Below are 67,401 nucleotides of genomic sequence, written 5' to 3'. Positions count from 1 at the left end.
AACTGAAATGCGTGCTGACGGTGCGCAGGCTCCCGAATTCGGCACGTGGCGTTACACGGCCACGAGGTCCCCGCGGTGGAATCGAGCTTAAGCCCGCCCGACTAGGGCTTTCGGAATTGGTCGCCACGTGGTCATCGAGACTTAAACATGGCTAAAGTTCGCATAATCTCGTTATGGAAAAAAAAATACAGAAAGGAAGCGAGAAAGAAGAGGCCTATATTTGTTAGAACTATCGCCCCACCTGCACTTACACAGCTGAACTGACCTCTATGTAGCACACGCGGGACCTATACGACCAACCTTTCCTGCGCGATCCTCAGCTCTGGCCGTTTGCTCTCCTTACAAGCAGATATGCGTCATGCCTATATAACTAAATAAGAATAATAAAAAATTCGGAGGGTGTGCAAAAGATTCATGTTAACTTAAGGTATTGGTTTGTGGATACGCTATCTACAGGTTCATGTTTGCAAGGCTGGCAGGTTACAAACTATTGTATTGCTAAAGGACACCTTAATCATCTGCACAGGTCACTTCGACAGTAATCCTTCTTATGCGAAAAAAATCCAGCCGAGGTCCGTTTCATAGTATCTGAACATCATTGCGTTTAATGGTCCTTGTCAAAAATAACCTTTATAAGAACGTTTATGAGAACTGCTTCGAGAGTCCACTTATTGTTCGCTCACCCTTCACTCGGAAGCACTCATTTCCCGTCGGTTCTTTCTCAAAGCGATCGGCTTTGGCACCTGTCTGAAGTGACTTATGTATATGTGTAACAGTTCATGAAATTCGAAAATCTGAAAAATTCAGTGGCAATTTAGTTGTAAACGCAAGAGACATGCGTTAGGATTACGTCGCATCTCTCTGATGTCCCGCATCCATGATTTAAATAACTATATATATTCTTCTAAGCTCTCCAATTCCCTCTCTCCCTCTACCACGTCACCAGCTTCCCACACTTCCCACACATACACTTTCTTCTCCTTTGACACCCCAAATACTAACGCATTTAAACAAAGAAAAACGTTTAAATTAAATGAAGTAATTGACGTCGAGTATAATGGTTAAAAGATGATCAAAAATAAGTTGCGCCATTGAGAAGCGCTACCTCTTACGTATTTCAAATGCGAAGCATTTATTTGCCTAGTCAGAGGCAAGGTCACAACTTACTTGAGACACGTCCTGGCTCTTCGAGTAGTGAAGTGCCAGTTATATTTAAATCGTCATCCTCAGCCTATATATATCCACTGCAGGACGAATGCTTCTCCCTGCGATCTCCAATTGTCTCTGTGCTGTGCCAACCGATTCCAACTTGCACGTGCAAACTTTCTCATTTCATCACCCCACCTAGTCTTCTGCCGTTCTCGACTGCGCTTCCCTTCTCTTGGCACCCATTCTGTAACTCTAATGGTCCACCGGTTATATATCTTACGCACTACATGGCCTCCCCAGCTCCATCTTTTTTCTCTTAATGTCGATTAGAATATCGGCTATCACCCGTTCGCTCTCTAATCCGCACCGCTCTCTTCCTGTCTCTTAACGTTACGCCTGACATTCTTCGTTCCATCGCTCTTTGCGCGGTCCTCAACTTGTTCTCGAACTTTTTTGTCAGTCTCCAAGTTTCTGCCCCTTATGTTAGCACCGATAGAATGCAGCGATTGTACACCTTTCTTTCAGTGATAGTCGTAAGCTCCAAGTCAGGATATGGCAATGTCTGCCGTATGCACTCTAACCCATTTTTATTTCTTCGGTAAATTTCCTTCTAGTGATCAGGGTCCCCTGTGAGTAATTGACCTAGATAAACGTACTCCTTCACCTGTATGTATATATATATATATATATATATACAGCCCGCGAATACAGGCAAAGTGCCTCGAGCGGCCTGTCGCGCGGCAATTTTGCGTCTATTCATGGGCTTCTTTCACGCTCGGAAAAATACGTTGATGTAGCACGTATTGAGAAACAGAAAGCTGCCGTTGAAGTTTTTTCATATTGCGCTACAATTTTCTCGTTGACACTACTATTTATTTATAATATTTTAGGTCATAATTTAGACTAGTTATGTAATTAGGCGGAATGCAAAAATTATTCTGAGTATCTCCAAGCAACGGCAAACAACGTTACTTTGGTTCTGTCTAAGCTACGTGGCATTTGCATATTTTTAAAACCTGGTAAATGATAGTTGGGACAGCCCGTATATATGGTGGTCCTGCCTACGTCAGAGTGATTACTCTGATGGAAGCAGGACCACCTACCGAAATATTGGTAAACTTATTTTTCGTACGCTTGTGTGTGTGTGTGCGTGTGCGCCCACGAGAAGGGAAACCGATGGGGGCTGGAACCTTGTCAATCACGAAAATAAACAGCCAACAGGCAAATTTATTTCATTTTCATTTATTTATTTTCTCCAGTGAGCAAGGGATTTAACGTGAAATGCAGTGGATCCCATCCCGCGTAGGAATTGAAGTAAATGGGAAAGCTGACGCCCTTGCACGCCTGGCGCTGACATGCGTCCCAAAAGTGAGAGCGCCAAATATCTTCTTATCTTTCTATTCTCTCTTTCCCATCCCCCAGAGTAGGGTAGCCAATCAGAAGCATTTCTGGTTAACATCCTGCCTTCTCTCTTTATTTACTCCTCCTAAGGATGCAATCCGCAATCAATTTAAGGCGATCGACAAGACTCCACACCAAGTCTACGTGACTTATGGACTTAGCAACGCTGTTGTACCGCATCAAAACTGACTCCGTGTACACCCCGGCTTCGTTATTCAAGACTCGACGACGCGCTTCCCCTCTCTGTGTCTTTTGATATCGGTGACATCTAGCATTTCCAAATAAAGGCGTCAGGCAGGGAGATACGATCTCTCCAATGCTATTCACAGCGTGTTTACAGGAGGTATTCAGAGAACTGGATTGGGAAGAATTGGGAATAAGAGTTAATGAAGAATACCTTAGTAACTTGCGATTCGCTGATGATATTGCCTTGCTTAGTAACTCAGGGAACCAACTGCAATGCATGCTCACTGACCTGGAGAGGCAAAGCCGAAGGGTGGGTATAAAAATTAATTTGCAGAAAACTAAAGTAATGTTTAACAGTCTCGGAAGAGAACAGCAGTTTAAGATAGGTAGTGAGGCACTGGAAGTGGTGGGGAATACATCTACTTAGGGCAGGTAGTGATTGCGGATCCGGATCATGAGACTGAAATAATCAGAAGAATAAGAATGGGCTGGGGTGCGTTTGGCAGGCATTCTCAGATCATGAACGGCAGGTTGCCATTATCCCTCAAGGGAAAAGTTTATAACAGCTGTGTCTTACCAGTACTCACGTACGGGGCAGAAACCTGTAGGCTTATGAAAAGGGTTCTACTTAAATTGAGGACGACGCAACGAGCTATGGAAAGAAGAATGATAGGTGCAACGTTAAGGGATAAGAAAAGAGCTGATTGGGTGAGGGAACAAACGCGAGTTACTGATATCTTAGTTGAAATCAAGAAAGAGAAATGGGGCATGGGCAGGACACGTAATGAGGAGGGAAGTTAACCGATGGTCAGTAAGAGTTACGGAATGGATTCCAAGGGAAGGGAAGCGTAGCAGAGGGCGGCAGAAAGTTAGGTGGGCGGATGAGATTAAGAAGTTTGCAGGGACAACATGGCCACAATTAGTACATGACCGGGGTAGTTGGAGAGGTATGGGAGAGGCCTTTGCCCTGCAGCGGGCGTAACCAGGCTGATGATGATGAGGATGACATCTAACATTTCATTTGGCTATGCCCATAGTTCTACACAAAGAAAACCGATGGTCGACACCCTGCAAACGAATGGTCTTTCGCACAGGACTGTGAAGACGTCATTTTCCACGGAGGGCCTACGGCAATCAGCAGGAGAGTGCAACGACTGCTGATTGCCTTCATGCGAGACACCGAGCTCTTCGACATCTAGTGACACGCCCCTGGTATCAACTCACAGGGGGCTCAGGTGGAACAATTGTCGGTTACGTATGCCAGGCGAGCCCGCCTGCTGCGACACCACTACCACCACCATCAGCATCACCACCACGCGGCCCGCTTCTCAGCAGTGATAGCAGAGTGGGCGATGGTCGGGAGCGCGCCACACGTCTGTCTTCTTCGGGGCGTTGTGCGGGCTGACCGGTGGACGGAGCGGCGGCAACAGTGGCTGACGACAGAACTGCGACGCCACGGTGCCCTGGCGCGGCCGCGGAGGAGGTACATGACGGCAGGCGACAGCAGCGTAGTTCTTTACCTCCGGCTGCAGCGGTACACGCTGTAGTTCTGGAATTCGTAGAGTGGGCTCGGCCTCTCGGCAGACGATGTCAGAAATTGAAGCAAGCTGGGGCTTCGACGCTGGGAACATTTTTCGGAGTTTTTCGGGCACAACGGCCTTGATTGTTTCTCACAACTCGTCGGAACCGTACCCTTGGACTTCCTACTTCGGCGCAAGCACTTGGCGGTTGCCGTGTGCATATTTCCAACATCTTCTCTCTGGCTATGGCTTCCGTTGAAAATTGCGAACTTTCTTAGGCGGGTTGCGAATTTATCCCGTGAAGAGTTCTTGCTTCACACGAGGAAACGCCACGAGGAAACGCACGTTCTACTCATCAGAAATATTCGAGTTGATGTGACGAAATAGACGGCAATGTTCTCAATCGGCAGCTGGACTCGGGCTTCTGGCAGAACCTCTGCCCTTCGCTTGAGCACGATGCTCGTAAAGGTTTGCAGGAAGCTGTGGCTAAACAGGCTCCATGTCGTTAGGGTCGACTCTCGATTCTCGAACCAGGTCCTCGCGGCGCCTTCCAAGGAGAAGCATGTATGTGAAAACTTGTCCTCGGATCTCCAGTTGCTGGACGTCGTGGCCCTCTCGTATGTCTCCAACGAACTTTCCGGCTGTTTGAACGAAGATCCGCGAATGTTCGGTGACTCCCTGGGTGGTTGCACCACGATCACTGCAGGGGACACCGAGGTTGTCATTGTGGCTGTAGTCCGGGTCATGATCTTCTTGGTCTTCTCCGGCAGAAGTCCGTACTCTGGCAGTAGTTGTTGCAGTCTGCGGTTATCTCGCTTGTCCGTGGCGACGTTGGAGTTGTCTTCGCGGCTTGGGCTTGCATAGCTTCATGGCTTGCAGGGGGCTTTCGGTAGACAGTTAAGCACCTCCGCCAGATGCAACGTTGTGGTGACAGTGAGGAACACAATAAAAAATAACTGTGAATCACGCAACTAATTCTTTATCTAGTGAACTTACGCACAGAAAAGCAATTAAGGGACACTCAAAATAGAACGATAGCGACTAGCATAATCGGTGTTTGTCTACAGCTGATCTGCGGGTCAGACGCATCGGCTATTTATAGTTTACACATAGAACATTCCAACATAATTGCTGGGGTCGCACAAGTTCTAAAGTGCACAATATTATTCGTGTCACGCATGTAATCTTACTACAAAAGGTTCGGTGACAACACAGGCAATTTACAGAATCGGCTACAAGAATCGGGAATGTCCTGGTACATGCAGGTGCGTCTTGCGCCGTGCGATAACGTTTAACATGTGTTCGCCGGTAAAAAGCGGTCGTCACCGAAAAAAGGCACACAACTGCACGCGCCATGATGCGCACTTCGCAAGACGCGTCGCTGTGCAGCACTTCTCGGTGGATGCCTCGCAACGACACGTAACCATACGGGAAGAAAAGAAAAACACATCTCGTTAAGAAAGACAGGTGTCAATACCTACTCACTATTTAATGCGTTAAGGGATTTTGGAAACATTCTGGTTAAATGTTAGTTTTCTCATCCTAAGTGCCCCCATCACTTTACTGTACCGAACCTATCTAATACTTTCAAATTGCATAATTCTATCACCCCATCACATCATTTGTTGCCTTTTACTGCGTTTCCTTGCCATCGTACTCCAACTTCAGTTTCGCTTAATCTCAACTGAAATAGCGTTTGCCTGCGTTCGTACTGTAGATCAATATTATTGTACTTCTATCTCATAACTTCGAGCCTTCAATTTCCTGTTCCATCGCTCGTTGCACGATCCGCACATTTCTTTGAAGTTCCCTTGCTTTTCTCTACCAAATTTCGATCCCATAGATAGCCTGTGCTTTAGAATATTGTGCAACGTGACATAAGAAATAAAAACTATCAGAATTGACCCTGCTATGTTCGTGTTTGATCCTCGATAGGGTCGTTCAAAAACCATTTATCAACATCTACTCCCGGTTTCATGATCATTAACTTATGGCGCTTCAGATGGCTTGCCACGCAGCAGCGTTGTTCAAGTAAAAAGCTTCTCTGGGCCATTTCTTCGCAAAAGTAGAGCCATTACCAGCTCGCCACTGTTGCCATAAGGCTGAATATTGCCTGCCTTCTTTGCTATTTGGGGAGAGGAAGCTGGCTCGAAAGCTGGCTCGAGAAGAGGCGGAATTCATATTGTCGTTCGAAAGCTGAAACTTTATTAATGCTTAAGTGGCTCGTTGCAATGGCTCATCCGCACCTAAGGCGGCTTCTAGTCGAGCGGTAGATAAATTATCATCATTAGCAATGGTTCATACCCCCGTAAGAAAGCAAAAATGCAATGGCCCATACATTCATTGAAATCACCCGTACAAACATCCAGAACAGCGTACGTTTCAATAAAGAACGTCGCTGGCGAAAGTCTGACTCCGCTATACGAGTGCGCGCAGCCGCAGCTAAGCGTCCAAAATAAGCCGAAGAAGCCGAAGCCGAAGAAGCCGATTATGCGGACATAATTACATTAACCGAAACATGGTTGACGAGTAAAGTAACAAACTCTGAGTTATTCTGCTGTAATAAAAAGTATAATGTTTGCCGTACCGATCGCACTAACACACTAGGCGGTGGTGTTTTAACAGCTGTTAATGAATGCTTCGACTGTTTCCCGGTAGCCATATCCTGTAACATTGAATGTGTATGAAGGTGCGTTTCTTCAAATTTTAAAAAGGTTCTGATGGGTGTATGTTACCGAGCACCATCATCAGACTCGACTTTTTGCGATAGCATGTACGATTGTTTATGCAAGATAAGTGTTCGTTTCCACGGAGCGCCAATTTTATGTATGGGCGATTTTCCCCAAGATTTCCTGGTCAGGTACGTGTCCTTTATTAAATACAACTTCCGCAGAATCGAAGCTTTTTTGTGGAGATATATGCTGATTTCAACTTGATTCAGGTTGTTAATTCCCCTACACGCGTAACGAACACCACATCATCTCTTTTAGATCTCGTTTTAACGTCATCAACAGATATCGTATCTGACGTTACACACTCATCCGGCTTGAGCGATCACGACGTCTTGCATTTTTCTATTACCCTGGAAACTCTACCATCTCAAAACAGTATTAAAACCATTCGTGATTATAAAAACGGCAACTTCCCCGCTATCGACTACGAACTTGCTCTTTTTCTTGATAATTTCCTGCCTAATGTTGCTGAGCGCTCACTGGATACTAGCTGGAATATATTCAAAGAAAAAATTCATCACCATCATCGTCATCAGCCTGGTTACGCCTTCTGCAGGGCAAAGGCCTCTCTCATACTTCTGCAACTACCCCGGTCATGTACTAATTGTGTGCATGTTGTCCCTGAAAACTTTTTAATCTCATCCGCCCACCTAACTTTCTGCTGCCCTCTGCTAAGTTTCCCTTCCCTTGGAATCCATTCCCTAACTCTTAATGACCGTCGGTTATCTTCCCTCCTCATTACGTGTCCTGCCCATGCCCCCCATTTCTTTTTCTTGATTTCAACTAAGATATCAGTAACTCGCGTTTGTTCCCTCACCCGATCAGCTCTTTTCTTATCCCTTAACGTTACACCTATCATTCTTCTTTCCATAGCTCGTTGCGTCGTCCTCAATTTAAGTAGAACCCTTTTCGTAAGCCTCCAGCTTTCTGCCCCGTACGTGAGTACTGGTAAGACACAGCTGTTATAAACTTTTCCCTTGAGGGATAATGGCAACCTGCCGTTCATGATCTGAGAATGCCTGCCAAACGCACCCCAGCCTATTCTTATTCTTCTGATTATTTCAGTCTCATGATCCGGATCCGCAATCACTACCTGCCCTAAGTAGATGTATTCCCTTACCACTTCCAGTGCCTCACTACCTATCGTAAACTGCTGTTCTCTTCCGAGACTGTTAAACATTACTTTGGTTTTCTGCAGATTAATTTTTAGACCCACCCTTCTGCTTTGCCTCTCCAGGTCAGTGAGCATGCATTGCAATTGGTACCCTGATTTACTAAGCAAGGCAATATCATCAGCCAATCGCAAGTTACTAAGGTATTCTCCATTAACTCTTATCCCAAATTCTTCCCAATCCAGGTCTCTGAATACCTCCTGTAAACACGCTGTGAATAGCATTGGAGAGATCACACCTCCCTGCCTAACGCCTTTCTTTGTTGGGATTGTGTCGCTTTCTTTATGGAGGACAATGGTGGCTGTGGAGCCCCTATAGATATCTTTCAGTATTTTTACATACGGCTCGTCTACACCCTGATTCCGTAATGCCTCCATGACTGCTGAGGTTTCGACTGAATCAAACGCTTTCTCGTAATCAATGAAAGCCATATATAAAGGTTGATTATATTCCGCACATTTCTCTATCACCTGATTGATAGTGTGAATATGGTCTATTGTTGAGTAGCCTTTACGGAATCCTGCCTGGCCCTTTGGTTGACAGAAGTCTAAGGTGTTCCTGATTCTATTTGCGATTACCTAAGTAAATACTTTGTAGGCAACGGACAGTAAGCTGATCGGTCTATAATTTTTCAAGTCTTTGGCGTCCCCTTTCTTATGGATTAGGATTGTTAGCGTTCTTCCATAATTTCGGTACTCTCGAGGTCATGAGGCATTGCGTATACAGGGAGGCCAGTTTTTCTAGAACAATCTGCTCACCATCCTTCAACAAATCTGCTGTTACCTGATCCTCCCCAGCTGCCTTCCCCCTTTGCATAGCTCCCAAGGCTTTCTTTACTTCCTTCTGGCGTTACTTCTGGGGATTTCACATTCCTCTAGACTATTCTCTCTTCCATTATCGTCGTGGGTGCCACTGGTACTGTATAAATCTCTATGTAACTCATCAGCCACTTGAACTATCTCATCCATATTAGTAATGATATTGCCAGCTTTGCCTCTTAACGCATACATCTGATTCTTGCCTATTCCTAGTTTCTTCTTCACTGCTTTTAGGCTTCCTCCGTTCCTGAGAGCATGTTCAATTCTATCCATATTACACTTTCTTATGTCAGCTGTCGTTGATTAACCTGGAAAGTTCTGCCAGTTCTATTCTAGCTGTAGAGTTAGAGGCTTTCATACATTGGCGTTTCTTGATCAGATCTTTCGTCTCCTGCGATAGCTTACTGCTCTCCTGTCTAATGGAGTTACCACCGACTTCTATTGCACACTCTTTAATGATGCCCATAATATTGTCGTTCATTGCTTCAACACTAAGGTCATCTTCCTGAGTTCAAGCCGAATACCTATTCTGTAGCTTGATCTGGAAATCCTCTATTTTCCCTCTTACCACTAACTCATTGATCGGCTTCTTATGTACCAGTTTCTTCCGTTCCCTCCCCAGGTCTAGGCTAATTCGAGTTCTTACCATCCTTTGGTCACTGCTGCGCACCTTGCCGAGCACGTCCACATCTTGTATGCTTCGTGCAACAATGCTTCGTGGTATATTAAATCTTTCAAACGGCTATCTAACAGAAAAAACGTCTTTTTCGCATTAATAAGAGGACGCAAAGCCCGGCTAAACGGTCTGCATAAGAAGGAGATGTCTCGGCCTACTTTGGCAGCAGCGGTAGCGACCCTGGCACATTGGCTTAAATTCCCCTGTTCTACGCAGATTCTTCGACGGGCCTTGTGTCTCCGGCGGTAGTCTTTGTGGCGCTACCTACCCTTTTCGTCTTTGGTGCTGCATCGTTCCCGTGTTACCTACACGTGCGGATTCCTCAGCCAGACTGCTATCTACAGCTGATAGCGTCGACGATTTCTGCCACCAGGTGCCACTGCCGTCCCGATTCCTCGCTATAGAAGCCGCCGACGTGGAAAACGACACTTTGGCAGCAGCGGTAGCGACCCTGGCACATTGGCTTACATTCCCCTGTTCTACGCAGGTTCGTCCACGCCTTGTAACATTGGCTCTTTAGTTCATTTCATGTTGTCTACTCTACCGCTGCTGCCACTCGAGTCTGCTTCCCTGTGTTTCCGTATCCTGTTCCCATGGCAACTGTAGGCACCTGTTGCTCATGCAATGAAGCTGTTAGCTCAGATGAAATGTCTGTGTCATGTGGCGAATGTAAGGGGCTCTTCCACATTGGGACATGTGCTGGCTTATCGGATAAACAATATAAGAAAAAAATCTGAATCGGCTAAACAAAAGTGGACTTGCTCTACGTGCAGAGTCGCAGGAAAGGATAGTGAAGGCTCAAGCGGGAAGTCGTCAGCTGATGAACTAACTGATATAAGGTCGCTTTTAGCGAACATAAGTCAAAAGTTGGAAGAGTTGTTGCCGCTCAAAGAGACTGTGCCAGGCATTGAGCGGTTGGTACAACTAATGTCTGATAAGTATGCCGAGATGTTGGCACGATTGGCCGCGCAAGAAAAGGGCACGAAAGAAATCCAGAAAAGGCTTGAACACCTTGAACAAAGCTCACACGCTAGTGGCGATGCGACAAAGAAGTTAGAGGCGGATCTTAATGAGCTGGAATGGAGAAACCGCAGGTTCAACCTAGAAATTCACGGTGTTAGTGCAGCTGACAATGAAAATTTGCTTGAGAAAGTGAATTCTCTTGCCACATTGATTGAGGTCCCTGTATTTAGTGAAACCGATGTCACTGCCATTCACCGCCTTCCATGCAAAGCCGGCCGCATTCCTGGTATAATTGTGAAGTATCTCAGGCAATCTGTTCGAGACCAGTGGCTGGACAGCCGCTCAAAGCTGAGGGAAAAGAAATCCAACGTGTTCTTTCAGGAAAACATGACCAGCTACAACCGGCAACTGCTTCGAGAGGCTAAAGATTGGGCGAAAGTGAATGGGTACAATTCGCGTGGCACAGGAATGGAAAGATCTTGCTGCGAAAGACCGAGGGCGACTCTGTGATCGTAGTGCGTCACAGATCAGCCTTTCCTTCCTGAGCCTGCTCTCTTGTGAGCATACTGAAGTTGATCATTCCCACTTAAAGATGGATACTGATAGTCCCTTCTTTCCGCGTGAGGTAGATAATCTTGTCTCAAATCAACATGCTGGTTCATTGAAGTGTCTTCACCTTAATGTTCGTTCGCTCTATAACAAAGAAACGGATATCGATGACTTTATGAATGGTTTTCATTTTTTGTTTGATGCTGTAATGCTCAGTGAAACTTTGTGCAGAGATGGTCGTGACGTGCCTAAGTTTAGACATTATCAATCGTTTTGTGTGAACCGAACAAACCGCCGTGGCGGCGGTGTTTTGCTGTTGTTGAAAGAACATGTAAGTTGTGAATTGCTTCCCGACTTTTGTGTTTGTTGCGAAGATTTTGAAATGGGGTAACAGTTCGTGCGAATGAGTACATATTTTCTGTTTGCTACAGGCCTCCAAATAGAAATCTTCTTCAGTTCCTTTCTTTTTATGAACAGCTGCTGTCTTTTACTGCAGAAAATGCAATTATTTGGTGTCCGCTGGTGATTTTAATATCCGCATGCTGACCCCTTCTGTACCACAAAAGGCTATGTTAAGTATTTTAGCTTCAAGTGGTTATGAAAATTTAATCCGTAGGCCAACAAGGATTACATCCGAAAGTTAAACATTGTTGGACTTGCTCATTACAAATGCTGACACTGAAAATGCTACTGCCGGGGTGATGTCACACGATCTTAGTGATCACCTTCCAGTATTTCTTTTTCTAAGAAAACACAACTTTAAAGAAAGAACAGGAAGCATGAGTATATCCTATCTCAAAGTATTACTCGACCACGTCTAGATAGCTTCAGAGACGAACTTCTACGGTGGGACCTTAAACAAATTTTAGAAATAGATAACGTTGAAATCGCGTATGGCAAGCTTATTGATGACGTCTCTCGAATATATAAGAACCATTTTCTAGAAAAAAGTTAAGGCTCGGTAAAAAATTACGGAAGCCGTGGATAACCCCCGAATTGGTAAAACGTATTAATTATAAAAACGCGCTCTATCACAAGTTCGTCAAGACTAACGATCCAAGTATATTAAAGGAATACAAGTCGTATAGAAACAAGCTAAATAAGGAACTAAAATCCCATAGGAAGTCCTCCTTTCATGCAGAATTCGAGGGTTGTTTTAACAAACCTGATACCTTATGGAAAAAGTTAAATGATGTCTTAAATCGTCGAAAATCAGCTCCGCGAATACAAACTCTAATACTTGGTGGAAACGAAGTATCGGGAAGTGCTCTTGCAAATGTTTTTAATGATTACTTTGTAAGCTTTTCTGGTGGTAGTGCGTCGTCTGATATTAATGAATTTATGCCAAACAGAAATTCATCTTCACTCTTTCTTCATCCCTTTACTGAGCACGAGGTGACATCAGTTTTCCTTTCACTAAAAAAATAGCTCAAGTTGCGATGCAGAAGGCATGCAGGTTCGCCCTATCAAGTATGTGCTTGATATCATTTCCCCGTACATTACCTATATTTTTAATTTGTCTTTGTCAAGCGCTATCTTTCCTAAACGGATGCAAATAGCCAGAGTGTCTGTATTGTTCAAGAAAGGTGACGTTAATGATACTAAAAATTATAGACTCATTTCTAGATTACCTGGTTTTTCGAAGGGTCTAGAAAAACTAATACTAATGCAGGTTTCGAAGTTTTTTTGACAAGCACAGCCTGATTTCTCCAGCCCAGTTTGGATTTAGAAAACGACGGTTTACAGAATTAGCACTACTCCATCAAAAATAATTTATTTTATCGCAATTTGAAATTAAAAACATTGTCCTTGGTATTTATATTGATTTTACTAAAGCATTTGATTGCATCCTTCACTCGGTTCTACTTGATAAGCTTGAAACCTACGGTAAAAAATTATGGCGTTTTACGTTCCAAAACCGCTTTCTGATTATTAGGCACGCCGTAGTGGAGGACTCCGGAAATTTTGACTACCTGGGCTTCTTTAACGTGCGCCTAAATCTAAGTACACGGGTGTTTTCGCATTTCGCCCCCATCGAAATGCGGCCGCCGTGGCCGGGAAAAAACCTACGGTATTCGAGGGCACTGTGGAAGCCTTATAAAATCTTATCTTGATGATCGCTATCAGTATGTTGAAATAAACAATAGCCGCTCAAATTTGAAGCATATCACCAGAGGCGTTCCTCAGGGTAGTATTCTTGCCCGTTCCTGTTTATCATATATATAAATGACTTAGTAAATATCTATATATAAGATGCGAAATACGTAATGTACGCAGACGACGCCAGTATATTTTTTTCGTCACCTGACTCTAGTAGCCTTGAGAATAAAGCTAACACTGCTCTGAAAATTCAGGTATGGTCAAAACAAAACTGTCTACAAATCAATATAAACAAAACAAAAGCAATAATCTTTAGGTCCAAACCTAAGCAAATAATCAGTTCCATCAAACTTGTTTATGACGATGTAAACCTAGAAATTGTAGAAAGATTTAAAATAATTGGCGTTATTTTCACACAAAATATGCTTTGGGACATGCACATAGAATCGGTATTGGGCAAATTATCTCGTGTAGTTGGCATGATGGTGCGGCTGAGACCTTATTTACCTTACAGAATCAAGGTTCTTATTTATAACACCCTATTTTTTCTACACTTTATTATTGTCTGCTCGCGTGGGGTACCACATCACATACGAATCTAGAAAAGATAGATATACTTCAGAAAAAATTTTTGCAAGTACTATTTAACCTGCCTTACAGTGCCCACACATCAGACTTATTTCCGATAGCAAATATAATACCCGTGTTTAACCTTTATAATTACAAGTTAAGTCAAGCTTTCAAACGGAAGGTAAAAGAGAACTTAATGTTTCTTCATGAGTTATCTAATCTCACCAGGAACACACATTCTTACATCACAAGGTGCACGGAACAGTGGAAGGTGGTCACTCCGCGTGCCAATTATTCTACACAAAAGATATCATACACACTACCAACACTTTTAAATTTGTTTCTGAAATCAGGTCTTGATATCTATATAACTGGTGTACGAGCTTTACGTGAACATTTTGTCACTCAATCTTTCTTAAATAATTGAAGAGCGTTTTTCAGGTAATTTGTGTTTTTGCGTTTATCTTTTGTGCATATTTCACATGTAGTCAATTGCTATGTGTATATATGTCTCCTGTTCAATCGCTGTTTGCCTTGTAAAGGAGGCTGCGGGCTCTAGTCAAGTCGCTTGCCTCTAAAGCGACTTTTACCCGCAGTCTCCTCCATCACTGATGGAAATAAAGAAGTTATTATTATTATTACTCATCTGTGATAAAGAATACTTTATTTTCTTTTTTCAGTAGTACCCTTCTCAACATGCTTATAAATAATCCAAAAAGCTTCTGGAATGTAGTAAGGCCTAGTGAACCGAAAATGATATCACTTAGCACGTCTTCCGGTGAACCTACACCTCGGCAGCACTGCGCTAGGATTCTAAATAATGTGTTTATAAAAGCTTTCACGCCTTCAGGACATGATACTGAACTTCCAAGGCACTCATGCTGCAATTTTTTATCTGTGGATCTCATAATTTTTAACGTTATGTGCATAAAAATAATAAGACATCTTCAAGCTTACGCCTTCTTGCGGAATAGATGACATCACGACGAAATTTATAAAAACATACTAGTGAGTATTCCTCTATCATCTTAGAGAGCATTTTTTCACAGTTTTACCTGTCTTCATCCTTGTCTCATGACTGGAAAACAGCATAGATTATTCCGATCCACAAATCTGGCGAAACTCGGGATCCTTTTAACTACAGGCCCATATCGATTACCTCCGTACCGTGCAAAATAATCGAGCACATTATATTTTCTAACCTTGTCGACTTTCTTGAAGAAAATACTTTTTTCCCTAACAGTCAACAAAGCTTTCGCAAATTCTTTTGTTGCTAGACTCAGCTGGTAATTTTTACTAATGATTTACACGTATATCTTGATAGCAGTGTTTTGACTGATTGCATATTATTTTTATTTTTCGAAAGCTTTTAACAAGGTTAAACATGTATTGCTACTACACAAACTAAGCGTACTAAACCTTGACGTGGGAGTACTTAGCTGGATCCAATCGTTCCTTTCGTCTCGTTCCCAATTTGTTGTAACTAATGGCTCCACATCAGCGCAGCTACAGTTGAATCCGGTGTTCCACGAGGGTCTGTCCTTGGTCCTCTTTTATTTTTAATATATATTAACGATTTACCTGATAACATTTCCTCACAAATTAGTTTATTCGCTGATGACTGTCTTATATATATAAAAATAACTAATGCTACTGGTATACATACCCTTCAATCTGATTTAAATAACATATCTAATTGTCGCTTCACTTGGTGCATAGAGCTTAACATTAATAAATGAAAATCTATGCGGATTTCTCGTTCTAACACAACTTGCCCACCTACGCCCTCAATTACTGCACCCTTCAATCCGTTACATGCTACCGTTATCTTGGCACTCATATAACTAGGATCTTTCTTGGAAGCAGCATGTACAGTATATAATATCTAAAGCTAACCGCTCCTTGGGGTACTTGAACATACATTTTTCGGAACCTGTTTCATTAAAACGGCTGTTGGACACAACTTACGTCCGTCCCCAATAAGAATATGCCTCATCCGTCTGGGATCCTCATCAGATCACATTAATTAACGAAGTCTAATCAGTACAAAATCGCTCTGTTCGTTTCATCCTAGCTAACTACCATCGCACTGCTCAAAGCACCCCTCAAATCTTATTATTATATCTTCGCAGAAAGAAATCACGCCATTTCCCTTTTTCATAAAATCTAGTACCACAACGCATCTCTTCGCCCCCTTTGGATCCTCCTTGCGCCTTATTAATCAGCTCGTCGTGATCACGTACATAAAATTAACGTACCCCGTCATAACACCATCACGTGCTCACAATCATTCCTTCCTAGGGCTTCAGTCGACTGGAATAATCTACCTACATCATTAGTAAGCATCAGTGATCCCACTCGTTTTAAGATTGCACTAATGAACATGAAATAATGTATGGTAGCAAATGGCATAATTACGTACTTATTCGTGGACATTGTATGTTAGGTAAAGAGTACTTTTTCTGTATCTTCATATTATGTAAGTGTCTTTTTTCGCTTGTTATGCATACATTACTAGTTTTTTCATATCTCTTTTGTTCCCTACACTGTGAATTCCTAGAACTAATCCTGTATTTTTGACTCTTGCAATGTATTCTCGCCCGTCCCCTCTGCAATGTACAAATATGTACCTTGAGGGCTTCACAAATAAATAAATAAACTGCGAGAGCACCAACGCGAAGATGCGATCGATACGGCAACGTAGAGAGGAGGCCGAAGCTCGCAGACAACGGCTTGCCACACTTGCACTTCACACTACGACTCGTTATATGTTGCAAGAGATTCGACCCCTCCGATCGTATAACTTAATGCCCTAACAATGTGCAACAAGGTGAACAAGGTGTAACAGGTAACAAGGTAACAAGGTGAAAGCCTGCTAAGGCTTTCACCTTCACGTGTTACAAGAGCGTAACATGCTGCCGAACTTTTGAATAAAGTGGCTGGAATAACAACGCATGAGTACAGAAGTTCCGTGAATCTGAAAGCAATTAAAGTCAATATTTCGTAAAGTATTTTCTATGCAGAAATAAATGACTTATTATATTACTGCCAGTACACGTCCCTCATGTGCCGCGCTGCCAGCTCAACGTTATTCTGCGTCTGTTTACAAGGCGATGTCTGCATTGAAGCGAGTCCTTTAAATTTGCAGTGAACACTGGAAGCTGTAGGGTGTCCCAGCTAACGTTAGTCGAGCTTTTGAAATATAAAAACAATGATTTATAAAAAAACATGGTTGAAGATACACTTTTAACACCTACGGTGTTCGATCGTCAGACCTCTGCTAAGTTAATATCACGAATCTTAGTATCGCATTTTGCACCTTGACTTTTTAACATTTTTTTTTCTTTAAACAGCTTGTCTAGTGTTAGGTGGCACACACGGTTTGAACCAAACTTTTGAAGCTGAATGTAGAGGACATGGAGCGCTGCGATTACCACATTAGCATGGCCTCAGAGATGGCGCGCCCTCGCAGCATTTGCTCCGACCGTCCCATTCGGCAAGCTCCCCAGCAAAAAATTGCAATCAGGTGCGCGCACCCTGCGGCCCCCAAGGCGGCACTGCTAGCTGAGTGCTCTGACGTGAAATACCTCGCGTGAAAGAATATAGACACCTTGGTATATGGATAAACGAAAACGATAGGCATCTGGAGACACAGGAAAAAATAATAGCAAAAAGGAAGAGAAATGGGCGGCCATAATTAAAGACAGAGCGCTATGGGGATACAATAGGTGCGAGATGCTCCGGAGTATGTGGAAAGGTGTAATGGTTTCAGGACTTGGAAATGCGGCAGTTTGCCTGCAATCAGAGGTACAATCAGGACTCGATGGTAACCAAAGGTCCGTGGGACGCCTCGCACTGGGCGCTCACGGGAAGACTACAAATGAAGCTTTGCAGGGTGATATGGGCTGGACTAGTTTTGAAGCGAGGGAAGCTCGCAGTAAAATTGAGTATGAAGAACAACTGAGGGTATATGGAAGAAAGCAAATGGGCTGGGAGAGTGTTCAGGTATTTGTACGGGTAAAACATTGATTCACAGTGGAGGAAAAGTACTAGGAAGCTTACCAGCAAGTATGTGAACTGTATGATGAGCAATATGGCAACAGAGAACGTCAAGCGAAAAATCACAGAGGCTGACATAATCTAATGGGTGGCGACAACAGAAAAGAAACCTGCCATGAGTAACTGCTTAAGATAAAAAAAAACTAAATCAGGAAAGAAACAATTTATTATAACTCAAAGCGGAGCTCTTTACTTTTCGAAGCGAGATCAGGATGCCTTAGAACACGCATTTATAAAGCGAGGTATAAGAAGGAAGAAGCATGTGCTTGCTGCGGTAAAGCTAGGAAAACGATGGAGCATGTTTTATTAGAATATGAAGACATCTGCTCAGCGGTCAATTTAGGCACCTCTGGCCTCCTTGAAGCCCTTGGGATCAGCGAGAGCAAGGGGAAAGTAAACATGTTCACAATAGAGATTGGTAAGATGCGATTGGAAGATTGGTGGAAGAAAAGTAGGCATGCAACAAACAACGGAGGCGTACAGAAAGAGAGAGAGAGCAATATAGGAAGGCAGGAATGTTCACCAGTCAAGGGTCTGGTTGGCTACCCTACGCTGGGGGAAGGCGTACAAAAACAAAGTTCACAATAGGGGTTCAGAAAGTTTGGTTATGGGAATTCATCGTGGGTTTTTTTTTCCTTTTTTTTTCTTCTTTAGCATAGGCAGCACATTAGGCAATACAATAACAAAAGCTTGGTGACGCAACCCACCACCCCGTTCCAAAGGAGACACTCATAGCATCCATCCAACCATTCATCTGGCGGGTGTGAAGGCGGCCGTATAAGGGGCACCGCGCAAGGTCTCAATGTGCGCATTGCCTGTCTTTTCACGCATCGCATAAGGTTTTCGCAGGATATGTCCCAAACAATTTTTCAGTTCAACTTCTTGATCTGCCTATAAAATTTTACCTTCTCAAGACTTTAGTCCTATTGTGCCTTTTTTTTCTGTACCTTTTATATTCTTATTCGTTGATTTGGTAGTATCTATACAGTGTATTCGCGTTTATTAGTTCATTTTTCTAAGCAAATCACGTGCTGGTTCACCCACCATCCATTGTTGGTGAACTGGTAGTTTATGATGGATGGCAGAGTTCGAACTCTGTTTTTTCTTTCTTTCTTTCTTTTGCATTTTGTATTGCGGTGATTCAGCAATTAATATGGGAATATTCGTGCTTGTAATACAATGTAATACAATGTAATACTACTCTGTAATACCATGATATTCGTGTAGTAATTGTTGGTATCTTGCCGTGCGTACATTTTCCTGCTTTCAGATTCATGTTACATGCTATTGGGCTCCGCGAATAATTCTTTTGTTACGTGATCGTTTTTTTTTCTTTTTGCCTGATTGATCAAGGCCTATTTTACGTTGATGTAACCATATTTCCTCCTGACCCGAAGCCTTCCTGAAAGCCGCCCATGTAAGGTGTCCATGAATGAATATATTTAACAAAATAAAGTGAAGATGCCGTAAGCAGACATGCGGAAATATGACTAGTATTTCTGTGCTCGATGTAAATAAAATTTTATTCGCTACTGTTTTTTAGTTATGCCAACTACTTATACTAATAAACAAGTAAATAACTGGATAATTTATCATTTCACGCTTTCGTCACAATTTCTCACTCCATTCCCCCTTGATAATGCGGCACGAAGTAACCATTGACACGCCAACTTCAGCAGCAGAACACAAGTATTTTCTTTAATCCACAAAAAATAAGAAGAAAAAGCTTACTTGCCCATTGCTGCGTCCGAGTTGAAACATTCAGTATGCGTTAGCACATTTCAGTGGTACTTGAATATTTGCCTTTGAACTGGCATACTTAATTCTAAGAGTTAGGTTTGCCCGTCTGTTGACAAAGTCAACACCAGGTACATTGACAAGCTTAAAATGTTTCCTTTTATACTATGTGCGGTTCTCACACGTACTCTTGGGACAAACGAACGACAACCCAGTAGTGCAAACAATCGCAAGGGCATTTATTGCACCTTTCATAGATTCCTTTTTGCACTCAAGTAACGCCGTAGGTGACGTTAACAAAGCAACACTCTAAGAGAGTCGATGAATACTTTTTTTAGCGCAAAACAACAGACACAGGAAAGACGACAACACAAGGCGCCTTGTCCTGTCGTCTTTCTTGTGTCTGTTGTTTTGCGCTAAACAAAGTATTCATGGATTCACACCAACTAGCCCGCCAACGCATCGTGCTGAACTCTGAGAGAGATTTACCTAGAAGATAACGTTTGCATTGGATGGGAAGGGATGAGGAGCGAGGAGAAAGTTCATATCAACAAGGGACTGAGGTAGGGGTGCCCTTTATCCCCGCTGCTGTTTATGATGTACATGGTGAGGATGGAGAGGGCGCTAGAATGAAGTAATATCGGGTTTAATCTCTCATACAAACACGTGGGTACAGTAATAGAGCAGCAGCTCCCAGGTTTATTTTATGCGGACGACATTGTGTTGCTAGCTAACAAGCAAAGCGATTTGGAACGTCTGGCTGATATCTGTGGGCAGGAAGGCAACAATTTAGGTATGAAATTTAGTGTTAGAAAATCAGGTGTTTTGGTATTCAATGAAAACAGTGAACAGACAGTGGAGATACAGGGCCAGGAAATACCTCGGGTAACAGAATATAAATACCTTGGTGCATGGATAAACGAAGGCAACAGATATATCGAAACACAGGAAAAAACAATAACATTGAAGCGGAAGGGAAATGCAGCCATAATGGAAGCACAGAGCGCTATGCAGATACAATAGGTACGAGGTCTTCCGAGGTACGTGGAAAGGTGTAATGGTTCCAGGACTTACTTTTGGAAATGCGGTTGTTTGCTTTAAATCAGGGGCACAATCAGGACTCGATGGGAACCAAAGGTCAGTGGGTCGCCTCGCATTGGGCGCTCACGGGAAGACTGCACATGAAGCTGTGCAGGGTGATATGAGCTGGACTAGTTTTGAAGTGAGGGAAGCTCGCAGTAAAATTGAGTATGAAGAACGGCTGAGGAATACGGAAGAAAGTAAATGGGCTGGGAGAGTGTTCAGGTATCTGTACAGGAAAAACATTGATTCACAGTGGAGGAAAAGAACTAGGAAGCTTACCAGCAAATATGCGGCCTGTAGGGTGGGCAACACAGCAACAAAGGAGGTCAAGCGGAAAGTCAGAGAGGCTGAAATAATCTCATGGGTGGCAGCGATGGGAAAGAAACCTGCCATGAGTAACTACTTAAGAGGAAAAAACGAAATCAGGAAAGAAACAATTTATGATAACTCAAAAGGAAGCTCATTACTTTTCGAAGCGAGATCGGGATGCCTTAGAACACGCACCTACAAAGCGAGATATAAGATGGAAGGACAAGCACGTGCTTGCTGCGATAAAGCTAGGGAGACGATGGAGCATGTTTTATTATAATGTGAAGACGTCTACCCAGCGGTCGATTTAGGCACCACTGGCCTCCTTGAAGCCCTTGGGTTCAGCGAGGGCAATGGAAAAGTAAACATGTCCGCAATAGGCATTAGTAAGAGGGGAATGGAGGATTGGTGGAAGAAAAGTAGGGAAACGACAAAAAATGGAGACGTACAAAAGTACAGTTCGAAATAGGGGATCAGAAAATTTGGGTGTGGCAGTTCATAGCGTTTTTTTTTTATTGTTTACCCTAGGTAGGACATTAGGCAGTATAATAGCAAGAGCTTGGTAGCGCAGCCCACCGGCCCCTTCCAAAGGGGACGCTCATAAAATCCATCCATCCATCTATCCATCGCACCATCTCTGGTACCTCCTTGCAAGCATACCGACCCCGGCCGTAAAGCCATTCGGCGACGCCGGATAACATGAGACGGGAGCTATGCGTGAAAACAACATATCAGAGGACGCGTGAGAGTCGCGCATCCACACAACTCTTGTATAATAAATTTGAATGATTTCGCTTGTGTGCTGATCCGTGTAAATACGCCCAACACTGGTTTCTGTCGGCAAACAGGGTTCAAAATTGCAAATTAATATGGCAAAGTGACCTCCATTACAATTGGTGATTAAGCACGACGAAGCGTTACTATGGCAATTGCGGCAAAAAAAAAAAAAGAAAGCTTGGGTGTACGTGTCAAAAACATGAGAGAATTAGGAGGCACGCCATAGTGTGGGGCTCTGGATTAAGTTTAACCACCTGGGGTTCTCTAACGTGCACCTAAATCTAAATACACGTGAGGTTGCAGCAAGTTTCTGTGGGCGAATCGTGCTACGTCTTGTTTCACGACGGTGAAATGCACAGACGAAAGCAAGCGTTGACCACAGGCGACTCGTTCAATGCTTTGAAACCAACTCACAAAACGATAAACATAGATATAATCCCAAAATTCTGAAGTATAGTGCGTCTCCGGCACGTGACGAAGTCTTGCAAATATTTTCCGCTCCTAAATACTAACGTGAATTTATTCGGAGTATGTGGGCGGGGAAAAACAAATAACGCATTTGAGAATATATAGTCCCCAGCATGCAATTGGCCCCTCGTTGACTATCAGCCGTCGTTTACAAATCAGTAAGGAATCGCATAACAGCGCAAAAGCTTTTTTTTCCCGCGTCATCCAAGCCGCCATCAACCCTACTGCGTTCATTCCGAAACCCTCCCCGACGCACGAAAAGCCCTCGCTTGCGAGCGCCGCCGCTGGGAGAAGGAGCCGGCCGCGGCCACCACTGACGTTACGCTCTCTCCCTCCGTGTGAATGCGACGGCCGGAGTAAAATCATGGTCCCTATTGGGGGCGAGGACTTACGGAGTCGCCATCTGTCGGAAGCGCCCCCCTTGCGTAGTATGAGGGATCACGCGGCGCGCTCCTCATAGGTTTGACTGTCGGCGCTCAATAAGAACACCACGCGGGAGCCCTCCTGGACATTTCTGTAAGTACACTCAAAACGACGGAACTTTTCTACCGTCAACATATTAAACTTCGGCAAACAGAAAGCACAGAAAAGTTTACAGGCGCTATCTTTTTACCGAAGACGTACAGTGAACGCCCACTGCGCGCGGTCGCCGCGATGGAGTCTCCCGAACCGCCTTCTTGCGTGAAAGGTAGGCAAACGCTGACAGCAGACTATGTGAAATATGTTCTTATAGTGGGCTGTCTGTATAACGAAACGGAGCATAACAGAATGAAGCCTCAAGGCAGCGACCGACTGCGCGTCTGCATGCATGCCCAGGCATAATATTTCGCTTTCGCTGCGAGCGCGTTTTCGCACCATGCCGTAAGCTTTATTTAGGTCGCAGAATTTGAGTAGTTGACAGTACACAAGCAACCATTGTTGCGTGGACGCTGTCAGGGCTGTTCAAAAATAATTTCGCTATAGAGACTTCGACGCCTAAGGCGACTGTGATGTGCCGTCGCGACGATTCAATCTTTTTTTTTTCTACTAAATTCTTGGACGTTTCAATAGTATTTCTCAAGTTGCGTCGCACTGTATGTTTATCGGTTCTCTCAGTGTGCGATCTCCCGCCGCTGCTTCTTTTTCGTAATCCAGTTCATTAATTCATAACACAAACATGACCATATGCCAAGCCTTTTTTAAATGTGCTTCTTACCGCTCCCTTTCCATTCCAGTGAACTTCAGTGAAGTGAACATTCCAGTGAAGTTCATATGCCAAACCGTGATGACATTAGCTGGACAGTGGGCGCGGGCGAGGGTCTCAGTGCGCGTTTTCTGCTACTCACCGAACGTCGCAGTCCCGACGCCGTAGCAGAAATCTTACTCGCGTCTGTGCTTGCTGCATACCCGAATTGTAGCCGATGGCTGTTTGCCAGTTCTAAGTTTCGCGAGCCAAGCTTCACGCAGCTCCTCGTCCTGCAGCTACGTGTGAATAAGAACCGGGCTCCACTGCGTACGTCCGGCACTGCGGCACCGAGCAGCAGCCTACCATGCTGCACTCCTCATATGGCAGCCACTATCTATTATAGTGCTTTCAAATGTTGTCAAGCAGACACCCAAGACGGGAAAGCCTCACCACTTAATCAGAACCGCAGCGCAAGTGGGACTTCAAACTTTCGTTTTCAGCTCGCTTCGGCGCTTCCGAAGCAGCCGACACGGCCACTGTGTCCACGTAATCCCTCATGCACAGTGACGCCAGCTTTTCCAGTGGTGGAGCGCGCGCCCAATAGTAAAACTTGGACTCTAGTAAAGCCTGCCAGCGCGCGCCATCTCGGAGGCCATGACATTAGTAAATCAGTTCTCTGGAATCGCGCAACGTGTAGGAACGTTCATGAAAGGAAAAATTGTCATCCACCCGACTGTTGCACGAAGCTACTGGGGAAGCTCATACGAATTTCTCGGAAAGAAAGTTTCACAGTTCAGGAAAAATTTGTCCTGGTCAGGGATTCGAACCAGAGACGAACGAATTTCCGGGACGGTCGCTCTATCATCTGAGTTAACCAGGAGGCTATTATATTGCAAGGCGAAGGCGAATTAATCGACAACTCGAAGCGCATTTCACTGAATTACACAGGTTATCATATTGCGATCACTCGCCTAAGCATTTCTTACGAGTTGTGAATGCGAAAGCATTAATGTCTAATTGAACGGCGCTGAGTGGTCCCTTGAGTGTGCACTGCGAGTGATGCACTCTAAGAAAAGTTTACACCCTTTGGGGCGTATATTTGCCACACAACGATAACCGTCATCTGTCTTGCCCGCATTTCCTTTCTTGAAAACGCTGCGCTCATTACTTTCCTGTCGAGAATGCTCTGTCGTGCTGATAACGCGCATGCCGTGCGTGACTTTGAAGTAGCGGGCTCTCAGCGTTAAAGAAAGGAAATGCGGGCAAGACAGATGACGATTATCGTTGTGTTGCAAATATACACCCCAAAGGGTCCAACTGTTTTTAGAGTGTGTGTCATAGCGGTACGTGCTGCCCGAGCCAGCAAGCAGCAGCAACCTGCGGTGCCAACGCCGCATGCCAACGACGCGGCGATGCCCATCGGGTGACGCGTGACGCCGATGCCCTTTCCTCTTACGCAACACCTAGCGCGCTAGCGACGCAGCAAGTCTTTGCTTTCGCTCGCTCTCCCAACGCCTCCTAGATAGCACAATGGCCTGTGCATCTCTATTCGTGACGTCATGCTATCTTGCCCGACTGTCATAGAATCTAATAGGGAATCTCCCGAGCAAGCCGCGGTGATTTTGACGCCACCGCATTCGTCACGCCGGGCTTGAAAGTGGAAATTTCGGTCCAAGTAGCATGACGTCACACAGCAGAGTGGACAGGCCTGCTATCTAGGAGGCGTTGACTCTTCTCCGTCGCGGAGCGCTCGTGCCGAGAACGAGCGTCACGTGGCTCAGGACGCGTAGTGGTCAGCTAGTTGATTACACATGTCTATTGGATCACAGCGCGCAATAAATCGATAGAGATTGACAGAGCAAAGAAACCGCCAATCGCGCTGCTTGGTGGCGTCGCGGCGATACCTTCTCCCCTCAGGCGACACCTGGCGCGCTACTGTCGCCGCAGGTGTTACCTTTCGCCCACTCTACTCCTTCGAGGCGCAGCTCGTGACGTGGCGACACAGCCAATGGCAATGCGAGTTTAGGTGCCGGTTCGCTGCTACAGACAACCGACGCCGGCTTTTTCGCTTATTGAATCATTTGGCGCTTTCGCATCACGGGAAGACACGGCCCCTTCAACTTCGCACTTTTACCCGCGTCTTTAGCGGTACACCGGTAGCGAAACTTGGCGCCGTGCTTCCCGGCTACCGGCGTCACCCTTCCGCTCCCTCTCCATGCATTTCCTCTGCTTGGTATTAAGCAGGCTTGGAAGGGAAGTTGGGGAAAGATTGGGGCACTTGCGAGGTGTAGTGTATGCTGTGTAAGCATTCCATTTCTCTCTTGCGGCCAATGTCAAACAATGGCGCGCTGTGGGCTGCGTTGTTGCGAGGAGCTAGCAAGTTCAACAAAGTACGAGTGTCTACAGTTCAGTACGTTTCGTCAGCGCAGTTACCATTCCCGTTCGGCGATCGCTCGAACCATCCCCTGTTTTGCTTGAGCGTTCGAACCTTCGCGCGGAAGCAGTAAATGGCTGCCGTTCAGCGTGACGACATCATGGTACTGCTCAGTCGCTGGTCGCGCTGCTAAACTACGCTTGTGGCATTGCCTATGATGAGTGGTACTATACTGTTGCCTTTGTGGAGCAACCACTCATTCCAAATGCTCAGTGTCCAAGCGCAACCCTCGAGCGCAACCCTTTATGGAAGAACGAGGTGAGGCGGACTTTCAGCAATGCTCTTGTGAATCGTAGTTCGATTGAGCGTCGCTGATGTAGCTTTCGCGCGCACTTGGTGCGTTGACGATAGAAAATGCAAATAGCAGGGAGCATGACGTCGAGCAGCTAGCCTCGGCAAGCCAGCCTCCTATGATGCCGCCCCACGACATCCTCTCCACAGCCAATCGGTTGAATACGTCTTCAGGAGTAGGCCCTGCACGGTTATTGGGCTTTTTGAAACACTGCAAGGTACGCGATAGGATTTAGTGGCGCCCTGTCGCGCACTATCCTTTCCACGCGCTCAGCGGATAAAAATGTTTGCTTTCGCATCACGTGGTGAGGGCCTATTTGCCATGAGCCCTTTTTTAATATATTTATGATTCTGCTTCAACACGATCACGTCACGCTCCCTCTTAGAGCTTTTCCATTCTCCTTGTTTGATGCTCGCGTTCAGCGCGATTGACAGCAAATATGGTTGTCAGCAATGTAACTGCTAGAATTGCGCTTCTGCGCTTCTGGTACATATACGTATAGTGTCACTGACGAAATTGTGGCTGATTTCATGGACTAAATATGGCTTAAGAAATTCTCAGCGCCTAGCGTTATGTCCGACACCTCAAAAAGCAATACAGCGAGCTGGACCTCCAGCGAATATATAGTAAATAGTGGGTTTAAGAGGCATTGCCTCTAGTCAAGCTTCTTTGCGCACAATTTCATCAAAGAAAACTTTTGTTTACGAGGCAAGCCTTCATTTAGTACAGTGCTAGAAAGAAAGGACTGGTCTATACCGAACTGCCATTGGGATGTCTCCATTGGGATGTTGGCAAAGTTTCGTGGCTTCGTATAGCCGCTTGTCACAGCATCGCTTTCTCAGTAACCACACCCGCGCATCAACCATGCACGCGCTATAAGCGCGAATGTTGAAAAGGAGGTGCGTATATGGTGAATAACCAGAGGACGCGAAAACCTAGAAGGACGTAAGATATGGTTAGGAAACATGGATATCCGGACCCCTTAAACTCCACTTGAAGTCTTGAGGAGCACCGACGAGCGAGGGCGTTGCATGGTATTCGGATCTTGCCGTTGAGTGCAGTAGTTGGCCGACGTTCAAGGGGACTTAGAGGAATGAAAGTTTACTATTTACATTATGGACAGGAATAGAACAAGGCAAAATAACAGTAAAAAGTAATCGTTACGGCCAGCACCAAATCGGACGCTACGGCCCGCAGCAAGAAGAACGTCGCTGAGCTCTTCCCGATGGTTCTCTGGCTTATAACCCCTTCAGTCCATCGGGGTCGCGTCATTTTCAGCCAGTCGTTGCGCCCGTGCAAGTGGCGTCATGTTCATCCGATCGTCGGGCCCGTACAAGGGGCGTCATGTTCGGCCAATGGGGACACTCCCTGGGCTCTATTCTCCGATGGCTGACTCCGTCCGGCGTTGCCTCTTCCCCTGCAAGGCGCTCAGCCGGAAGGGACGGGTCGTCCTCGAGCCAGATTCCAGTGCTGCGTGGGTCAATGACCTCGAACGGTGCCAGCCTCCAGCTGCTATTTCGGGAAACGTCAAGCAGGGGGAGGCAAAAACTCCACGCGCGGCACACGATGGTGGGATAGACAACATGTCTGACGGGTCCGGAAGCGTAGTCGAAGCGTCGCTGCGCACCATAATTGGAATACGACGGCGAGTGGTTGCGTTCCGAGAACTTGACCAATGCTAGTTAATCGTCAGTATCTAACAATGGGTAGGCGGGCTACTGCCTGCACGAGGCCGCGCTTTTACACGTTCACGTGTGAGCGCTTCATTCTTATTAATGCGTAGCATTCTTTAGCTAGGTGCCCGGGCACATTTTCTGCCAGTTCCGTTCGTCCGTCCCGTTTCGTGTCCCTAAAGGCCCGTACCGTCATCTATAGGCTTAAACAGCCGAATTTCGGCGGATACACAAACTTCATTAATAAAGGGAAAATAAGGCATTCCCCCATTCGTAGCAATTGCTACAAATGAAACCCATACGGGTTCCTTGAAAGAAAAGCCTCGCAGTTGAAGAAAAATTCATCCTGGTCCGGGACTTGAGCCCGAGACCACCGCCTTACCGGGGCAGCCACTCTACCATCTGAGCTAACCAGGCGGCTGGCAGATGGCAGGATGAAGTCGAATTTGTCAACAACTCGAAGAAAAGGCAAGAATTTGGCGCAATAGTTCTGCGGAAACCCGCAAGGTAGAGAGAAGCAATTAAGAAAGGGAAAATCAGACATCCACCCATTCGTAGCAATTGCTACAAAGCAAACTTCATGCTTAGCGCCACCTACTTGTGGGCGCGCAAACCTCCGACGCAATATTGTGTCAGCTAGCCTAGGTACAGTGCACTAGAATAGGGGAGTGTCCTATTCTAGTACACTGTAGCCTGGGAGTGATGTTTCATGATGACGATGCCCTGGATGAGTTTGGCGCATACCCACTCACGGGCATTGGCCAAGAGTCGGGCAGACTTTGCTTATGTGTTCAGGTAATTAATTTAAATATCTATAATTTTGTTGCATAAATTGAAGGGAGCAAAGTTCAAAACGGTTCAGTAGACTGCCATTCAATCAAGAGAATATATATATATATATATATATATATATATATATATATATATATATATATATATATATATATATATATATATATAAATGAGGCAATAAAGGAGGAATGAAAAGAATAATACGGTCAACAATGTTTGTTACATATATTTGCCTAAACTTCGTCCTTCTTGCTTCGAACGGCTTCGTGACATTGTGAATTCATAATTTTAAACAAAGTACGTATCTATAATAAATAAATAAATACCATTAAAATTATCTGACGGCAGGATTAGAACACGACGTCAAGAAGCCCGATACTGAAACTATTACGCCACGGCCACATACACCGACAATCGTCATAGAAAATCCTTAAAGGGACCCTGAAACGATTTTGTTGAAACGTACTGAGTCGTTAGAGTAGGTCCTTCTGATCATTAATTGACGCATCTAGGTGCTCCGCGTAAAGCGCGTACTTTATTATAAGGTTTTAAAAATGTACATCGCTGCCGATCGCAGCACACTGCTCGGCGTAATTTTCAGCCGCCCCTACCCATTTGACGTAAATCACCCAATTGACGTCATGTGGGCGAGCTATCCGATTGGCTGCCCAGGGCGCGTCATCGATAATTTTTCCACCTTTATGGAGAACAAATGACGTTCGTAATAGTTGGAATGTTAGTTAATTTGTTTATATACAAAGAAAGTAACAGAAAGAGAATGTACAAGAATAATTTCTCACTACGCTTAAGCACTTCGGGCACACATCAAGCGTCGTCTGCTTGTGTTACAACGTGCACCATTTTGACGAGAGCTCCGCGGTCAGAGTCGGTCTCAGTCTTTTCGCGAGCACTATGATTCGACTTTGTTGCTTTGTGGACTGCAAACGTAGCGACTGGCAATATGTCAAGCTGCATCGTCGTGTCCCTCTGCAAGGCAGCAGACGAGCGGAGTGGCAGCAGCGCATCGAACTGCCGCTATCTGATCGGCGCCAGCATTCACGCGTTTACGGCCGTCATTTTACACAGGATGATTACTAACGCAATAGCGTTTCGCGAGTCCGGTATTAGGGTAAACGCAAGCGCAAGGGAACAGGGCCTGGCCGTTTGACCATGTCGTTCACGGGATGTGTAGAAGCGCAAATGTGAATGGTCTGCACGGTGCAGCCACCTGGTGGCACAGTGCTCAACCACACACAGTAGCTGTAACGAAATGTATTCTTTGCTGCTGGTGTAAATTTTTCGCAGGAGTGTAATCGTTAACACGTTGTTTTTGTAAATGTTTAAGATGTTTTACACTTGGTTAGAGCAATATTAGTTCTTTGTCTGGCGGGTTAAGCTCTGCGCCTATGGGTGGCTGAACCGTGGAGACCGATCAGGCAGCTCACGTACACCTACGCTAAAGTTCCTTCATCAGCTTGAGTTTATGCCTCCACCGTTGCCCAGCTCGCCTGTGGTTACCGAAATACCAGAGACGTTCGGTGCTGCGACAGAATGCTCGCAACGCAATTTGCTTCGATAGCTCTCGCTTGGAGTCGACTGCCAAGCAGCTGGCGGAGAGTTTGGAAAGGCTTCGCGCGCTCGCTTCTAGAGAACCGGAAGTTGACGACACGACGTGTATGACGCAGAGCCAGTGAAGGCGGAGCTTAGCCCCGATCACTCGGCGAACGAATTGAGGAGAAAATGCATGATTGTGGAGGAGGGTAACTTGTAATCGTCCGTAGCTCTTAATATAAGACGTTTCACACAAATTGTGGAGCGAATGATTAACTTTAGCTGTACCCTACGCGTCTACAAAATATGTCCGAACAGTTTCAGGGGCCCTTTAAGAGTTTCTCGCGGGCAAACGAGCGTGCTGAGACGCTTGGCGCATTTTGATTTGGCCTTACCGAAGCGCAGTTATAACCCAAGTGAGAGCTTGCGCGGCCAAGGAATGCACGGGAAACAAAAGCAACCAGCGAATGGCGTCTGCAACAGGGAGACGCTTCTGAAGAGGACGCGTTATAACACAGGCGAGCGTGTCGGCGGGCAAATCATAAGAGAAAAAAAAACATACGGATCCCACGTACTGTGGGAACTGGTGTAAGCGAAGCTTTGAATGCTGTTTGCCTTGACTGACGATAATTAGCGGTGATGTTGATGGTTAATGTTCAATTACTTCGGCGTTTAGTCCAATACGACAGTGGTTAGTTGATGTTAATCGTTACCTTGCGTACACCACTGCTGTTTGTCTGCGTAGTCCAGAGAACACAAAGGGAGACGTGCTTTCATGAGGCGCTGTTGTGCGTCATTGTTCATAAACTCTGAAAGAGTTTAGCATTGTCATTGCCACTGCTCTTTCTGCATATGCGGCCAGCACGCAGTTGAGACGCCAGCTCCAAGGACTCTCTCGAGGCTATGGATGATTGTAGTGTTTACACTATCATAGCCCAGCACGTGACCTCCATAGCCCAGCACCTGCACGTTTGTCGCATACGAAAGCAAGCACTGCACGTGCCATACGCACAAACTGTGAAACGCTTCCGCGGCGGCGCTGGCCGGCATGCGCAAAGGCGAGCGGCTTCTGGTGGCGTTGCAAGAAACCCAGCGACATGCACGAGCAAGACCACAGCAGCATCAGGAGCGCCCGCAAAGTTGGCAGAAGAGGCAAAGAAAGTTTCGCTTTAACAATCGCCACAACATATATCTTTCATTTACTAAACACAAGACTGGCGATAAAAACGAGTTTACTGGGGAGATCGTCATAGTGTGCTTGGCATTCTTTGGAGTTGCTTATCTCTCAAAATACGGTAGTCTTGGTTTCAAGGATGGAGTAAAGGCTTCATAGGTAATGATTACAAAGAGATATAGAGAGACAATCTATTTTAATGAAGGCAGAGAGGTCGGCCTGAGCTAACGCGCTCTAGCCTGATACTCTGCACAGGGGGAGGGGAAACAGGGACATAAAGGTGTAATGAGGCATGATGATGACATGGAAAGAGGGATAAGTAACGGTGAAATCAAGTTCAACACTCTGATGATAAACATTCAGAAAACTCATTCATGAAGCCACTATCTGGTTCCGCATCTAGTTAGTAGTCACCAATTAAAGTGAACTTAAAGGCGCTAGGACGAAGCTGGTGTGTGGGCCTCCCCTGTGTGAGCGGCACAAGCGCCAAGCAAAATCCTTATAGCATGTAAAGAGCTGCGATAAGTGGCACCAGCACGACGAGTACCTGTAGGGCACGTTTAGCGGCCGGATTCTGGAGACCACCGAGAATCACGCGCATTGACTCCACCAGGTGCTTCAGCATTTCCTGTACGCTCTCATTCTCATTGTGTCTATGTCCTTGCTTCCCTGTAGTGATTACAAAGAACGCTGCGCACTTCATGACAACTCCCCAGTGGGGGAGTTTCTGTCCTAATTTTTGTTTCCCTCGAAACGTGCTTTGCTCGGCACGTGTTCGTTTACACAGACAAAATCAGCTTTATTTCTCAGTGCGTTGAAGAAACGTCGACATTAGTGGAAGTTGCATCTAATGATAGGGTTCATGGGCGCGCCCTGGGCGCAGCTGAAGGCGACTCCGAAGTCGCGCGTGTTCATAGCGGGCATATTACAGCGCAAGAACGGCGGCGGGTACACGGCGTTCTGGTCGGACGCGTAACCCTGGAAGGCGCAGAACACGAAGCAGCCACTGACAAAGAACAGCTGCTGCGCCGTGTAACCCAGCGGGTTGGCCGGCTTGTCGTTCAGCAGTGGATCGGACTGCAGCAGCGCCTTGAAGGCCAGGTAAGCCTTCTGAATGCCGGCGTTGTCGGCGAACGTCTCCGAGATCGAGTTGTTGCCCAAAGTCTGGCTGCCTGAACCGTCGTTTACCTGCCGCAGAAGAAACCACGTACACAGGGTTGCTGAACGAGTATTCGTTGCCCGAGTTAGTGCTGTTTGCTAAACATTCGTAAATAGGGCGCAGTATTTCTAGATCGCGGTATGAAAGCACTAATATAAAAGTGGCCTTCATTTTTTTTCTATTCGTCCGCTGTTAAGATCGGCCTGCAGGGATACAGCTTTGCAAAGCTATTTCAGCCCGCTGCACGTGCTTCGATCGACCCGCGGTGCTGGCGCCCTTCGCAGAACCAGCGATGACGACAGCGCTAATCCACCATGCGCCTCGTTCAGAGAATCGGTGACGACAGCAGGGCGGGCCACGTTTGGCACCCAACGTATTGTTGGTTGATTTGCCGGGTCTTCATGGTCTCTCTCGGCAGCAAGAAGAGCTTCCCTAACAAAAGGGTGCTTTGCGGTACGTGGGCCCCAGGATTCGTCACAGTCTGCTGACACTCGTGGCGACTACAGGAGAAAGGTAGCTCTGGAATTTAGAGGCGCAAGACAATGGACAACCAGCAGCCGCGCAGCGGGGGTCAGCTCGGGGAACCAACGCGCCTTTCAAGACTCAAGATAATGGACAACCGGCGGGTCGACAGCGTTGACGTTTGACGCTGCGAATCGGCGGTGAACCGACGTTTTTCCCTCACCTAGGGAACTAGGAACCAATGGAGTGTTTATAAGCAGCTGTTGTCGGCTGCTAGAGTGTGCTGGTCGTCGTGCTCTGTGCTCGTGCTCGTCTGCGTGCTCGTCGTCGTGCTCGTGAGTTGTGTGTTCATTTGCTGTATGTTCGTCTTACGTGCTCCATTTGGGAGCCACCCTATACTGTCGATGTATCTCTTGTTTAAAATGCAAATACTGTAAATAAACCCTGCTTGCCTAAGTCCCGACGAAGAGTCAAGGTCCTCCCTACAGCTACCACCGCCAACCCTTACACCGCATATTTGGGTTATAGCGGAGCCTGAGAAATAGAGGCACGCAGAGGATATATTTAGTGACGTTACCCCCGATTGTTTAGAAGAGGGGCGCTATAGCGTAAAGCTATTTCGAATCTTTCTCTATTCAATTTCTGCCACTATTTAGCCCTGCATGATTGGCCACAAATGTTTCGGTGCATCCCCACTTCGCATGTGTGTCACGCGACGTCACGAAAGTTGCAAGAAATCTCCACCTGATATGATTTTTTGTACACACAGTGATCATGCATGATTAGGCCGAACAAAATTTTGAAAATGTTTTATTATTTCCGATTTTGCGCCCTTTTCACCATTAGGCCACCGCTAGTGGCCATATTTTTCAGGAGGCGGCTATTTCGCATGTCTGTCACGCGACGTCACAGAACCGTGAAAACTCACTATACGTCAAAGTGGCATGTGGCAGTAAAGATGGAATAATATACCGGATAAAACCGATTTTTTATATATTTTTAAAGCCGGAGACTACCCCGTTACGAAAGGAATAAAACATGACTACGCGCCGATCGCATTGGCTACTCGGAGCTGCTGGGGAGAATGGATTTCTCTGCGTATAATAAGACATTTTGCGTAAAAGTATAAGGTTGTCGAGCGCCTGCGGCACATACTCGTATACGACGTCGCTCTGCCAACTGTTCTTCGCTGAGGACCCGTTTTAGTGGCATTTTTAACCGTTCCGTTGCCCGCCGCCGCAATTTTCGACCAGCCACTGCAAACTATGAGCAATCGCAGATGTCGACACCGCTCTCCTCATCCGGTTACCTACATTCACTGCAGTAGCGGAGACTCTCCCAAACCCTACACACTTCTGCGCGCTCCTCGTCATTTTTGAGCCAATCAGATTAGAAATTCCTGCCAAAGAGTCAATGCTATTTGTTTTCAAAGCAAGCAAGAGTGACCGCTTATAAACAAGGAGAACTTTCATTGGGCTTGGCTCGGCGGTTACGTAAACAGAATATTCGAATAAAATCAGAATGGAACGGTCTTGCTTTATGCGGCTCCAGGTGTCACATTTTAGCGTGCAATTCATTATTATTACTTTGATGTTTACTAACGCTTTACATTGCAAACATTGTGTCTGATATTCTGTCTCAAGTATTGCTTAAGTGTTCGCCAGTAAGGATGCCCATACAAAAAAAGAAAACAAAATATGCCGATTCCGCGCACTGTTGGAATCTACGTAAGCGAAGCTCTCCGTGACGCTTGCTTTGGCTTGACAATAATTAGCGGGGATGTTGACGGCGAATGTTCAATTTCTTCAGCGTTTAGTGCAATACGAGAGTGGCGAGCTGATGACAAATGTTACCGTGCGTTCACCCCTTCTGTTTTTCTGCGCAGTACCAAGAACACACAGCGAGACCTATTTGCTTCAGCCGTTGCTGTGCGCCATTGTTCATAACCTACGAGAACGTTATTATTGTCATTGCCTCGCACGGCATATCGCATCGTGGCCGAAGTGTTAAACTTCATTTGAATTATGGGACTGTACGTGCCAAAACCACAACCAGATTATGAGGCGCACCACAGTTACAAACTACAGATTAATTTTCACCCGTGGTGTTCTCTAACGAGCACGTAAACTTAACTACACGAGCATTTTAGCTACCCCGGTCGGGATCGAATCCGCGACATCGAGCAATGCCATAGCCGCAAAGGTAGAACGGCGGACACAGAAGCGTTGAAGTAGAAGTGCGACACCAAGACTCAACGGTGCTACGATGTCGCCTAGACGACGGTGCTTTAATGCGGCTTTGAGTCAGCACGCCGTGCGTCAGTTGTGCGCTTGATAAATTGACACGGTGTTTTCTTTTTTTTAAAGAAATAGCAGAAACGTACCTTACCTTGAGCTTAAACTTATCCAGTTTGTCCGCTACCGCTATCGTGTTATAGAAGTAACTAGGGTGTCTCGGCGGCGCGAGCATCGAGGCACCCCAGTCGTAGCGTTTCCTCGCCTTCCTTTGTCGCTCTTTTCCCCCTTCCCCTTACCCCATGTATGTGAGTTGCGAGCGAAGAGTGGCAAGGCTGTTTATCCACTCGTTTCGTTGCTGCGTCGCTTCTCTCCATTCTCTGCCTCCTCTCGATCCTGCCTCCTCCTTACCATTCTACATACTTCCTCTCTGGACGGTTGTACGTTAGTAGAAAGGTAAATGCTGTAGTTTCTGCAATGCTTTTGCGGGGGATAATTACAGTCATCAATATGCTGTTGTGGCGACGTTCAGGGAGCTCCAGAGGGCATTGTGCACAGTGGACGCGGTGCGAAGTTCCGAACGAGTTTCTCGCATCTCATTTCCTCTCTGCCACCATCCTGCCATGCACGAGGGCGAATCAGAAAGTCGTTGCCCCATTTTTGTTTACTCAAAAAACGGCTGTAAATGAGAAGTCAACATATCCATTCCCACCGGTGGACCTTGCTTGGACCGGCCCGAAATTACCTGCCGGTAGCTCCGCGGCACGGCGCTGATGTCGGTTGTTGAAGATGACACTTGTGCTTCACACGTCCACAGTGTACGAGCAACTAAGTGTGATTCGGTTTCTATGAGCAAGGGACGAACACCTATAAAAATCCACAGGGAAATGCAACCAGCGTATGGGCAAAGGTGTCTCGCTTTGAGAAATGTGAGGTAGTGGTGTTGTGACTTCGCAAAAGGCCGTGAAGTCCGACGGTGGTTCCACAATCAGGTGGACGAATTCTACCCCAGGGGCATCTCAACTTTAGTGCTCCGATGGGACAAATGTCTGAACCGGTCTGGGGACTGTGTGGCAAAATAATGCAGAGTACGCAGAATAGTTATATTTGTAACATTTCTTATTTTGGCGAATAACAATAGGAGCAAATACCTTCTGATTCGTCCTCGCATATACACACCCTGAACCACCACAGACGCGGCGTGCAAGACAGTAGCAGCAGCAGAACAGCAGCAGCAATGGGAAAGTAGAAGGAAGAAACAAAGAAAGCTTAGCTTTTACAGGGCAAGTCCGGTTTTTTTTTATCCATATTAGGATATTGTCATTTTCAAATGGCATTGACAGTCCTGTCACCGGTAAGTGGTTCACTTTGCTCAGAAATCCATCAATAATTTTAAATAATCAATAAACGATATACCGAAACCGGAAATGGTAGTTGCTTCGTGTGACGTCACGTTGAGTCAATGACGTCAGATCCTACACTATCATAATGTAATCACGCCGAACGCATGCTAAACACGCAGTACACGTGGCGCTAGCGCCTAAAAAGCGAAGCTGATGATGTCTCCTGACGACACAGGGAGCTTTTACAGATTTTCCGAACTAGACAGCGGCAATTTCAGCGACGATTTCAGCGACAGTGGCATTGCAGACTCTGACGTCACAAATGCAGGGTGGCCAGTAAAATGTAATGAGTGGGGAACGCAACCAATCCTTCAAATTCATCTTCAGGAAAACTAAATCACTTGTAGCCGCATTGTTTGGCGCAGATAATCAGTGTGCAAGAGAGAACGTATATTAAAGATTTTGTTAAGATCAGTGGACATCGAAAAATCGCTGGAGTTGCCCCTTAAAACAGCTGGAGCTAAGTCTCCGATCAGGTTTAACGTCCCAAAGCCTATGTATGACAAGCGCGGTAGTGATGGCCTCCGCATTAGTTTCGACCACCTGGGGTTCGAACTATAGAGAGTTTCAGAAGCTCTAGCGGGGGAAGCCGTTCTCCCACCTGTTTGGCGAGGCAGGCGAGACGGCCGAGGAACTCCTTGTACGACGACGGGCTGTACAGCCTGAACGGCTGCAGGTGCTCGTCAACGGAAGTGGTGCTCACGTAGAACGCATGCGACAGCTCGTGCCCGATGATACGTCCAAGGCTGCCGTAATTGATGGCCGGTTCGTCCGCGCGCACGGCAAACGGCGACTGTGTCATCCGAAAAGCGCATAGGTAAAGGCATACGTTACATTTATAAACAGAACAACTGAGGCTATGCACCAGAACACAGAAAAAAAAAATTGAGTGGCGCCATTTTCGAGGCGCGGTGGCGCCATCTGCTGCTCCAACGGCTCCTAGCTGCCAAGCGAGGCGACCGCAGGTAAAGGCAGTGCTTGCGTTGCTTGCGCTTTGACATTACTTTGAAGTGCTCACGAAAGACGGAATGGTGAATTTTAGCTAGCGAATTTAGTTAGTGAATTTCAGCTTCTCGGCAAGATTGTGCTGCAAATCGGAATGGCTGTGGCAAGCGCAACGTCCGCAGGCGGAGCGGATCGTTCGGATAAGTCCGTGTTACCTTTGCATGCGGAAGCATTGGTTCTGCGGCTATTCCACTTTGATTTGCACGTCTGACAATACGTCATGAACTAGTAAAAGTCTTGCAGTACGCTATATACTTTACCTCCGCGTTGTAGTGCCTGGAAAAATCTCGTGGCCGGCACCTTGAAAACAGGAAACATGCGGTATAGGTTCGAGTAAGCGTAGCGCATGTGCGCGCGGATGCCCAGATGTGTCCGTTTTTTGGGCTCAGGACGGCTGAAGAATTAATTAAGATTAGTTCAGCCGTGTCGGATCTACTGTGCAATGTATGTATACTTTCTTTAACAAACATTGCCGCTCTTGCCCTCTGGCCAGTAGTTACGATAAGCAACACAAATTAGCTTTCACACGTAATGGTTTCGAATAGTTGCTGAAAGGTATTGCGAAATTTCGTGACCACTAACGCCAGTGGACGGAATTCAATCTGTTACGCATGACTTCGATTGTCATGCACGTCAGAACTTTGTAGCGGTGCGAACACTTTCGCGGCATTTATTTGTGAATCAGGTGCGGAGTTCATGGCGAGAGCCGCTGTACGAAGCCCACCTCAGGCCTTTGTGTAATCGAGGCCCGTAGACAGACACATACGCATAAAGAGACACGCACAGGTACACACACAGAGAGACAAAAGGCCATGCGCGGCTGAATATGCCACAGCGGCATAGCTCTCGACGTACACCGTGTTCGTCGCAAACGGTGCTCTGCAATCTGCTTCGTTTCCGCTTGTTACTTGCACATCCATATATGACGCAGTGACGCCCCGATGATGTTCGGTACTTGGATGTTGCGGGCACAGATATATTTACACATTGAACACCCAATAACGTAACACACAGACGCTACATGCACGCGAACGCGTCTTGGCAGCTCAGGGAGGATGGCGACCGGTCGCTGGGTTCCGGAGTATGCGCTCAGCCCATCCGGCTCGAGACTATCGTGTTCTGGTGTATAGACGGTCATATGACGAGCCCTAAGTGCGGTTTAGAAAAGTACGATGCGCGACGCGTTATATCGGTGATAGCGCGTCCCGCCGCCTTAAGGTCACCGGGAACAGATCATTTAATGATACACTAAGGTTAAAAAGCAAGTGTAAGCATGAAAGGATTAAGCTCTTCCGTGCTTACCTTGGCATCCGTGACTGTTGACCTCGTTCGTATATATAGTTTATTGTAGTGTATATACCACACAGCGGGCGCACGGCTGCATTACGCCGTGAACGCATGCTCAGGCTATACCTCTGATTCTATAATCACACATTAATGCCACAGATCATGTTTTGAGCTCCCGCAGGCACTATTACAGGTAAATGATTAAGCCCCTCGCCTATTAAACTCGCAAACTTTCGGTTCAGTAGCAAGTGAAGGAAGAGGGAAAACGGAAGAAAATTTGTTCGTCGGCGGCATTCGTTTTAGTTATTCGGTAGTGCGACAGGACGTGAAAGTTCGCCAAACGAGTGATATCAGTGAACGAGCGCTGCATTTCCTATGGTGTTTTTCTTTTTTTGGGGATAAGCTGTAGCGACCAAACGCGTGGTTTGTGTGAAACGTGAAAAATGCGTTCACAATCTTCGAAACCCGGCCTATATCTGACAGGAATACATAAGACAATAATGAGATACTGAGTCACGGAGTCATTGAGTAACCAAGAAGTAGAGGAAGGATACGTAAATACGTTAGGAATATCTGCTTATATTCCATAGTGCAGAGCTACTATATTTCTTCACAAGAAAAGCGGAACAATAACGATTAAAAAGGGTGTCAGACAAGGAGGGACAAGACCTCCAAATTTGTTCACTGCAAACTTGTAAGAAGGATTGAAATTGTTTTATAAGGAAGGATTAAATGTGAGGATCAACGAGGAATGTCTCGGCAATCTGTGGTTTGAAGATGGCATTGTCCTCTTAAGCAGCGCTGGAGAACACCTATAGCAAATCACTGAAGAGCTTATCCCGACAAATTGTAAGGGAAAGTTGGAAGAATAATATGAAAAAGTCAGGTAATGTTCAGTAACATCTCTAGAGAACAAGAGTTCGCGATGGGCAGTCAGCCTCTCAGCCGTTCAAGCTCGAAGAAATTTCAATCCTGAGGAAATTTCCAAACGGATAAAAGCGGCTGCAGCGCATATGACAGGCACTTCCAAGTCATGAGAGGTAGACTGCCGATAAGCTTGAAAAGAAACGCGTGCAGTCGGCACAAAGAACAAGTGCTGATAATCTATATAATAACTAGTGCTAATAATCAAGTTGGAGCATAACAAAATAAGTTGGAGAAGGTGCTAAGCGCCGCTCAGTGAGAATTATAGGAATGCCAGGCATATAACGTTAATAGTCAGCGGTATACGGCAGGATGTATTAGTGTGCAAACGGTTGCAATTAGACATGTAGTTGTGGTTAAAAGAGGCAAGCAGTGTTGGGTAGGTCATGAAGTGCGCAGAGTAGATAGCTGGTGCTCTACATAAAAGAGTAACTAGCACGGGTGCCAAAGGAAGCGAAACGCACCGCCGAGGACGGCAGGGGATGAGGTGGTGTGATCAAATTAGCAAGTTTGCAGGCATAGGGCGAAGCGGTCTGACGCAAAACAGTAGTAACTGTAGATCGCCGGGAGAGACGTTAAAACTGCAAGATAAGCTGATGACAAGACACGAATTAATAGGACGACAGCTGACATGTTCATGTTACATGAGTTGCATGCCGTCGTTCGCGGAACTACGACCATCAGGGCTGTCTTTGGGGAAAATATGAATGACAATGGTTGTATGTGGTGCGTATCGACTACTCCTATGAACATCGAGAGCACCGACTAAATGCTATGAAGAAAAAGTACCTGATGAATTAGTAAAATATCTTGACTAAGCAAGTGAACGCTGCTCAGAGTTCAGAGCTCAGAACGCTGCTCTTTAACACACGTATACAAATGTGATGGCCGCCATTCTAGTCCCAGTGATTTCTGGACAGGCAGGTGCCGATCCCACGACATTCTAAACCCAGGCACAGGAGTGGATATTGATGCAGTGTGACACTGACGAAGACAAAAACAATTATGGCAACCAAGGTGCCACATATATGCTGCAAAATGGTCTCGAACCGGGTTGGCTGGTATTACGGCATAACACGGAAAACAGTGCAATCACGAGCCTAGCCGCCACCCACCGGGCACAGGCCAATGTTGTCCATCTCAAGCATTTGTCATTTGTCTAGCGTGTTTGCGCTGTTTACCGCGTCAAGGTGCACTGCTCAACGATTGAGACACGATAGTGACCACATAGTGGCCCGCACATTTAGTGCGGAAGCACTACTTGGCTCATTGGCCGTTTTGCCGGTGTCCAGCAGTGGTGGTACATTTAATGGTAGGAACCCTAAAATGTAAGTATAGTATATATGAGATCGATGTAGAGTATAGAAAAAGGTCATAATGGTGTGGCAAGTGGTTATGTAGCCCCCCCCCCCCCATATCCAAATATAATAAACTAAGAGATTCGAAAGGAAAATTCGAGATGCGTTTGCCCGTAGGCGGATTCGAAGCGCAGGCCTCCCCGAGGAAGCTTTGCAGTGAGAGCCAGAGGCGTTACCTCTGGTCACGGAGGAAGGAAACTGAGAGGCCCTGACGTCACTCTTTGTGAAGCTAAAGTGAAGCCGGAAGTTGGCGTTGCTCATGGCGTTGCTCCGCCTATCGGGCCAGCTCTCCTCTCTTGTTTACATTCCTCGCAAAACCACGCCGCGCTGCGCGCAACCGTGCTGCCCGGACCCGCGCGCTCCGCATCAATACTAAGCAATCGTTAGCACGTTAGCATGATTCCGCGAAAGAGGGCAACATTTCCCGCGGATATTCCTTCGTGCGTAGCCATTGCCGTGGCGCGGTACATTGCGTACAGCGTTGCATGCGCGTTCATTTCACGAACTTTAGTTCCTCCTTTCCCACCTGGCCACAGCAACATCCGGTACAGCACGGTCCAAATAACGCAGCGCAACAAATCACGGAGGCCAACGCAAACCTGCCCGCACGGCGCCTTTGCCACAGTACGAAACCTACGGAGCAACACGTGTGAGCGCACAGAACAATAACAAAGCCGCCATTGTGGCCCGAAAGGCGGGGCCACTACAGCAAAGAAATAAAATAACAGCGAAACAAAGGAGAACCTACTACGTCATTTCCTCCACACTTTTCCCCTAGCACGCGGAGGGGGTAGCGCCTCTCCTCAGTTTCCTTCCTCCATGCCTCTTGTCGACAGAAGCAGTTGTTAACGGCGAGACGAAGGAGCGCCTAGTTCGCGCGGCGCTCCTAGCGGTTCGTGACATCACGGGAGAGGGGGGCACGGTGCACCTATCGGGCGGCGAGCGTAGCGGTTCATGACGTCACGGGAGAAGGCTCGCCACTTGTATATAAAAGTAGGAGCGCGTTGGCTTGTCTCCATCGCATGTTGCAAAATGTATCCATGCAGGAGCAGCTAGCTCGGCGGATCCTTCGAAGCCATGCGGTCGAGCGCCAAAGTACGCCTCGGAAGAAGCACGGACCCAGCACAACGCGACTCGGCGTGCAAAGCGGCAAGAAGACGCCGATCTTCGTAAACGCGAGGCCGAAGCTAAACGGGCGTAGTCCCCCATGTAGTCCCTCAGTGTGTTCCCTTTAGGGCTTTGGCAGTAGCCTTCGGAAGTGTAGCGGCCTCCCCTATTTTTGCGCAACACGTCAGCTCTGGATGATCGCTGAGGGGCGACCGAACGCAGGCGCAATGCATCACAAAGCTTCTCGCTTTCACGCGATCCAAAGTGCATCTAAGTCCCCAGCGCTCACCGGTGTCGCAAAAAGTGCGAGCACTTGGCGATTCGATTCGTGAAGCTGCACAGCGAAGCTTGGGAAGCGAGGCACGAAGAAAGGCGCCCTCGTCCTATCCTTCCATTCTTGTTCCTCGTTGGCACGCACTATTCCTACTGATGCCTTCTGACAAGAATCCAATGCCTACACGCGCTCTCATGCACGCACGGGATATTAAAGTCCAAACATTTTTGTTCGCCATCAAACCACCACTGAGAGCGTTTCCAAATCGCTCGAACATGTCAGCCAAGACTTGCCTGCATTATGGCGCCGGTGACGTAAATGACGTGGAAAATAGGCATGTAGAAGGCGTTCACTGACAGGATGGGCAGCGATAGCTCGCTGCGACGCTTGATTTTCTCCGGATCGGTGTACATCAGACGACGAAGCTTCTCGAAGCGGCGCTTGCGCGCCTCGAGCAGCTGCCACCCGAAGGTGCCGGCGTCCTCGGAGAAAGATGGCAGAAAGTCGTAGTTCTTGTCGACAGCCGCCGTGTCCAGCAAGTGTGCAGGAACTGCGTCCACGCTCACGATGCTCATCATCCGGTCCTGCGCGACGAGTTTCTGGTTGTCGCCGTCTGTCCTGACCTAAGCGCATGACATTGCGTGAAGTAACGAGAAAAGCACGGAAAGACAATCTGGAAAACGGTCAAGGTCTGAGACATAGCAGTCAAGGTTTCAGGGAAAATGTGAGCGATGTATGGCTGCGCGATTAGAAGAGACGGGAGCAGCTGCACTTCCCAAAAGGCAGCGGCTATTGATTCTTGTGGGAACAGAAAACTTGGTTGGCCTGAGAAAAAGTGGCGCGTATCTAGGACCATTTTGCGCGTAAGTCCATCTATTAACACTTTACGTTAAGTGTCATGTTAAGGATAAAGCTGAGAATTATTTTAAAGGCAAGAAGCCGCGAGGAACAAGTGGGTCACCGACAGGCTAAAAATGAAAGATCCCACCACATCCCCCCCCCCCCCACACACACCCAAAAAACAACAAAACCCCCCAAACAACAACAACAACAGCCTTATGTAAAAACTATGCACTGCTGACAGACCCCGGCCCGCATAAGAATTACCACACCACCATGAATAACGCGCTACTGTATTACAACGATCGCACTGGAAGTCGCAACGTCGATTATGGCATGTAAGGATGCAGCGCACGAAAATAATGTACAAGCTATGTGTTCCATAAGTGTCAGAAGAAGAAATAAACTGCTGACTTGAGCGACCTGGCACAACTGCAACCCAGTTGCCAGCGAAGCTCTTTCTATCGAGCACTTGCACTAAAAATTTCAGTTTCCTGTAATTAAACCCCACACTTTAAAACGCTGTCCCCATATGAATTTACCGTTTCAAATGGTGCCCGCATATAACGCTTTCGAGGACTTGACCATGAAATTTTTAGCAAGGGCCTATGCTTCACCCACGTACTTAAATTCTTAAGCGGCATGCACATCAGTAGTAATGCTCTCCTCCCTCCCATATGTTCGTCAAATTTATCGTCGGTGGCTGTTATAATTGCTTCAGTACAGGAATATGGAAATTATACACCCTTCTTAAAACACAAGCTGCGGAGTCCTTGCATAAGTAAGTTACTGCAAAGACGGTAAATAACCCCCACACTTTGAACTTCGCCTACACATCACCCCCCCCCCCCCCTCGGATAACCTGCCCATATATTTCCACAAAATATGAACACGGTGACTCGTTTAGTTCACCAACGACACAGCAGACACTACGTATATAAAGCGAGAAAATGGGGAGAAATAAAAGGCTCAGCACTCAGAATTATCGTAGCAGTAATGGCCGCCACAACGAGTAATTTAGATCGAAGGTTATAATTGTGCTAACTGCCACAGGCAATTTTTAATTGGCGCAGATAAAAAAAAGCATATTTCATTATCTTTTGCTAGCAGAGGCATAAAATTAATATACATAAAATTTACATAAAGTTATTTTATAGAAGCAAGAAGGAAACAATTTATACATTGAAGAAATCGCAATGAGTTAAAAAAGTTGCTGCTACAAATACTACAAAGACACAGGCGCTAGAAAAAAAATTGTATACAAGCCCGCTCTTCTAATAATTTAATTTTAAACGTTCCCTTAAAGGAGTATAGTGAAGAGGTAATCCTAATGTCTGTAGGAATTGAATTCCAAACTTTTATACCACTCAAATTGAAAGTCAACTTTGTATAATTTGATGCGATTTTGGCCAAAATGAAGTTATACCGTTCAGAAAATCTAGTACTGTTCGAATTAATGATTTAGCATAAGCAAAGAACACCTGTAGGCACGTTATGATGAATGAAGGGAAACATGAGAAACGATATCGTATATTGATATCAATGCCGAAAGGGTAGGATACAGGGAAGCTGATAAACAGGCAGAGAATGGCAGCGCAACTGACTAATTGTTATGAGTTTGACTGCTTGATTTTGAAGGTGTTCTAAACTCTTGACGTGCATGACGTTCAAGTTGCATGTCATTCAAGTTGCGACCTGTGCGGTGCACAAATATAAACATTGGATCAGGTTACATGTTTGCATAGGATGAAAGTAAACACAGTAGTACGCGTCATCGTTATAATTGTATAGCATATATATCTAACCACTTCAGGAAAGCTTCGTTTCAGATCGATTCCAGCACGTACGTCGGACCTGCATTTTTTTTTTCCAATCACATAAACCATTTCGAACATTTTTTTTAGCTGGCGATGAGCATCCGAGCATGCCCGCCGTTTCAAGCTGAGTTTCGGACCTGGCAGGATTGAGGAACTCTATTCACGTTTTCCTCTTGTCACGTCAGGAGTGCGGCAGGCCGACAGCTAGGCAGGAGGGACTGACTAGCCCAGCTCGATCTTCATAAAGGACGAATTTACGTCCAACGAGAAAAGGCGCAAGTCAAGGTCAGAGGAAGTGAACAGCACGATCGCTGTGTTGAGTACGATGGAAAATTGCGGTAGCTATTCACGTGGTACCTTTAGTTAGTTCATGAAATGTACCGATCACCTTATTACAATGTACTCAGAACGCAGAGAGTATATCCTCTCGTTAGGCCATCGCTGAGGCTCAGTTCAAGTAATGTTTCATTTAAAGGACAGAGCAAAAATTCACTAGAACAGTGAACTGGGCGAGTTGGAATACGTTCATTGGGGGGGGGGGGGGGGGAGGGCGGGGGGAGGTGTAGCAGCGCAAAGAAGGCATACGGACGAGAAGAGACAGCAGAAACGCTATATCGACTGAAGAGTCAACGACACGTGACGCGCGCGCGCGCGCACACACACACGCACGCACGCACGCACGCACGCACGCACGCACACACGCACACACACACACACACACACACACGCACGCACGCACGCACGCACACACACACACACAAAAGACAAGAAAAACTAAATTGAACTATAACAATAAAAGCAGCCAGACACCACACACCTCCCCCCCCCCATATCCTTACGTACGTATTATTACGTATTATTCAAGTTTGCACATTCATGCTGCGTTAAGATAGGCGGTTGACTCGCACACACCGGCGCGTACTTCTAGTCCTAACTGCAACACACGCTTGTCGCATTCTAGTACCTGTTTGTTTCCCAGCACAAGGACACTTCCCTCGTTCGTTGTAGCCTTTCTTGTTTTCGGTATAGTCTACGCGGCGCCCTCTACTAAAGGCATTCCGTGAGGGCGTCAGTGGTATTGCCCCATTGCGAAAAGAAAAACTGCCCGCTGAACCCACCACCGGACGAACACAGGACACGAAGGCAGTCCTTGAAATTTCTTGCTTGGCTCCACCATTCATAGGGAGCATACGAAACCGGGGACTTATAACGTGTTTAGTGTGTATATTCAGAATCTTTTTTATGCCCTCCTTAATGAACAATTCATGAAATTCGTTAATGACACGATAATTGAAGACGCTGATGGCGTTCAATTTAGAAGTGGTTGTGTCATATCTGTATTCTTTCTAGAAATTGCTCTCGCACCTCTCTTCTACATTTGCACCGTTGAGACATTCATTCATTCATTCATTTTATTTTTCCTTTGTCAAGAAGGAGTGGACGGGACTAAAAGTCTCAGCGGCGACTTGACAGAGGTCATGACTACCTATATGATCCAAAGTACGTACTAAATACCGGGAGTTGCATTGGTTCAAAGGCGGCACCAGTGCTCAGGCAACATTTTCTGAAGCTGTGTTGGCCGGGACCTTGAGTCAGAACTCGCAGGTTTATTTGGTTGTACGTGTGTTCCAGTATGTTGACGATTGGTTTTTCTTTTTTTGTGTGTGTGTGGAGACGATGAACAACGCCACTACCATGATTAATGTTCTCAAGGTGTTTAAAGAAAGAGGTTATAGCTGGCGCTTCATCTGCGAGGTTGCTGATTGTGATAAGTTGCAGTTTCCTGATATGTCGTTCAGATATAAAGAGAAGCATGTGTGCTAGGCATGTGCACCACGATCAGTTAAACCCCTTTTGAACGTCACACCTGGGCATTATCGTATAGTGAATAACGGTTTGGCAATTTCATGCCTGACTTCTGCACTGTTATAATCGTAATCATGTGTTCATAGCACGCGAGACACTTTTCAGGCGCAGGTGCAGCGGCTTAGCTCAGTTGGCTGTGGTTCGAGTTTCTTGACATGTGCTTCTCATCGATTCATTCATTTTCAATTTAGGATAAAATTTAGGATAAAAGAAGCTGCATGGAAGAAAGCACCCTGAGGAGTCTGTCGAAGCCCTTAAGAAAGGCAAACATGTGGTTATGCTGCATATACTCGCGGTGTCACATCACCTCAAAAAGATTGTCAGTAGGTACGATGATGACGGAGTCTTCTCGTCAAAAAACAAACTTGGCTATAGTTGTGCGGCCCTCGAAACGCTGAATGCAAGGCAGGTCATCAGGGTAATAAGTGTTCAGTAAAACACACACACCGCTTTGCGCCTTGTGGTGGTGGTGTTGTTTATAAGGTGCCGCTTTCATGGGGCAAGGTGTACATTGGAAAGACCGGGCGATTCGTTAATGTCCGCCTTAAAGAACACTGCGACTCCTTAAATGGTACGCGAGGTTCCCACGTGTCAAGTCGTTGTCGTAATTGCGGTTGCGCACCGGATTATGAAAATGCGGGCATCATCACGAGACACAAAAATCAGCATACACGAGAGGTAGCCGAGTTTCATCGTATCCAGAAGCAACTGCCGGTGTGTGCGAGTCAGCCGTCTATTTCTTTAACGCATATTGAATGCGCACGCTTGAATTATATGTAGCGACATGTGTATGGTGTTTGGTATCTTTTGTTGTTAGTTTAGTACGTTTCTTTGCCCGTTCTTGGTTTCTTGCGTGTGCCGCCGCGCGTGTACACTTTTGTGGCTTGTCATTAAGGCTACAGTTGAAAGTCTGCGCTTGTGTCGACTCCTCTCGTCCGTGTCTTTTCGTGGACTGCTACAGAATGAAAGCGAAATTCATTGGCTGATGATAGCAAAATGTTTATTTACGTCAACGAAGACGAAGTTAACAAATAAAAAGAAAGTTGCAAACTGTAGCATTCCTAAAGTGATTCACTTAGTCATCATATCTGTAGAGAGATGGGTATCGTCCGTCATTTAATATCACACTCTAGAGAAGCATCTCTTCTGCCTCTTCTCCCCGTTGATTTCCGTTCAGTGGCTTCTTTGACGCCTCGGGCCCAGACCACTTCGCAAAATTCAATAAACAGTGTTTAATAGACCATTTAAAGAGACTCAGTAGAAATGGGGATATACATATGACTTTAAAAAAGAAATCGCATACCCCAGTCTCTCTCTGATTCGCTTAACTCAATTACTGTGATAAAACACTTATGGACCACTAACACACCGATGTGTTTACGGATCCCACGTGACCTCGAGAAAGAGGTCCTGTATAGAACTGCGCTATAACGAAAGACCTCGAGCGTACCATGTTCGCCCTGGAAGTGTTTGCGTCCATCCAACCGAGGGTCTGGAAAGAGCGCACCGAGGCGTTGCGTATGTGCTCGGTGAGCGCAGCCGAGCGCTTCACCATGTCCATGCTCCCAACGGCGCCCAAGAGCACGTGACCCAGGGCTGCCGGTGCCAGCTGCAGCATTGCGATCACGCAGATGTCGGCGCTCACCAAGAGCGAATCCCGGAAGTTCTCCTTCTTGGAACAGCCGGACAGTGTTGCCGAGAAGGCGTACGCCTCGTCCATGACAACCTGGCAGAGGATGGTCGTTTCGTATGTCACTTGCCTGGTCTTCTGTACGGCGACGGATTTAAAGACTCGAGGCCGTATATCTCCATCTATCCCTTTCGAGGATATACAGGGTGTTTGACGTAACTTGAAAGAAGCATTTGAAAAAAGTGGTTAGCCACAGCTGAATGAAACCAACGGCATGTAGTTGGCCATCGTGTGGCACTCCTTAGAGTATATTTTATATTCAGCTCAATTAGTTATTTACTAAGATGAATTATGCAAAAATGTCTAACATTAACTTTATGGCCAAGTGCGTTTCGTTGCGTTGTAGAGGGGGTTCAGAAACGACCTATCAATTTTTTTGTGGCAACGTATATGCTGCGTGGCGATTTTTTTTTTTTGGGGGGGGGGGGCGTTTAAAGAAAGCCCGCGAAATATAAAATAAAACAACGTGACTGCGCTCGTGCGCTATCGTATTGCAGCGCTCTCAACCGTGCGTCGAGCCTATCGCTTGTCAAGGACGACGGCGCTTCCTTTGCGTGTGCCACCGCCAAAAATGCTGACGCACTCTGAAGCCAATGCCTAGAGCCGTGGCCGCTCGCTTCGCCACGGTCCACGCGCACGGTTCTTCTCTACGAAGCGAAGTTGAGAGTGCTGCATAGTAATCGTAACATAATACGGCCACAGGACTAATTTCCATTGACATTAGCTCGAAAGCAAGAATATTCGAGATGCACTAAGCTTTGCGGAGTCAAACAACCAAATTAAAAGACTAAAAATGCTGAACTTTTGACAGCAATATCGCCTGCCGAGGTAGTTACGCTGCTGAGCTCGAAGTCGCGGGTTTGATCTGGGCCGCTGCGACCGCATTTCGATGGAGGCGAAATGCAAAATCGCTCGTGTACTTAAATTTAGGAGACCAAGAAACCCTCCACATGGTCAAAGTTATTCTGGAGTCCCACACTACGGTGCGCCTCATGATCAGATCGTGATTGTGGCACGTAAAACACCAGAATTCAGTAAACTGTAATGAATACTAAACGTTGAAATGCCTCACTGTGACTTACGGAAGCAACTAGACACGAAAGTTCACTTTCTTTACTGACCTTTGGTTCTTTGCTCACGACAAATTCAGTTTTTCATAACATGCGCTAAGCGTCGCGGTGATTGAAAAGTGTTTGTCAACGCGTTTCTCTCTCTCTCTCTCTCTTTCTTTCTTTCTTTCTTTGCTCTCAGCGCAATGGTCGTTCCTGATTGCACACGTTTGTGGCACTTGCACCCACCTTGATGGCACTGAGTCTACGGTGTTGCGCTGCTATGCTAATCGGCTGATCAAATCCAGGCCGTGGTGGCCGCATTTCGATGAGCGAGAAATGCGAAAACGCCCGTTTAAAGTGCATTGCGTGGCCGTTAAAGATCCCCTGGTGTTCTAAATTAATCCGGAGTCCTTCACTACGGCGTGCGTCATAATCACGTCGTGGTTTCGGCACGTAAAACCCCAAAACTTAAATTTTGTGGCACTTGCACCTACGTAGCTTTAGAAAGCGCGCCTTCAGAGCAAATTATCACAATGTCAGTATTGTAGTTTTGAAATCACAATCACAAATTCTAACGGAAGTGTTAATACACTGTCCATGCCATGAACCGTCCTTATTGTTGGCCGTGGTGTTTCGACAGTATGGCTTCCGCTATACCGCAGATCAGAGTCGATCTTCAGTTTGCTATATATATATATATATATATATATATATATATATATATATATATATATATATATATATATATATATATATATATATATATATATATATATATATATATATATATATATATATATATATATATATATATGTAGTTCTCTTAGTTCAGTAAAACCAAGTTGATCGCGGACAAGACGGACCCAGATTATTTCTATCACTGATATCGGAAGACACTAAACGGCAAAGTAACTTTAGGCATGCGGTATATTCCTGAAATAGTGCGACTGCTCAATGTACGCGAATACGATCAGTAGTATCGAACAGGAATCAGACTGAATCAATTTGGAACACCAGGCCCAACTGCAGTTTCTTGCGGAAATTAGAAGACGCTTTACCTAAATTTTTGCGAACACTCTTACACAGTGCTGGGACTTTCGTAAAATGTTTTTCATTTCCTTTGTAAATTAATTATATATTTAAAACAGGCACTGCATTCCTAAACAAACAGCCGCGGTGGCTGGCAAGTATGGCGTTGTGCTGCTTAATACAATGTAGCGAGATCGATTCCAGAAGGTTACGTTCGCATTCGGAGTGGGGCGAAATGCTAAAACGCTCTTGTACCGTGCTTTGAGTGCGCGCTAAACAACCTCATGTGCCAAAAGAGATTCAGAGCCCTCATCTACGGCGTCTTTTACAGGCCCCGAGTTGCCTTGAGACGTTAAACCTTATCAGTTTTTCGGACAGCCTGTAGATTTGCGAGAAGGCGAACGTGAGCTCCCAGCTAAATCACATTGTGGATGGTTAATTTTTTTGTCGCATTACTTATTACATTACCGGGTAGTGAAACACAGTGATCTGCGGCATTGTTTGTGTTATCGAAAGAATTTTTCAGCCGATAGTAGTGAAGGCTGCAGTGCACCGTATGCCACTATATAGAGCGGGCAAATTGAACCGCGTGTCAAAAAATCTTGCGGTATATACGGTCGTGTCACTTTCATACCATTTAGAATACGGTGGCACATTATACTGACCTTCCAGCCCAAGACCAACAGCACGTCGACCATGGTGTTCTCGAAGCGGGTCAACGTTCTCCACAGGAAGAAAAACGGGCTCTCGCTAGAAGCCAGGAGGAGGTCTTCAGGGCCAACCTGCGAGAAGTACCCATCTTATGTGTCCAATGTTTTAGTGCAATCAAAAAGAGCTATCATTCAACCGGAACCAGGTATACAATAGATAGCAGCCAAATGATATGTAGCTGCCGCAGCACCATGACAGTGATTCGGACTAGTTGACTTGTCCCGCTGGAAATCTGAGTAGAGCTAAAAAAAGAATGGCGAACATAAGTTAGTTATCCGACGTGTTTTCGTGCCTGATGTCTGTCCTTGTCCTTCTTACATAGCGTTACTCACATTCCCCGTGCTTGAGCGCCCTCGCAGCATGCATGCTTTTCAGCCGCAGGACGTCGTGTCGGCTGTTATTCCAAACGCCTGCTTGACTTCACAACACCTGGACGCCAGTGTATTAAAACCCTCCTAACGTAGGGTCACATGTGAGTCGCATGTGTAGTCCAAAGCCTTCAGCCAAAATGTCATGACTGGACCTTAAATAACCTACCTATTTTTTCTCTTAATAATTATAAATGCAGAGATCTGTTCTTGTTGCACCCTCAAAGCAAACAATGAAACCAGGAAGAATACCTATAAACAAAGTATTTTATTCTAGCTGGAACCAGGGCATCAAAACTAAAAATCTTTCGGGTTCGGTTTGGGTTCGAGCCCACGCTTTTTGGATGTGGTTGAGATTCAGCTTCGGAGCAAAATTATAACGGTTCAAACCGGTTCGGAGCTTTCTGAACCGGTTCATTCGAGATCAAATGGGTGAGCATCATCATCACCAGCCTATTTTATGTCCACTGCAGGACGAAGGCCTCTCCCTGCGCCAACCGATTCCAACTGGCTCCCGCGAATTTCTTAATTTCATCGCCCCACCTATTCTTTTGCCGTTTTCGACTGAGCTTCTCTTCGCTTGGCACCCATTATGTAAACCTAATGATCCACCGGTTATCTAACCTACGCATTAAATGACCTGCCTAGCTCCATTTTTTCTCCTAATGTCGATTCGAATATCGCCTATCCCTGTTTGCTCTCTGATCCACAACGCTCTCTTCCTGTCTCTTAACGTTATGCCTAAAATTCTTCGTTGCATCGCTCTTTGCACGGTCCTTAACTTGTTCTCCAGCTTCTTTGTCAGTCTTCAAGTTTCTGACGCATAAGCCAGAACCAGTAAAATGCACTGAGAGTTTACACCTTTCTTTTCAATGATAATGGTAAGCTTCCAGTCAGGAGCTGACAGTGTCTGCCATATGCGCTCCAACCCATTTTTATTCTTCTGTAACTTTCCTTCTCATGATCAGGGTTCCCTGTGAGTGATTGCCCTAGATAAACGTACTCCTTCACACACTATAGAGGCTGACTGGCAATCCTGAAATCTTGTTCCCTTGCCCGGCTATTCATCATTATCTTTGTCTTTTGCACATTAATCTTCAGTCGCACACTTACACTCTTTCCGTTAAGGTTCTCAATCATTTGTTGTAACTCGTCTCCTGTGTTATTAAACAGGACAGTGTCATCTGCAAACAGAAGCTTGGTGATATAGTCGCCGTTGATCCTCACTCCTAAGCGTTCCCAGTTTAATAGCTAGAATACTTCTTCCAAAAACGCAGTGAACAGCATTGGAGAGGGTCTGTCGCCTTGTTTGACCCCTTTCTTTATAGGTGTCTTCCTACTTTTCTTGTCGAGAATTAAGGTGGCTGTGGAACCTCTGTAGATATTTTCCAAGATATTTACGGCAGCGTCCTGTACTCCTTGATTACGTAAAGCCTCTATGTCTGCTGGTACCTCTAGTGAATCAAATGCATTTTCGAAATCTATGAAAGCCATATAGAGAGGCTGATTGTATTCTGCGGATTTCTCGATTACTTGATTAATGACATGGATATGATCCATTGTAGAGTATCCCTTCCTGAAGCCAGCCCTGGCTTGACTAAAGTCAAGTGTTGCCCTTATTCTATTGGAAATTATCTTCGTGAAAACTTTATAGAATACTCGAAGAAAGTTAATGGGCCTAGAATTTTTCAATTCTATAACGTCTCCCTTTTAATGTTGGCATTTTTCCAGCTCTCTGGGACCCTTGAAGTCGATAGACGGTTCGCATGAAGGGCCGCCAGTTTTTCAAGCATTATGCCTCCTCCATCTTGGATTAACTCGACTGGCAGTCCATCTTCTCCTACCGCTTTTCCCCATTGCATGTCGGCCTTTCTAACCTCATCGCTAGTTATAGAAGTAGTCTCTGTAACCTGTTCATTACTACTTCGAATGGAGGTATCGTGGCTCCTCTGGGTACTGTACAGGTCAGAATAGAAGTCTTCCGCTGCTTTTACTATGCCTTCAAGATTGCTGATGATATTACCCTGCTTATCTTTCAGTGCATACAACTTGGGTTGTCCTATTCCAAGCTTCCTTCTCACTGATTTCATGCTGCGTCCATTTTTTACTGCTTCCTCAGTTTTTCTCACGTTATAATTTCGGATATCCCTTATTTTTTTTGTCAGTTTTGACAGTTCCGCAAGTTATATCTTATCTCTTGAGTTGGACACTTTCATTCTTTGTCGTTTTTTTCTTAGGTCCTTTGTTACTTGGGAGAGCTCGGCTACTGTTGCCTTGGTGCCTTACCTCCCACTTCAATTGCTGCTCCTGGAGCCAACCTAGTTACGGTTTCATTCATTACCTCTATGTCATCTTCGTCATCTCTCTGTTCTAAGGCTACATATTTGTTTGCAAGTACCCGCCTGAGTTGGTCTGCTTTTACCGTTATACTGCGTCTAGGTTGGCCTGTTTCTTCCTGACCAATTTAACTTTTTCTCTCTTCAAATTCAGGTGAATCCTAGACCTCACTAACCTATGATCACTGTACTTTACCTAACACTTCAACATCCTAAACTATGCTGGTATTGGCAGAAATTACGAAATCTATTTCAATTCTTGTTTCATCATTAGGGCGTTTCCAGGTCCACTTCTTGTTGCTACGCTTCCTAAAGAAGGTGTTCATTATTCGCGGCTTATTCCTTTCCGTGAATTCTACCAGCATCTCTCCTCTATCATTCCTAGAATCGATGCCGTAGTTGCCAATTGCTTGTTCAGCAGCCTGCCTTTTCCCGACTTTTGCATTGAAGTCGGCCATTACTACAATATACTGATTTTGCACTTTCCCCATAGCTAATTTAACATCTTCATAAAACTGATCTACTTGTCATAATCATGACTGGATGGTGGAGCGTACGCGTGTAATACCTTTAATTTTTACCTGTTATTAAGGTTGATTACGACTACCGCTACCCCTCATTAATGCTGTAGAATTCGTCAATGTTGCACGCTATGTCCTTATGGATTAGGAATCCTACTCCGTATTGCTTCTTGTCTGGGAAACCTCTATAGCAGATATGGTCGTTAGTCAGCACTGTATAAGCCTCAACAGTTCTAACCTCACTAAGGCCAATGATATCCCAAACAATGCCTGATAGTTCCTCAAAGAGTCCTGCTAAGCTAGCCTCCCTCGAGAGAGTTCTGGTGTTAAAGGTTGCCAGGGTCAGTTTCCATTGGCGGCCTGTCCGGTTCCAGATAGTATTAGCACCCTCTGCTGCGTTACAGGTCTCACCGCCGCCTTGGTCAGGTGCTCCGCAGTTGCTCAGCACTGAGGGCCGTTGGTTGAACGAATGAGTTATTATGGTGGGAGGGGCCGAATACTGCACCAAAGAGGTCAATGCCTGTTCCGGTGAGGGAGTGTCTTTTGTTGAAGCTTAGTGGGTCTTCCTAATTTGGTTGTACCTGGATTAGTATAGCCCCACTGGCTCTCGGTATCTTTTGCCGGTGTCAGGCGCCACTCCAAGTCTGGAGTGGCGCCTGTAAATGGGTACAAAGAAAAAAATTACTGGCTCTCCCGTAATCGAGAGTAGATGTAAGCATGAAATGGCAATAAGCAAAACAGATTGGGTGGAGATGATACTAGCCACAATTCTATACCAGTTCGCAACTACTATAATATGCTAATTCGGAACGGCACACCCTACCACACCACACCGCACCACGCCATACTGTGCACTGGTTCATATGGGCGCAATAGTTTCCTGTCACAGAGAGAACCTCATTGCAAGTCTCGTCTCGTCAACAGCCATCTGCCGGACGCTACCGGCGCTGCTAGTGTGCCGAACGTGCGGCAGACATCATGGACCACTGGCGTTGAAAAGAGCACAGCCAACTCTGTCTCAGTGCCAAAGGATGACAATCAAGTGTTTAGTGACGTCTATCTGCCGTTTGAAACGTCGGTATTAGAAATTACAAAGAAAACTTCAGCGTAGTAGAAGTTACAGCTTCAGTGATATTCTGAACAAGCATTAGGAAGAACACGGAAGCAATACTTTTTGTAAGTTGCTTGGGAGTAACTGGAGTATGTAATGCGGTCCTGTACAAGAGGTGGGGGGATCTCGTTTTGTTCTCGCAACTTAATTGGCCCGATGTTCTCGTTTAAGTGCCCGGATGACAGCTCTGGCTTTTGGCTCAAGGTCACTTGGAGGTCGCTCGGGAGCTGAGAGCATTTCATGCTTAAAAACAACATTTGCGTGCTACCGATTTTTGGAAACTTGCGTGGTGCTCTTGAAGGAACTTATAAACAAGTTCGCTTGGCGCATTGTGTAGAAGACTGGAACATGCTCGCGAAGAAGTCTCATAAGTGCAAAGTGAAGCCCGTAAATGTTTACACGTAAATAGTTGGAGTTCTTCTCCACGTGTACGCAGCAACTTTATGACCAGCTCTCAGTAAAAAAAAAGCAAGAAAGCTTTCTTACGCAACTTATTTGCAAACGCCTCACTAACACAATGCAACTGTAATTAGTTCCCACCACCTGTGCTGCATGGTCTATTAAAACCGCGCCTTAGTCGCATAAAATATATATTCCACATAATACCCCTGTCAAGCGGCCAAGTTAAGTGCACTTACGGAGAGTGCACTCGGTTTTAAGTGCACTTTCCCAAATCTAAACGTCGCTAGCGGAGCGTACTCGCCGAAGAGTGCACTCCGGTCGGAGTGCGCTCATGGAACGCACTTTGGTGGTCGAGTGCGTAGCCTCGCCGCCAGCGGTTTCAACGATGCAAAATGTAATGCATAGAAAACAGACATAGAAGTTCATTCTAGCTGTCGAACAGCTTTTAACAAAATAATCAGAACAGAACTCGCTGATATTCTGTCCTAGCAGGATCAAATGCCACCTCGTTGCACGCTACCATGTTGTTCTGGATTGGCTAGGCATTCGTCTTGGCCGGCCTTGACTTGTAACACTCTTATGATAAAAATATTTTCGTTCTTTGTTGAATAAATATAGATTAAGTTTTTTTTATTATACAAGTAAAAAAGGTTTTTTTATTTTAATCTACATCTTCAAAAAATATGATTTTAGACTGTCGTGATTTTGTTTTTAGTGCGAGTGCGCTCTGTTTTCCCGTTTAGCACCGCGTAGCCTAAAGTGTCACTCAAGGTCCTGAAGTGCACGCCCCGTAAGTGCACTCAACTTGCCCGCTTGACAGGGGTATAAGATCCTCGCCGTCGTATAGTTCATCGGCCAGTAAATGCATGACGGCAATTAGTTCAACTTAGCAGGGGCATTTTCTGTTGAACACCTGAGCGCGGATGCGGGGATCTATGAGGGATAGACGGAGCATACCTGCAGGCGCCGAACCTAAGGCATCACTGAGTGCCACTACGCCGAGCCACGCTCAACGAAAGAAAGACAAATGAAGGCCTCTCCAGCATGTCCAGGGAGTAGCCGCGCGCCGCTTCGGCAGTTGCCAAACGCACCGGCACACAAACGCGTACTGCACGCCCTATAGACGAGCCTAAATTCCTTAAGACGGCGATCAGAAGTGAGTTGCTGGCACTGAGCTTAAAAGGATGTGAACCTGTCATCACTCGTTCTAGATGGCAATCCGCTCGCACCCATAGATTGTGGCTTGAGACGCATGTTTCACTGCAGCTCTATTTCGATTTTGGGGATGACGAAGACTCGGGGTTGACAGAAGGCGCGTGCGCGCACCTGCGAGGTTGGTTTATTCACTGCAGGGGTATATCGGATCTACGTTTGCAACAGCGCGATCATCATCATCATCATCATCATCATCATCATCATCATCATCAGCCTGGTTACGCCCATTGCAGGGCAAAGGCCTCTCCCATACTTCTCCAACTACCCCGGTCATGTACTAATTGTGGCCATGTAGTCCCTGCAAACTTCTTAATCTCATCCGCCCACCTAACTTTCTGCCGCCCCCTGCTACGCTTCCCTTCCCTTGGAATCCAGTCCGTAACCCTTAATGACCATCGGTTATCTTCCCTCCTCATTACATGTCCTGCCCTTGCCCCCATTTCTTTTTCTTGATTTCAACTAAGATGTCATTAACTCTCGTTTATTCCCTCACCCAATCTGCTCTTTTCTTATCCCTTAACGTTACACCCATCATTCTTCTTTCCATAGCTCGTTGCGTCGTCCTCAATTTAAGTAGAACCCTTTTCGTAAGCCTCCAGGTTTCTGCCCCGTACGTGAGTACTGGTAAGGCACAGCTGTCATACACTTTTCTCTTGAGGGATAATGGCACCCTGCTGTTCATGTTCTGAGAATGCCTGCCAAACGCACCCCAGCCCATTCGTATTCTTCTGATTATTCTGCAGTCTCATGATCTGGATCCGCGGTCACTACCTGCCCTAAGTAGATGTATTCCCTTACCACTTCCACTGCCTTGCTACCTATCGTAAACTGCTTTTCTCTTCCGAGAGTGTTAAACATTACTTTAGTTTTTTGCAGATTAATGTTTAGACCCACCCTTCTGCTTTGCCTCTCCAGGTCAGTGAGCATGCATTGCAATTGGTACCCTGAGTTACTAAGCAAGGCAATATCATCAACGAATCGCAAGTTACTAATTTATTCTCCATTAACTCTTATCCCCAATTCTTCCCAATCCAGGTCTCTGAATACCTCCTGTAAACACGCTGTGAATGGCATTGGAGAGATCGTATCTCCCTGCCTGACGCCTTTCTATATTGGAATTTTGTTGCTTTCTTTATGGAGGACTACGGTGGCTGTGGAGCCGCTATAGATATCTTTCAGTATGTTTACATACGGCTCGTCTACACCCTGATTCCGTAATGCTTCTATGACTGCTGAGGTTTCAGCTGAATCAAACGCTTTCTCGTAATCAATGAGAGCTATATATAAGGGTGGTATGGCATAGGGAAAGATGAGGTCCCAGTTGGTGCGGTTGGAGGCGACATACATCGAAAGCATGCCGCCAAGAGTTCGGTTAAAGCGTTCTGTCAATCCGTTTGTTTGCGGGTGATATGCGGTGGTACAGCGATGAATAATGCGGCATTCAGCGTGAAGTTCTTGAATGAAATCGGCGAGAAAGACGCGGCCACGGTCGCTCAGGAGTTCGCGGGGAGCGCCATGACGTAGAACGAAGCGTTGAAGGAGGAAGGAGGCAACGTCACGAGCCGTCGCGGCTGGCAGAGCGGCCGTTTCTGCATACCTCGTGAGATGGTCTATAGCTACAATGACTCAGCGAATGCCAGCAGCTGTGTATGGCAGAGGCCCTTATAGGTCTATCCCAACTCGGTCAAAGGGTCGCGAAGGGCACGGCGAAGGTTGCATTGGTCCAGGTGTTGCATTGGTTCTTGGTGTGACTGGCTAAGCCTACGCTGTTGCGTCTTCTTGTCCGCGTCCTTCGTGTCGTCCACAGCCGTGTCGGACTTCTTTGCCATAATCGAAGCGAAATTTCGAATAAAGCGGCGGAAGTACGAGCAGAGGCCAATGAAACTGCGCAAGTCTTTTAGAGACATTGGCCTCGGGAATTCTTTAAGAGCACGGAGCTTAGCGGCATCAGGGAGAACGCCGTCCTTCGACATGACATGTCCGAGAATTGTCAGCTTGCGTGCCCCAAAGTGACATTTTTTCAGGTTTAGTTGGATGCCAGCGTCACTGAGACAGCGTAAAACCTGTTCCAAGCGATGAAGGTGAGTAGGAAAATCTGGTGCGAACACTACTACATCATCCAAATAACACAAGCACGTGTTCCGTTTAAGGCCTCGAAGAATAGTGTCCATCATCCGCTCAACAGTCGCGGGCGTGTTGCAAAGTCCGAATGGCATCACCCGAAATTCGTATAAGCCATCTGGTGTAATGAAAGCAGTTTTAGGCTTATCTTCTGCAGTCATAGGCACCTGCCAATAACCAGAGCTTAGATCGAGGGAGGAAAAGAACTCTGCACCTTGTAAGCTGTCGAGGGCGTCGTCGATCCGCGGCAATGGATAAACATCTTTTCGGGTTATTTTGGTTAGGCGACGGTAATCCGCGCAAAAGCTGATCGAGCCATCCTTCTTTTTAACTAAAACAACTGGCGATGCCCATGGGCTGTCGGACGGTTCAATGACACTACGCTTTAACATGTCACATACTTGCTCATCAATGACGCGTCGTTCTGTCGACGATACGCGGTAGGGTCGCTGCCGTAGCGGTGAGTGAGAACCGGTGACAATACGGTGAAATGCAGTCGTGGTTCGGCCCAGAGAAGTGCTATGGCTGTCAAAAGCAGGGCGAAATTTCTCGAGGAGACGAAGAAGGTCATGGCGCTGCGTGGGGCTTAAGGCGTTGTCGATGACGTGGCTGAAAACGTCTTCAGGCGATGTGGCAGGTACGGGACTACAGTAGAGGGTGTTGACCTCTGACGATCCAACAGGAAATTACAACGTGGTAATGGTGTCGTAAGGCTCCACAGTGCCGAGAGATTCACCGCGAAGCAACGTAATCGGGAATGGGAAGTGGTTGTGTATAGGAAAGTGAGTAGCATCAGCTTGAACGCTAAGCAGCGCAGTTGGGAGTGGTGAGAGGTGGCGGTGAGCGAAAGCAGTGGAAGGCGTGAAGAGTAAGGTAAAGTCGGAGGCAACGGAACAGGATACAGGTGCCAGAACGTATGCGTGCGGAGGTGTATGGATGTCGTCAGTGAGGGACAACTTGGTGCAGGAAAGCGAAACGTCATCAGATATGGCATTGCCAAGCGAAGAGAAGGCGAATTCTGCACGGGAGCAATCAATGACAGCTTGGTGACGGGAGAGAAAGTCCCAGCCTAAAATAATATCGTGGGAACAGTGGGGAAGAACGACGAACTGGACTGTGCAGAGCACTCCTTGAATTTCAAGTCTGGTGGTGCACGCAGCCACCGGCTGGACGTGCTGTGCTGTGGCCGTGCGGAGTAAAGAACTGAAGAAAGGCGTCGTGACTTTTCGTATTGAGCGGCATAGTTTTTCGGCAATTACAGATATGGCGGCACCTGTGTCAATGAGGGCAAGCCCAGAGACGCCTTCAATAGCGACATCAATAACTTTGGGCGGCGAAAGAACAGGGCTTGGGCGTTGTGACGATGACGCAGTTCTGGCCTCGGGAACTGCACCACTTCGTTTTCTGTGTCAGCAGGAGAGGGACGTCGACGCATCGGGGAGAGCGAGCGACGACGAGCAGAAGGAGAACGGCGGTCGGAAACTAGGCGAAAGCTTGGGCGGGGAAGGGGTAAATCACGGTCTGGAGCGTAAGACAACGGATGGTCGTACGCGGCTGTGCGCGGGTCGTCATGTGGATGAAATGGACGGCGGCGGCACAGGCGTGCAGCGTGTCCGGTAATACTGCACGAATAGCAGATGGGCAGATTGTCCGGTGTGCGCCAGGAATTAATTACGCGATGGGCTTGAGGTCGTGGCGGCGTGGCGGTAAAAACAGGGCTAGGCATCGGAGGCGGAGCCCGGAAGGTCGGCGGTCGTGGTCGTGCAATGGCGTCGGCGTAAGTCAATGGGGCGGTGAGTTGAGGCGCTCGTTCCAGAGGAAGGACCCCGGACACTTGTTCTTCTATAACGTGTCGTAGGGTCGGACTAAGGGACGAACTTGACTCCGGTGGGTTGGAGATGAGGGAGAGCTGGCGAGCAACTTCTTCCCGGACGAAAGCTTTGATTTGCGAGAGGAGGGTGGCATCTGGAAAAGGAGAGGTCAAGCCAGACAACGATTCCTGATGGGGAACAGGACGGCGGGTGAGGAGGCGTCGACGGCGGAGCTCGTCATAGCTTTGGCACAGTTCAATAACTTGGGCAACAGTAGAGGGGCTCTTTGAAATGAGCACCTGAAATGCGTCCTCGTCGATACCCTTCATTATATACTTGATTTTATTGCCCTCAGTCATGGATGCATCGACGCGTTTACAGAGATCGATGACATCTTCGATGTAGCTGGTAAAGTTCTCACCAGGCTGCTGAGAGCGCGACTGCAGACGCTGTTCGGCACGAAGCTTTTGAACAGCAGGGCGGCCGAAGACCTCGCTAAACTTTGTCTTAAACACCGTCCAGCTTGGGACTTCGCTTTCGTGGTTTGACATCACGGTGGTCAATTTCGTCATGTCATCCCATTTGTTGTTCAGACTGACGCGTTCGTATGATGAGAGCCAGTCATCAACGTCGTGGTCGTCAGTGCCGCTGAAGATGGGAGGGTCCCGCTGACGGAGTGTGCCGGGGCATACGGAGGACTGGGGAGCAGGTGGTGGTAAGCTCGTGGCGCTTGCAGTTGTCATGATGGCAGGGAGAGTCCGGCTGCGCAATTCCAAGATTAAAGGAGACCCAGCAAACCTCCACTAATTATGGCAAAGAAGTCCGACACGGCTGTGGACGACACGAAGGACGCGGACAAGAAGGCGCAACAGCGTAGGCTTAGCCAGTCCAATGCCTCCTTTACAAGATGCCAGCCGCGTTGCTCGCTTTCCCATTGCGGCGGCGGTTCCCTTAGTTGAAGTTAGTTCAGCATAAATTCCGTGAGGCGGCGCTCATTGCCTTTTCAACTTCCGGCGGATGTCGCAGCGGCGGCTGAATGCTCCGCCGGCGCTTTATATGCGCGGGCGTCTGTTAGCGAGCGTTATCGCGGGCCTCCGAGATGGCAACAGACGCCATGGTAATCTCAGAGGCCGCAGCACGTGATCTAGGTTGCAGACGTCCGCCACAAGTGGCGCTCGTTGCCTTTTCGCGGAGGAGAGAAAAGGGAGAGGGCCAGGAACCGAGTTTACGGACAACGCGGCTGGCATCTAGTAAAGGAGGCATTGGCCAGTCACACCAGGAACAGCGTCTAGTCCGAGCCCCACTTCAGTAGCATTGGCGATCCGGCTGCGGAGCTCTGCACGGCGCACTTCTTATTCTTTACAGTTGGTTATATTTCGCACATTTCTCTATCACCTGACTGATAGTGTGAATATGGTCTATTGTTGAGTAGCCTTTACGGAATCCTGCCTGGTCCTTTGGTTGACAGAAGTCTAAGGTGTTCTTGATTCAATTTGCGATTACCTTAGTAAATACTTTGTAGGCAACGGACAGTAAGCTGATCGGTCTATAATTTTTCAAGTCTTTGGCGTCCCTTTTCTTATGTATTAGAATCATGTTAGCGTTCTTCCAAGATTCCGGTACGCTCGAGGTCATGAGGCATTGCGTATACAGGATGGCCAGTTTTTCTACAACAATCTTCCCACCATCCTTTAACAAAACTGCTGTTACCTGCTCCTCCCCAGCTGCCTTCCCCCTTTGCATAGCTCCCAAGGCTTTCTTTACTTCTTCCAGCGTTACTTGTGGGATTTCAAATTCCTTCAATTGAATTTCAACAGCGCGATACCGACGGCCATATACGAAGGACTCTGAACCAAAAGAAGGTTCGCGCTTCCGGACAACCACTAGTGCAGAAAGGCAGAAAGACCAGTCGTACGTAAGAGCAATTTTAGCCCAAAGGAGCTCGTTTAGCCTGCGGTGCTTACACGTGAGCAAGACAGCAGCTAAGAAACACCTCCCCAGTGAAGATGCTGCCATTGCTAATGCGTTAGGTAACCGACGATTTCTTCCTCTCTTTTTCTTTCCTTTTTTTTAAGTGCATCATCTCAAAGCAGCGTGAGAGAGTGCCGCAGCGTGCGCCCAGCCATACCTGTACGTCCGGCTTGAGGTAGCTGTTGAAGACTTCCAGCCAAGCGCTGTCGCTGATGCGGCCGCGGGTGAGCGTGGGCAGTTGTCTGAACTGGTAGTATCGCGGCGAGTACGGGTGATTGGCGCGCGAGATGATGTCGAGCGTGAACAGCTCGGCGCGCACGCGTGCCATCCGTTCGGCCACATCTCTCAGCCGGTCAATCCGGGTGGTGAAAGCGCGCAGGCAGTCCGAGTGCATGTCGGTGGTTGTGGTGCGCCACGACTGGCTATCCACGTCGGCCACCATCAGTGAGTAGCCCTCGTCGGTGAGCAAGTAGGGCACCAGGGTGAATTTCACCAGCAGGTGGATGTTGTATCTGGGCGCGGATATATACGGGAGGAGTCGAATACACATTGACGAGTGCACATATAAGAAACGAAAAAGAAAGCCGCATGAAAAATGCGTATTTATGTGAATATCGTCAGTGTAAGTTTATTACTCTTTTTAGTGCGTGATGGTCCCCATACGCAGGCCTAGCACGTGTCGAAGTGTCTGTGCTGCACTGCGGTACGCGAAAAGCCGCTGGTGCTTGAAGTAAAAAGCATCCTAAGCATCCTGCAGGTCATGCAACGCCGCTGGCTATGGGCGGCTAACACGACAACGGGACGCCGTCTCCTAGAGCAGTCGTCTTTATATTTCCCGTCGCTTACGTTGCGCCAAAAAGAATAATGTATAGCAAGCCTAAACACCAAGTTACACAAGAATAAGTTGTTCTACAGTCATTATGGCGCTGCACAGGCGAGAGAGACTTTTGTAGGTGGCAGTAGGTACCCCGCCCCGGTACGTTGTTCTCTTCGACAAACTTCAACTTAATTCGCATATATGGGCTGCTGCGTGGTGAATATTCTATTGATCTATAATTTTACGCAGACACAGGCCAACCCAATTTTACAAGTTCCGAGCAGCTACAGCTATGTCTATCCTGCGAAGTGTACGCACACACAACGATACACTCTGTGGGCACGCGTCTCGCACGCTCCACATTCCAGCCAAACAGATCACAACTTTGATCATAGCTCAGAAGATAAAGTGTACGGCTCCAAGCCGCACCTCACAGCAGGTATGTGGGTTGAATGCTCACTAAAGCACGTGAGAGACTCTCACTTTTCCTCGCCGGATAACATTACACATCGCGCCTATACATGGTCGACGCGCGACTTGCGTATAATATGTTTATATTGGCTCCACTTCGCATTTGCGTTGGCTTAGCAGGATTGTGGATTTTCTCTCTGAAACTGCTTGCAATGGGGCTAAAAAAGTATTTTTTCGCTAAGAACTTCTTAAGTTCCCGGGCACGTGCACAGCCCAATCCACTTATAGTGGCCCCATTTCTAACAATTCATTACTAGATCCCTTCAGAATATTTATCGTCATTACCTTTTCCGTTCACCGTGAGAAAATAAACCACATGTAACGATGCGATTACTACTGCGCGTTGGATATAACGCCCCATGTTCTGACCTTCAAGTTCCGCGCGACCATCGCGCTTACGGCTTGAACCTAGCGCGTGTGCTCACCGAAGCCCGAGGCCGACGAGGAAGCTGAGGAAGTCGAACTCCTTGCGTGGTGGTTCGAGAGAGGGCCACTCGAGGTGGAACTCGGCGAGCAGTTCGTGCAGAGCGGCCGTGTGTTCTTGCTTCTCGGCCATGACGGCCAGGCAGCGCTGGTAGCCCGCAGTCACCCGTGAGCCGGACGTGAACGAGAAGCTGCTGGGGCTCTTCTCCAGCTCTTGGAACAAAAGCAGCCTACGGCGTATTAAAAAAAAAAAAACAGCGTCCACGCGGTCAGTCCGCGCTTGTTATGTACTGAAGACACATGAAAGAGAGGAAAGGATGCAGAGTGGCACACTCCTCCTTTGCAGGACTGTGCAACGTTTTAAACGAGACACGGATTCGCAGGACGATGGAGATTTGAAGTAATCAGCAATAGCCGAACAAGGGATGTCTGAGGCTCAGCGTTTCCACACGGGCAACTTTGTCTTCATTGCAGCAACAAGAAGGCAGGCCCCTGCAGATGAAAAGTCCCCTTTTCGAAATGTTGGCTCCAACCTGATAGGTTGATGCACCTCTTGTTTGACCACTTGTTGATCACTTTTGTGAGACGTTCGTGTGACGGGGAGAGATGACCTGTACTGAAAAATATCAAATTTCTGTAGAATCGGGATGCTGCGGAAGCCCGCAATGCAGGGCGTGACTTCTAGTTAATGAGTGTCACTTCAGTAGGCCCGCTCCAACTGCCCCCCCCCCTCTTTTTTCAGAACACGTGAGAGAAGTGCTTTTCTTTCGTTTTTTTTTTCTTCACCCGCGTTAGATGTACTTGAGCGAATTTAAAAATTGGTCAAATGGAATTTGATTGGCCCGAAACAACAGCTGAGCTATGTGAGATAGCATATACATGGAAAATTTAAGGATTCATTCTGACAACCCGAGTTCTTTGATGTGCACCTAAATCTAGGTGAGCATGAGCATTGCTGAACGTGCGCTTGCGTGCAAATATGCAATATGAGTCAAGTTGCAGGCAAAATTCACCCAATAAAATTATGGGTCCACGCGGCGCTTCACTCTGGCGGCCATTTGTGCGCTGAGCTCGAAGCAGTGCAGCGGGTGGTCGCTCCACAGTGCGTAAGTGCGGGTTTGAATTGTCTGGTTCGACTATCATCTGTCTTTGGCAGGACCGTGCTGTACATTAGCAGAACCTTTGAACAGAGCGTGGTGAGCTGCAAAGTACGTTTGCGTGATGGTTGAAAGCGCCACACGACAAGGAAACAGGGTTGTCTTTTCTTTCTTTGGGTCACTTTGCCTCTTCCGCCCAACCTGTCAATCTTTATGGTATTCAGAGTCGGCGATAATGATGAAGTGCGCAAGCTGTCAGCTATAGCAATACCGGTATAGTAAAAGCGCGAGTAACGGTAGCCTGTACATAACCGGCCGTTATCATGGTGGCTGCGCAAATAGACCTCAGAGAGCACCTGTCCCGCGATCCATATAAATGTGCTGCACGGAGTGCGTCGTTGACGGGAGACGTCGCCACGTACCTCGTGCGCGACGCGAGCAGTTCGAACTGGTCTCTGGTGCCGCCGTGACTGCCGTTCCAGAATCCGCACACGTGGTCGTAAAAGTTGTCGCACGGGTCCACGCGGCGGTTCACGCTGGCCGCCAGTTCGGCGCTGAAGTCGAAGCAGTGCGACGGGTGGTCGCACCAGGGGAACAGCCGGTCGGTCAGCCAAATGAAGGACATGCGCAGCGCGCAATAGACGCACGACAGCGCCAGTTGTATGGGGAGCCTCGAGGACATGGACCGACGGCGGAGCCTTCGCCTTCCAGCGCCTCTCTCGATGAGCCTCCCTGCAAAGTGCCCGCTTAAAGTCGACCGACCACAGTAAGTGTACTCGACGAACGCGAAACTGAAACAAGCGGGTGGCGCAGAAATGCAGTTTACGGCGAAACGGGGGTGGCACCGGCCGCTAAGGAGCTTTTTCTGTTGCCTTGTTAGCGGACGCTTGTCGTTGGCGCGCGCTCAGAACGTCACATTGGTCGCGTGGAGGGCGGGAGCAGGGCTAACCGCGCTTCCGAACGAGAGAAACAGTCGGCCGACGATGTTAGAAGCCATGCACGTGCAAAATCCGAAACTGCGTCCACATGTCCGCAGGTAACCAGCACAAAAGCTGTCAGGGGTTAGTTATCTTTCTGCAACTATAAGCGGTACTCATATAGCCTCGAAAGTGCCGCACATCTACTACGTTTTATCGCCATCACAGGGTACAATGCACATATGTCCTTTG

At 46.7% G+C, this 67,401-nt stretch overlaps 1 protein-coding gene across 1 annotated transcript; it reads right to left on the bottom strand.

Moving 5' to 3' along the window:
* Positions 1-32,181: 32,181 nt before the first annotated feature.
* LOC142563522 (neprilysin-11-like) lies at positions 32,182-66,914 on the bottom strand. The gene is made up of 8 exons (XM_075674400.1): positions 66,655-66,914; positions 65,138-65,365; positions 63,582-63,936; positions 51,523-51,639; positions 48,537-48,812; positions 42,857-43,186; positions 37,210-37,401; positions 32,182-32,538 (listed from the first exon to the last, which is right to left on the bottom strand). Exons 1-8 carry the CDS (start codon positions 66,912-66,914, stop codon positions 32,182-32,184), a joined length of 2,115 nt encoding a protein of 704 aa, XP_075530515.1.
* Between the last annotated feature and the right edge of the window lie 487 nt (positions 66,915-67,401).

This window comes from Dermacentor variabilis, chromosome 1 (genome assembly GCF_050947875.1).
Source record: "Dermacentor variabilis isolate Ectoservices chromosome 1, ASM5094787v1, whole genome shotgun sequence".
NCBI classification, from domain to species: Eukaryota; Metazoa; Arthropoda; class Arachnida; order Ixodida; family Ixodidae; genus Dermacentor; species Dermacentor variabilis.
The sequence above is the reverse complement of the archived record's forward strand: the minus strand, read 5'-3'. Positions and strand labels throughout refer to the sequence as shown.

Coding starts and splice junctions, on each gene's coding strand:
- LOC142563522 (XM_075674400.1), bottom strand. CDS start 66,914: ATGTCCTCGAGGCTCCCCATACAACTGGCGCTGTCGTGCGTCTATTGC. Junction 51,640..63,581: donor ACCTCAAGCCGGACGTACAG/GTATGGCTGGGC, acceptor TACTTCTCGCAG/GTTGGCCCTGAAGACCTCCT. Junction 48,813..51,522: donor TGTTGGTCTTGGGCTGGAAG/GTCAGTATAATG, acceptor ATCCTCTGCCAG/GTTGTCATGGACGAGGCGTA.